The sequence below is a fragment of the Bidens hawaiensis genome, unplaced genomic scaffold (assembly GCF_021521415.1).
Source record: "Bidens hawaiensis isolate Kalapana, Puna unplaced genomic scaffold, B.hawaiensis_p1.1 tig00020322_1, whole genome shotgun sequence".
Classification (NCBI taxonomy): Eukaryota; Viridiplantae; Streptophyta; class Magnoliopsida; order Asterales; family Asteraceae; genus Bidens; species Bidens hawaiensis.
The window spans coordinates 429,475-501,563 of record NW_027493088.1 but is presented as its reverse complement, the minus strand read 5'-3'; the positions used below and the strand labels follow the sequence as shown (position 1 = coordinate 501,563).

Sequence of the window (72,089 nt, the reverse complement as noted above, 5' to 3'; positions counted from 1 at the left end):
GGTGCTCAATACCCTTCTGAAGACAAAAGATTTCCATCTCAAAGTTCTTGAACTCTGTCCCATTGTCGCTTCTGATGAATTTAACTGATTTACTCATGACGTTCTCGACTTTTGTAATTAGATTCTTCACCATCTGAGTCGTCTCGTCTTTCGTTTTCAGAAAATATACCCACGAGTATCGCGAGTAATCATCAGTTATCACCAAGCAGTAAGAAGTACCGCCTAGACTTTGTACATTCACCGGACCGAAGAGATCCATATGAAGTAGTTCTAGAGTACCAGCAATTGAGTTGATCGTCTTGGTGAGATGGCTTTTCTTGTGTTGTTTTCCCTTCTTGCACGCTATGCATTTATCTTCAAAGTTAAAACTCTTTAAGGGAACGCCCATCACAAGCCCATTTTTGACAATGAAGTTCATCTTACGAAGATGAATATGTCCCATTCTCCTGTGCCATAATTCTGATTCTGATTCGCTTGCCTTTGTCATTAAACAGGATTCTCCGGTGGCCATTTCAGTAGACCTCATATCCATCACGTACGTATTCGTTTCACGTGGAGCTTTCATTACTATCCATTCTTCTGGTATATGAAAACCAGGCTTCAATACAATCGCTTCATTCTTAGTGAAATGGACAGTGTATTCTTTATCACAAATCTGCGACACACTCAGCAGATTGTGCTTTAATTCCTCCACAAAATTTACATTTTCAAGTGTCATTCTCCCATTCGACACAGTTCCTCTACCGGTAATCCTTCCACCGCTTTCACCAGCAAAACTAACTCTTGCTCCCTGAACAGGTTTTAAATCTTGCAACAAGTGTTTGTTGCCCGTCATGTGCCTGGAACAGCCGCTATCTACAATCCAAAGATTGTTGGCAGCCCTGTTCAACTGTTCCTGCACAATAAAACAAAGAGTTAGAATCTTGGGACCCAAGACCAATTGGTCTTGGATCGATACGTCCCGTACCCTGGCTTTCTCAAGTTAGCATCAGGATAATTTCTGTAAGTCCTGTTAGGGAATCTCCCTGCAGATTGAGTGTAATGCCTTCCAAACCTTTGAGAATTGAAAGTGTTATATCTTGTGGTTTGGTTGTAAAACTGAGGTTTGTTTTTATGAAAACTTGAATTCGATACATTTTGGCATTTTTTAAAGTTTTCATTTTTAGCAGTAGCAAAATGACGCTTATACTCAGTTTCATTTGGCTTTACATCTCTAAATCTCGGTTTCAAAGGGCAATCTGCAACTAGATGTCCTAACTTGTTACATCTAAAGCAACATCGACTCTCCATTTTCTTGTCAAATGTTGGTTTGGATGTAGAGGCAGTGTTACCAGCCGTTCGTCTCACATAAGGTGGGACGTACGGATTGAGTGGAGAACTCTTTTTTGAAACTTTATTTTTATCTCCATCGGTGGGTAAACCTACCTTCTCTTTTGTCTGACCAGATTCGGACATCTTATCCGAATCCGATGAGACAGGACTTGAGACAGAAATATTCACACTAGAAACAGGCGAACTTGTTTCGCCACAGCTAACACTTGGTTCTACACTTGTAATCTTGATAGGAGTTGTCTGAGTAACCTCGAAATCAACAGATTTCTGAACACTCGGATTATATGTATAATTGTGGTTAAAGGGTGGTGGAACTTCGTGATATCCGATTCCTCCCCTCTTTGCAGAGGTACCTGGATCACTCACGAGGTGATCAAGGATGGTTGAGGAATTCCTGAACTGCTCAAGTTTGCGGTTCAGTTCCACCACCTTTACCTGATGGTCAGCAATCTGTTTATCCCGATCAGCAATCAATTTAGTTTTTTCTTCTAAAACTTCATAACTAAGATCAATTATGTCAATTTTCTCAGCAAGTTTAGTTTTCAAGCTTTGAATGTCCTTTTCACATGCTTTAATCTTAATTTTATAACTGTTTTCTCTTGATTTAGTAAAATGGTGATCTTCTTTAATAGTTTTAAAGTCAGCATCTAAACGGACGTACTGATCAGTCATAGTTGTTAGTTGCTCAGACAAATTTTCACAATTAGTACAAATATTTTTATTACTTACCTCGGAGCGAGTGTCCTTGTCATTTGCCATGAAAGCTGTTTCTTCTTTGGTAGCTTTCTCAGTTCCATCAACCTTCTCACATTCTTTAACTTCAGTCTCAGCCATGTTTGCTTGCTCACCGGAACCATTTGAATGCAGGTTCCAGTTGTACTCACCTGCTTCTCTGGTCAACATGGCGTTAATCTCTCTGTTAACTCCAGAATGTTGTGTAGGCCGACCTTGTCCTCGTTCAACCCTCTCATTTCTGCATTCCTTGGCAAAGTGTCCGTACTGTTGACAATTATAGCACCTTACCTTGGATTTGTCGAACCCAGGCCGACCACCAACAAACTTTCTCCCAGTTTTGTTCATAAACCGTTTCACACGCCTCACAATCATTGCCATTTGCCATTGCAAGTCCATCTCCTCCAGATCATCAGCATCGATCTGGTCGTAATCCTCATCTAGTACAGCAGGGTCCACAATCTTCCCCTGGATGTAGTTTTCGTAGGAAGCAATAAATGATGCATAGACTGCAAACTGCTCTTCAGCAGATTTTACACTCATAGGCATCTTGGAATAATTATTGCTTGATGCATTTGCAGAAAAACTACTTGTGGATGCTTGAGGCTTTGAAGTACTTGATCCTCCAGCAACGAAACATACATCACCATTCGTGTTTACAGAAACGTTTCCTTCATGAGACGAGTCAGAACCTGACTCCCCTTTAGAGTAATAAGCAGCAGATTCAGGCCTCGAACTTGAGCCTGAGTTAACCTTTGCACCATACATACCAGGGTCTTGTATCTGATCTGTAGGTGTTTCTTTTCGAACCATATTAAGCTCATAAGTTCTGAGCTTGTTCACTGCCGTTTCAAGATCATAATTAGGAAAGTCTCTGTCTTCCCTCATAAGAACGGTGTACATTTCCCACTTCGGTGGGAGAGCATCGAGAAGTTTTTCAACGATCTCTTATTCTCGGTAAGCAATCGAATAATTGCTAAGCTCTGTCATTAGATGATAGTATCTGGTGATAATATCATCCAGCGATTCGTTTTTCAAAAATTTGAAGACGGAGAACTGGGTCTTCAAAAGTTTTACCTTCGATGCACGGATACTCACATTCCCCTCGAATCTATTTTCAAGAGCATCCCAAAGCTCTCTTGCAGAAGTGTACTTTCGGAACGTATGGAGAACTTCTTGAGGAAGTGCCATTGTTATCGCAGCATGGGCCTTGCTTTCGGCCTCGTACATTTTCTTTTCTTCGTCCTCCATTTTGCTGTACTTCTTAACTACGTCACGGCCTTCGTATTGCATAGTTGGAGGGATATATCCATCCTGGATGCACACCCACATTTTGGCATCCTGGTATTTGATGTATTGGATGAATCTATCATTCCATGCCACGAAGTCAGTTCCTTTCATCAGCCTCGGGGCCTTAGTGGCAGACCCCGCTTCTACTTCCATCTTGACCAAATCGGAGATGTTGATCGACGACATCCTTGCAAAAACCTGAAAAACCTGGAAAAACAAAAAAATATTAAAACAGCTCAGTAGGCGAAGTTAAGAATAACTTCGCTTGAAGGTTAACTTCGCTGAAAGAGAACTTCGCTGAGATCTTAAATTCGCTTGAATTTGGCGAAGTTAAAAATAACTTCGCTTAGCTCTGGCGAACTTATGAGTTGAGCGAACTTGGGTATGAAGCGAAGTTGCGGATAACTTCGCTAAGGCGAACTTATGAAGTGAGCGAAGTTGTAGTTAACTTCGCTAATCCTTATATCTTCGCCAAAAACCCTAATTCCAGCGACGGCAACTTCGCCTGAAGAATGGTAACTTCGCCCGATGAACGGTAACTTCGCCCGATGAACAGGGAAGTTTGTTCAGATCTGTTTTCGTCAATCCAGCAGCTCCCGATCAATGCAAAGGCTTGAAAATGACTGTCAAGCACTAGCAAAACTCAATCCCAACAAAAACACGTCCCGCGAATAGGTCAAACGAGACGTTTTCTACACCCGCGTGAAATCCCGAACCTCACAATCGAGCCGATCGGCTCTGATACCAATTGTAGGTTCCTGGACGGATCGTACACGGGATATCGCTAACAACGCAGGTGCGGAATCCCTGCGCAGGTAGTTACGAGTGTAGAGATAGAATCACACGAGCAATAGATCAACCACGTTATATTGATAACCGAACACGTGACTCACGGTCACTATTACAGAAGATAACACGTAACAATATGAAACACACTGAAACAAACCCTAAACGACCAACACTCAAACTGTTTCAGCGAAACAGTTTTATACACGACAACTTCGCCATTGGCGAAGTTGTCCATAACTTCGCTGATTCAACAAGTTCGCCATAGCGAACTTGATGACAACTTCGCGTAGTACAAAACAATCATAAACAAAACATAATTACATTACAGACTCGATTACAAATGCTAGACTATGAACTACTGACACACATGTACCAACAGTTGTCCCTGATCTGTTATGTGTAGCACCATATATGATAAAAGCCTTAACACAGCTCAGCTTAGATGCTCAGACATCAATCAGTTTTAATGCCAGTTTTAAGTCAAACCGCTAACTACAGTTTCCCGACTGGTTGTTGGGTCAGCACTCAGTAGGACACGGTCAAAACAGTTCAGTTTTGGTAGGTTGATGGTATGAACTCTTTTTCCTTTTCAAAATTGTTTACCAGCATTAAATTTTACATGATTAAAAAGGTTTATTGATGCGACACAATGGTGCATATACTTAAAACGACCATTTTGTAGGTAACGTCAATGCCGCATAGACATGTGGGTTTTTTTCTAATTTTATGCATAATGGTTGAACTAGGAGATATATTCGGACTAAATGTACATGTGAGATTATGGATTGGCATATATTATCAATAATCATAAACATAAGTGAGGAGACCTGATTCAAATTAACAGGGCCGTCTTCAAGAATTTAAATACTTCGGCCGAGCCGAAATAAATAGGCCCATAGGCTTAACGAATAATGAAATATATAAGCTAATTTTTAGGGATGAAAACTAGGTATTCCGTCTCCGCGAATTTAAACTAGCTAATATTTAGTGATGAAATATATTAGCCCATTAGCCTACTTTGATTTCTTTTTTGGATTAGTAGGTTTAGGGAAAAAAAACATCTGGATGCTTGGTATATGAATGCGTTAGTGATGGAAACTAGGTATTCTGTCATCGCAAATGGCGGAATATGACACTTTATCACGTTTTAATGTTTTCAAACTAGTAATGCTATTAAAAAACTATATATGAATCAACATTATCTCTTAATTTTTAAAGACACAATAATTATACGTCAACCGGTTCCAAACATCATACATTTTAGTGTGGATTCATATGCAAATACGGATAAAAAATCTATTTTATAATTCCCTTATAAATCAAGTAGAGGGTTTAGTAATACTAATAGTAAAAATTAAAGGTTAAAATTGTGTATGTTTAAATTAATATTAAAATAAGTGAGGGGCCATTTTTGCCACATGCCAAAACTTAGATTTGAAATTCCTGCTGCACATGCTTTCCTCCATCTCCGGCAGTATCCTAACATTCCGGCGAGATATAAACACTAAAATTAGAGACTAAATGGACCAATTGACGGTGTCGATTGACTCAAGATCTTTTACCGATATATATATATATATACATAAACCCGAAAAGTATGTGCCTCGGCCGAAGGTCCGGCCGAACGTCATAGGTACCCTCGGACGCCTATGACGTTGAAGCCCCATGCAAATATTATTTAAATTAAAAAAATAAATTAAAGAAACCGGTGAAATGAGGGTTTATCATTGGTTAGCGAAACAAATGTGGTTCGTATATGTGCCTCCAACGCCGTTGCCACTAAATGCTGAATAGTTTTTCAAACGAAAACGACCACATGCGTAGGGGTGTTTGGGCGCTTTCAACAAAAAAAAAATGGAGTAGGAACACCCAACTACGGATGCTCTAAACATCATTAAACTTCACATTACATTATGTGTAAATTAAGGATAGCATTACAGCAGTTTTTATATAAAAAAGCTAACTTGAAATTTTGCTCTCTTTCCAAATCATGCAATTGCCATTATTATGTATTCTACAATAAAAAGCAACAATTCAGTGTATACATTTAATCAAAGTTAAATTTGTCTGGATTTAGTCATTCGGTTATCTCATAACTTCTAATTCAATGTTTACTGTATTATTAAAAAATAAAATAACAAATACACATAAAAGTAAAAATAAAATATATTAAGTTTCATCAAATTCTTAGATAGGGGTTGGTTGTCACACGTGAATTATCATGTGACCAATGCTTTTAAACTTCGTATCATAACTTCTTTTAACACGTCAGAAAAAGTTACATGTACGTAATGAACTAGCTTAATATGTGAACTAGTGTTCCATACTTCCATTTCACAGTGCACATGACATATTTAAACTCTTTTAGTAATATATGTATCATTACCTCATGTCTGTAGAGATGTGGAGGAAACGGTCGCCGGATTCGTCTAAGGAAGAAAATTATTATGTTGATACCAAAAATAGCAATTAGTAGATGCGGCTATTCCAGACAACGATCGCTGTTTGCTACAACAACTATGGACCCTATTAGTTATATCAGATAAACATTTCATGCAGTCAGCCACATCTATGCCATAAGTACACTGCATTAACCCGTATAAAGTGCGGGAACCTGGCCCAAAAGTTACTGAACCAGACCCGTAACGTTTGATAAAATTAGTGTGGGCTACCATCTCCTTCAACTTAATTACCAAATTATTCAACTCCTTCTCCAACTCAGCAGGGGTATAAGGAGACTGATTTGGTGGACTTGGGAAGGTGGCATAAGCCCACTGACCAACATTTCCATTAAGTGAATAATCGGCATAACGCACCACGCAGATTAGTTTTTCTGAGACTGTCCAAGCCACACCTTCTTTTTGTTTAGGACATTTATTTTTAAGATATGTATTGGTGTTGTTGACACACTCGTGGCAAGCTTTGATATTGGGGGGGGGGGGGGGGGGGCAAAAAGCGATGGACGAGACTCCATCACCTTCCCATGTTTCGGTACCTTTGGCAGATCCCCCAGGATCTTCAAAATTACGGAGAAGTAAACCCAATGCACGCTCTCGTTCTATTATGTTAGAAGATGTTAACTCGCCTTTTTTACTACACATGAACGATTGATGATTAATACGTAGGCCGGGTTTTTGAGCTATGGGGACACTAACAGCATTGCTGATTGATTGAAGAAAGAATATGAGTGAAATAAGGTTTTTGGTATCCGTTTTTGGGTGAAAGTTTTTGATATATTGTGTTTCCATTAAACTGATATTTAAGGCTATGTAACAGAATTTAAAAAGTAACTTGAATTTTGTATGGTTCTAACTAGTTGATTGTAAAAAAAGAACACATTTCTTAAAGTAGAGTTCTAATTTTATAAAATTAAGTTTCTTTCTATTTAATCCGTACCTCACGCATTTAACGTAAAAGAGTGAACTACTATATTTGTTTGTTATACATACATTATCAGACTCAAACACAAACACAAACAAATCTGAATATCATGCTATCGAAAACTACAGAATCATCAACAATACGATATGCAACAATACAAAATGAAATGGATAAATTAAAAAAAAAACAAAATATGAGTAAGACAAATCGATAGTAGAAAACCCTTCTTCAAGTTTTATAATAACCGAGCTCATAATCGTCTTGATCCGAAATAGCTACTAACCAGCCCAATTCTGTTAACGACAAAAACCATTGCGAGGTATTAGACTTTACCCATATGGGCAATTGATGTGGGTTTATAAGCCAAACGGAGTCCCTCACCCATCAGACTATTCTTTTGGGTTGAGTTTTTCTGTTTGGTTTGTAGCATTGGTATCAAAACTAACCTCAGAATTGTAAGTCAAGCTAACCATATACTTAACAAAGAGAACATGAGCCAACCATGTGTAAGTAAAGTCCATATGGACTCGGTCCAATTTAACATACAAAACAAACACAATTATATTAGAACTGATATTATTACATTATTATTAATGACTAAACAAGTTTGAATATCAACAACTAGCTTTTGAACCCGTGTATTACACGAGATTTGTCAAATGACAAAAATAAATAAATTCTGTTATTTAAAAAAATAAACAAAATGAAAGGTAAAAATAAATTAAATAAATCATGTAGGATATTTCAATTGTGATTCTTAAGATACTTCTCATGATTGATATTACTTGTAGCTTAACATACTATATAATAAATCTAAAAGATTCCTTGATGATGATAAATTGAGTTGCTTTGAATGCAAGGTCCTCCACAAGCATTTTAGGCTATATTAGTTTTTATTGAAGTTGTTTTGAAATGAACCAAAGTCACTATTTTTTAAAATGACCCAATACGTATTCGATGATTTCCTCGTGTCAAATCAGAACGAAACATGTGATACAATTGTAGTTCGAAGTGCGACAAACACAATTTGGTAATAGGATTGCATGTCTGTGACAATCGTCAATTTCAGGTTAACTCCGTTAACTCAACTCCGTCAATTCAAACTTAAGATCACTAAATCTATGACGCACACTTCATTACATTTAAACTAGGGTTTAAATGACGCTTAACACTTACTACATGTGTAGTCTTTCGGGATTTGCACCGAAACGCAAACGAGTTGACGCAAACGGTTGATGAATAAACGAAAAACGTCAACATAATAATTATGTGATAATTAGGTGTTAACATATGTGTTACTTGCTTATATTGTATGTAATGCTAGACAAGAAACAAGAACTAAGTTAGTTTAAGCTAGGAAAAAGTAATACTTGGAAGTGGAGGGGCCAAAGTGTAACATAGTTTTCTATAAATATATCCTTAACAATTAACCCTAACTATTATTATTCTTTCTTCCTACTTCCGATCGCAAACCCCCTCCCCTTGCTCCTTGGCTGCCGTCCACTATACACACACCTACAACCCTCAATTCAAGCTTTTGATTGAAGAACTAGGTGCTAGGAAGGTATAATTGATCATCCTTTACATCCTTGTTACTTGATTTTGATGTTTAATGGGTTAATTGAAAACCCTAGCTTGACCGATTTCATGTATGTATAGTTAATATGATTTGTTGTTGATTGGATAATGATTTGATAACTAGATTGAATGTTGTTGCATGTTAATTGTTGTGTCTATGGTTTGAGTTCAAACAAAAACCCTAATCCTGTATGTAATGGGTAATTGATGTGCATGGATGGTGTTTATGGAGTCTAGAGTGTTATATGAATACATGATAGTTCATAGGTTGTTAATATATTGAGTTTGGATGCAAACAGTTTCTGGACAGAATGTGTATATGATGTTTAAGTGACTGTAACGAAGTGTAAACGTGAAAATTGGTTGAGATTATTGGTACTACAGTAAACTAGGTTGAGTCTAGTTTCTATAAAGTATAAACTTGTAATTTTTGGATAAGTAGAAGTTAACTTTTATGATTTTACAAAAACGTTGTGCAAAGCTGAGCTGTTAGACCTGCTATTAGGTTGTGTTGTAAATGTTATATCTCATGAACTACGAGACCAATTGGGTTGGTTCCACTTCTGGAAGTTGACTTATTGAGTTAGTAACCTAACCCAAGTGGTCTTGCATTTATTGGATTTTTCGTTTAACGGAAATTGCAAATAACATTCTGTTGCGCATGAATTTGACTGTTATGAGTTTGCTGTAATGATTTGATGATTGTGAGAAAACTATGTGGAATAAAAATATAATAAAATATGTTCTGGAAACCTAAGACATATGTGCTTCTGTGATGATTTTTGGTAAATTAATTGAAATGCTATGATCGGTGAAATAGTACAATCTTTCTAGTAGGATTTCTATCTCGGTGAAACTAGCTGCTGAGTTGTGTAAAAATGCATGAAACATGATACTTGCTATATAATTGTTATGTTTTGACCAAAATACCCTTGCGGGGAATAATTGCTAGTTGATTGCCATGATTTGACCAAATTGCCCTCATGGGGAATAATGGCTAGTTAATTGTTATTTGTTGACCAAAATGCCCTTACGGGGAATAATTGATAGTGAGGTACTTTATGAATATATGACACGTATATGATTGCTTACACATGTAATGTGTCACAAATACGCTGGTTAAAGTCACACACGATTCACAAACGAAACACGAAACATGTTATGTGCATAGGTATTATGTGCCGGGTCTAGAGACTCGATAATATTCCGACACTTAGAAAAATCTCTTTATTGTTTTAGAACGCTAGAGAGAGTTTTTCGGTGACGCGCATCTTGGTGATTTAATTTGGGAAATTCTTCGCAAACAGTGAGTTTCACTTTCCCCTCTTTAAACTGTTTTCAAACGCTTTTCACTTGGGGGAGATAACATACTCCACAACGCATTTAAGATTTTGTTATAAATTATATATCACTTGTAAAGGCTAAGTGGCAAACGAAACATTTGAAGTCCTACACATCGAACCGGTTAATATTTTGAATAGCGAGTCACTGTTGAGTAGTACTACTGGGTTTGACAAACCCCACCCAACGCTAAACTCGACTGGAGGTCGAGCGGGTGTAATTTTGGCTAACACGTACCATGGTCTGGAGGACCTGGTGACAAGGCACTTAATAAACGAGTCAGCTTCGGTGTCGAACACTTAGTAATACTTGTTGTATAGACTAGCTACCTATCGATATATAATTGACATAACACTATCTGGTAACGCAAAACGCTGTAACACAAAACGCTGTAACGCTGTAACGCAAAACGCTGTAACACAAAACGCTGTAACGCTGTAACGCAAACGCTAAACGATTTATTTTTATATAACTTGTGAACTCACCAACCTTGTGTTGACACTTTTAGTATGTTATTCTCAGGTAGCCGAGGCGGGCGCGCGGTTTAGGAACATGCATTGCTTGAAAAACTTTTAACTATGCAAACTTACTTTTAACTGTTATCATTGGTTTTAAATCGTCCTGCGTGACGTAACATTGTTTCTATGGTTTTACGCTTCCGCACTTATTTTCATTTAAACGTTTTTATGGTTTGATTATAACTGATGATTCCGATCCTGTTAGTTCACACCCTCTGACGGTAAAACTCCGTTAGTGGATTTTGAGGGTGTGACAATGTCCGAAAGGTGTCTTTATATTAAACGCAACATATGATACAAATTTTGATTATACTAGATGTTAAAAAACCACAACCAACCCAATAATTGATTATATTTAGCATCAATTCTTCTTGAATGGTGATTATAAATGTGACATTATACACCCTTAAATAGTTAATAAAATCCATCTAACTATGCTATAACCCAATTGATAAAATGGTTTTGAGTATGCATAATTAGAATAAATGAGATAAGATATTGGGAATTATGATGAAAAATTAAGCTATGAGTGAATGTAGGCTTGACACCTAAGCATCAACACTTTTTTTATTAGTAGAATAACATAAGATTTGTTTTTTTGAAAATGATTATGTAATAAATGTTTATGAAATAAAAAAAGAATTTTATAGTTTCCAAAAAACAAAGAATTCAGTTTTATAACTTTAGAAAAAATCTGAATTACAATTACAGGACTCCAAATTTCTTTATAACTGATCATTGTTTTAATGCTTAAGATTTTTTTTAGTATGACTACGCTTAGAATATTAAGTTAAAGATACAAAATTAATAATCACATTAATTGGAAATTTAAATTAAACAGAATAATGAAAATTTATATATATGAAGTGAGAAGTCTCACATAATTCAAACTGAATTCACGAGTCCTTATTGTAAAATCATGTGTTGACATTTTTAATAAAAAGTAATGTATACATTGAGCAAAATTAAGTTTTAGGTTTTATATTATTGTAAATAGTCATTAATGTATGCATTATATCTTGATATGTAACTCATGGGTCAAACCATTTTCACCAATGACCCATGGATAGCATGGAATTTTAATCTAGGAATGAATGTGGTTATGACACCTAGGCATCATTATTTTTGTTTATTAATATTGTAAGATTATGGAACATTAAAACCTCACTAATATTTTTCAATATTATTCGTTATTGACTTGAAGTAGCCGTATATTTCAACAACAAAAATGAACAAGTTGGCTCAACAAACTGAGTGGAGTTGTTACATTTAACTTCGAGCCTGAACCCAAGCTAAATCTGGCTCTGCTCATTTACACCACTAGCCATAAGGTCTCCAAGAAGAATAAAAACTGTTAGCACACGTTCTGCTTTCGTATGAATATGTTCTATGAGGACAGATTAGAGACGACTTGATTAACACAAGTATTAAACATGAAAAATGACTCGTTTAACAATTGACTTTGGTGGTTTGAGCATGACAGTTTTACGTTTTATGTAACAAGAAAGAGAAATGATGTATTATAGTATCTTAGTTTTAATTATTTTTAAAAAAGTACAAAATTTCACAACACTCTTTTTTGCTAAACATGTCTTATCGTGTCTAAACAATTGCCCGTTATGACGGCCCTAGGAACGAATTTGGTAGTAGTGCCATTTTTCTATCAGGCTTTCACGGATGTTTGGGACATTACTGTCTAGTTAAACCAATCTGTCTCTGCGTTGCCACTCAAAAGTAACTTTTAACGGTATTAAAAACATTAGTAAATTTAAATAATATTCTACGTCCACATCACACACTTGTCTTTTTATTCAAATTCTTATTCTCCATATGCAATTCGCATAGATCACAGGTTCCATTGTTGCTCTAAGTAACCCTGATGTTTGGGGCGGTAAAGATACACATAAATGGCTTTATTTTCATAATGCGCATCACCTAATTAACGGTTGAAGGAGGTGGAACCATTGATGGATTTGTTATTATGTCGAAAAGAGGATAATGATTAGGTTGTTATGCACGCTCTAACTTTTCATAGTTGCAACAATTTGACGGTCAAGAGTCATATGATTATGAATGGTCAACAGATGCAAATGACATTGACCACATGTGACACGGTTGCAGTGTCGCAAGTGTCGCATCTGACTGTTTTTGCTCCAGTTGACAGCCCAAATACTGATGGTATCTACATAAAGGACTCCACGGATGTTGAAGTCAAGACACCACTGTCAGAACCAGATGGTTATGATTTATATTGATGAGATCATTTATGATTAACTTTGATTCAATTATCTTATGAATATTGAGAACATGTGATGACTGTATATCTATATTCAGCAATTCATCCTAAGTTCATATAAGGAGGATTGTCTGTGGTCCAGGCCATGGGATAAGGTAAAAACCGTTAATGGAATGGGCCGAACATGTTGAACTTGAAAAACACTGAAGATTTTTTTAAACGAAAACACCTCCATACGTAACGTAGGGGTGTTTGGGCACTTTGAACAAAAAAAATGGGGTGGAGACACCCAACAACAGATGCCCTAAACATCATTAAACTTCACATCACATTATATGTTTCCCTAAACATCATTAAACTTCACATCACATTATATGTAAACGAAATCGCTACAACAGGTTTTATATATATAAGAGAAAGCTAACATAAAATAAAATATTAAGTCCATTATGTTCTCCTTCCAAATCATCCGATGTCATTATTATTGATTCTACAACAATAAAAAGTAACATTTCAGTGTATAAATAATCAAAATTTAACTGTCTCGATCTAGTCATTCGGTTATAACTTCTAATCAATGTTTTGAAACCCGGCCCGGCCGGTCGGACCGGTCCGACCGGGACCCGGGACTAAGACTGGTCCGAGTCATAGTATACAACCCGTTTTCTAATGGACCGGCCGGGTCTCGCGGGCGCCGGTTGGACCGGACCCGGTAACCCGACGGTTGAACCGGCAGGTTTGTGATTTTCGTGTTTTTTTGTTTAATCAGTTCTGGATAAGAGCCGTTCCTAACAAACTAAACCCTATAGTCACTCCATAACCCACCACCGTCGCTCCATAACACCGCCGCTCCAAACACCGCCGGAAATGATTTTCAGATTCAGATCCGTAAGCGAGTTTGTGAAGAAAGTAAATTAAAGAAGGAATCAAATAATTATATTGATTTGGTGATAGAAATTTGTTTCAACTGGAGATGAAGGAGATGTAGAAGATGAAGGAGATGGGAGATGAATGAGGCGGCAGTGGTTGTGGGTTTAGGTTAAAAGGAAGGAAGATTAATTTTTTTTTCATTTTTACCTTGTCTTTAATAGAAATTACAATATTTATCCTCAAATATTATAGTTTTAGCAAAATAACATTAGACTTTAGATATTAATACATTAGAAATTGTACATGGCTAATTACTTTTATAAGATATATAAATTTATATTATTTATGGCGTCATCCGGGTCAAACACCGGTCCGCCCTCCCGGGTCGGTCCGACCTTTGACCCGGTAAGGCGTCCGGATCGACGTTCGGACCGGGTCTGAAAACATTATAAGTTTACTATATTAATTAAAGAAGTAAAATAAAATAACAAATATATAAAAAGGTAAAAATAAAATATATCATGTGACCAATGCTTTAAAGCTTCATATCATAACTTCTTTTAACACGTCAAAAAAAGCTATACATGTATTGAACTAGCTTGTATTTAAAGAGATTAAATATATATATGAGCTATTGTTCCATACTTCCATTTCACAATGTACATGACATATTTAAACTCTTTTAGTAATATATGTATTATTACCTCAAGTTTGTAGAGATGTGGAGGAGACAGTCGTCATATGTGTCTAAGGAAGAAAATTTTTATGCCGATACCAAAAATAGCAATTATTAGTTGCGGCTATTCCAGACAACGATCGTTGTTTGCTACAACTATGGACCCTATTAGTTATACCAGATAAACATGCCATGCAGCCATCAATTCCTATGCCATATGTACACTGCATCGACCCGTATAAAGTGCGGGAACCTGGCCCAAAAATCACTGAACCAGACCCGTAAAATTTAGGAGTTTGTGTTACCATCCCCTTCAACTTATTTGCCAAATTATTCAACTCCTTCTCCAACTCCGCGGCAGTATATGGAGACTGATTTGGTGGACTTTTGAAGGTGGCATAAGCCCACTCATTAAATTTTCCTTTAAGCTCAAATTCGGCGTAACTCACCATGCAAAATACTCTTTCTAAGGATGTCCAGGCCACACCTTCTTTCTGTTTAGGACAGTTGTTTTTAAGATATGTAACGGTGGTATTGGCACAGTCGCGGCAAGCTTGCGGTTTGATAGTTGAGGGGCAAAGAGCAATGCCCCAAATAGTTTCACTTTGCCCAAATACGGTACCACTGTAATATCCCTTAGATTCATCTCTATTAACGAGAAGCGCAGTCAATGCAACATCTCGTTCTACTACCCAATCGGATGTAAAATTGCCTGCTTTACTACTACACACGAACAATTGACCCGGCCCAGGTTTTTGAGCTATGGAGAGATTAACACCATTGATGATTGCTTGTAGAAGGAATATGAGTGAAATAAGGTTTTTGGTATCCATTTTTGGTTGAAAGTTTTTTGATATATTGTGCCTCCATTAAACTGATATTTAAGGCTATGTAAGATAACAGAGTTTAAAAAGTAACTTGAATTTTGTATGGTTCTAACTCATTGATTGTAAAAAAAACACATTTCTTAAAGTAGAGTTCAAATTTTACACAATTAAGTTTCTTTCTACTTAATCTGTACCTCACGCATTTAACGTAAAAGAATGAAATACTACATTTGGTTTTGTTTATGTTGTGTTAAACGTTCAGTTGTAAACAAATAATTCAGTTGCAAATTGATGATATGAAGAAAACCCTTATACAGCAACTATAGATATATTGTATTTCTATTGTGGATTCTAATGACCGTGAACTGTCTAGAATCAAACGGAAAAAATATATATATTTAGCGATAAACAACGAACCTTAATAAATTTCCCCAATGAAAAAAACGGGCTGTTCAATTTAGAAATAATGCACTTCATCCTCTACAAAATCTGCATAAATTGCAGTACTTAGACCATAAAACCATAATGTTACCGAACACCAGGCTTAGGGCAGCCATTAGCTAAAGGCAACTGCAAATTCTCTACAGTCCTGAATGTCCGTTTAATCATCTTGTCAACATACAGAGTTCCCGCTAGATGATCACACTCGTGTTGTAAAATACGGGCCTGCCAGACCGAAGCACTCACCGTGATGGGCTGACCGTATCGGTCCAAGCCTGTTACCTCCACATCTAGAAACCTTTCAACCATTGCTCTATACCCATCAACACTGCACAATCAACGCGGGCCGGGATTTTAGTAAGATAACAGTCTTTTGTATAAAGTTTAAACGAAACGATTTAGAATGTTGTAACTTGTAAGCACTATAAACACACAACGGGCCACTTTCAACCCGTGTGATAACATACTGATTACTCACCTCAAACAGCCTTCGAAAAACAGTGCTGATTTGTTCCCTTTCTTTTGAAGATTTGGGTTTATAATCACCTGAATTTTCAAGAATTTTATGAGCGATTATACTTGTATTATTATCCTGGAACGAGCCGAGCTGCTCGTGAGATACTCATAGGGGTTCAAACTTCAAACAAGCCAAGTCACTCGCAAGCTACTTTAGATTGGATCAATAAAAAACTCGAAATGAGCCGAGCCTTATCGAGCTCGGCCTCAAGTAAAGCTCGCTTAGTTATCGAGCCCTAGATAGACCGTTATATGGAAATATCATTTAGGCTCGTCAAACCTTATGTATTTTTAAGTTTTAACTTCATACTGCACAACCGAGCTTGAGCGGAGCTTTGACTTGTTTAAGATATTAACGAGCTTGAGCTAAGCTTAGCTTCGTTTAAAAGTTTTCTCAAAATATTTAAATATAACTAAATATGTATATAAAATCTCAAACTCTCGTAAGTCAAAACGAGCCTAGTCGAGCTCGGGCCTTATGTATTTTAAGTTTTTAACTCTTGGAATTCCACGTATTAATTTCATACTGCACAACCGAGCTCGAGCTAAGCTTACGTTCGTTTAAAGTTTTCTCAAAATATTTGAAAATAACTTGATATCTATGTAAATTAATTAGTAAATAATAAACGTGTCGAGACCAAGCGAGCTTCAACTTTAATAAACGACTCACAAGCCAAGCTCGAGCTATCGTAAGTCAAAGCGAGCCTGGTCAAGCACGGGCTCGGCTTGTTTACATCCCTAGTCAAACTCAAGATCGGCCCGTTAAAAAACGAGTCGGGCTCGAGTTGAAACTTACCAAAAGATCAAAAGGACGTCTGTCTTGTGCCTTGATGTCTCCCTTTGGTGCATACCTTATATATTCTTCAGTATCCTCCAACACTATAATCTAACCGGGTCGGGTCAACCCATTAACACATTTCTTTATAAAATTAACAAATTATATAGGGTTGGTATCATTTAAGAACTCTAAAAAAATTAAGAACTCTTAGGAACTCTAAACAACCACACGCTTTTTTAATTTTTTTTATGTATTAACATTATTTAATAGTACTTTATCATATTTTATATAAAAAGTTTTGATTACATATGTTAATCACAAGTTTACATATGTGTAAAATTTATAACTAACAAATTTACATAGGTGTAAAAAAAAGCATAGATATGTATAAAAACTAATTTTCAAAATTGTAATTGTAAATATAGATATAGAAAAATGATAAAACTACACTTAATTAGCATTGACATACAAAAAATTTTGTAAAAAACGTTAGGTTTTAAAGTTTACTTCAAGTTCTTAAATAATTTAATAGTTCTGTAATGATACTGTAATGATACTCATCCTAATAATAAAACTGTTAACTAATTAAACTAACTTTTAAAGGAATACCAATTTGGGGAGCAGCAAGGCCAACCCCAGGTGCAGCCCTCATAACCTTCACCATATCATCAATAATCTTCTGAACCCGGTCCGACCCGATCTCCTCCGGCCGTACTTCTCGGGCCGGTTCATGAAGAACCGGGTCACCGGCTTGCACAATCTCCGGAACATCTGTGGGTTGCTTTTTGTTGCCTAACCCGAGAAACCAACCGGCCCGAACCGGAGCGGTTGAATTACTCCGATTTTGATCTTTGTTGTTCGTGATAAATTGGAGTTTAATGGCGGATTGTATAGCTGGTTTGAATTGGCGTCGGGAAATTGAAATGGGTGTGGGAAATAATGAGGCTCCGGCGAGTATGGAGCATTTTCCGGCAAGTGGTAGCCGCTGAATTCTTTCCATTATTGAAGATTGGCTAGATAATAATGGATAATCTGTAGACTGTAGTTCTGGTAGTGGCAGTTGGGTTATTGGGCTGGGCCTCAAGACATTAATAGTGTCAGCGGTACAAACGATCCGAGCCCGAGTTTAATCTAGGGCCGTCCAAACCGCTCGTCGCTCGAACTCGCTCGCCGCTCGCTCGGAAGTTGCTCGGAAAATGCTCGCTCGTTTTTTCGCTCTATTGAAAACGAGCCGCTCTGCTCGGTTCTATTTGTAAACGAGCCAAGCAACAAGCAAAGGCCTGCTCGGTTCGGTTCGGTTCGGCTCGAATATTTTTAATTTATTTTATATATAATTATATATGAAAAAATATATAAATATATAGACAAAACACATAAATATAAGCTTACAATTATTTTTACCCATTTAAGTTTTTCATATTCCTTCAACTTCACTATTTTATTTGTTCGATTTAAATTTTAGAATACTAGAAGTTTGTTTACATTATCATTATATCTCACTTCAAACTTATTTTTAATAAATATTTACAATATATTACACGTTTGTCTAAAAACTACTAATTTATTTATAAAATATATTATTTACAACCTTCAAATTTGTTTATTATTGAAAATTTTAAAGTTAAAAAGAAATACATAATACTCGAAATCGCTCGATGTTTGGTCGAAAAATGCTCGATTCGATTTTGGCACGTTTCGGTTTTTGCTCGGTTCGAATTCCAGCTGTCCGGTTCGTTGGAAACGAGCCAAGCAACGAGTAAGCCTTCGCTCGGTTAGGCTCGGCTCGTGAACGGCCCTAGTTTAATCAAGCTTAAGGTCGGCTTGTTTTAACTTACCAGCTTGATATATACTCATTTTGAGCTACTTTTTTTAAACTCGAGCTCGATTAGTGGGTTGCTTTTATTTTTCAAGCACGATCTCGACTCGTTTATTATTCGATTTTTTATTATTGTGAGAAAAATCATCAAAGAACCTAAGCTCAGGTCAAGCTCGTGTAGTACCTTAAACGAGCGAATGCTCGACTCAAGCTCGGATGTGCAGTGTGAAATTAATACGTAGAAGTTTAAAAGGTGTAAAATTATAAAATACATAATGCTCGACGATCCTTAACGAGCTTCCCATACATGCCTCGAGCGGCTCAATAATTAATTTGGGGCTCGGATTGAGCTCAAAAAGGCTCGGCTCATTGCAAACATTTTATTGATCCGTTCTCAAGTAGCTCGCAAGTGGTTCGGCTCGTTTGCATCACAAGTTTTGAACTTTAATTTATTTAATGGGCCGGGCCTAGACTAAGCCCAGTATTTATGGGTCACCGTCCTAATGCGTGTTTGTGAAAACTGAAAACCAAGTCCGTTAAAAGGGGATAAAATGCCGTACAATGGAATTCGTGTTTGTGAAAGATGGGTTAGTGGTCACCGTCCAAATCCTTAACTTTAGCAACAAGCTACTCGTATGGTCGTATTTATGGTGGTGTGGTTTGTACCTCAACCCCTCATTTGTTGAAGTTTCCCATTGCTTATACTTTTTATAATTAGAGGTGATCATTTCACGCAATTTGCATGAAAACGAGTTAACTAATGTTAATTTAATTTCGACGAATAAGCGTGTGTACGTGGTGTGTTACATAATTGTAATCCATTGCGTATCATGCAAGGTCAAAGTGAAAATAGAATGCAAGAGAAAAACATTGTATAATTGGATGAATTAAAATATTACGCGAGATTATGTTTATTAAAATTTTAAATTTTCCGGTCATTGTTAAATTTAAGAAATTAAAAAAATATAGCATAAATAATGATTTATGTGTTTTACATAAAAAAATGCGAAGATTTGAAATCACTATGATTGAGGGAAATTCTTCGGTGACGAAATCATAGCCCTAATAGCTTATTACTTGATGGAATTCGCTCGTTGAAACTTTTAAGGTGTTGCTTACGGGCCCTTTAACTCATTCAGAAGTTCAAAATCTCAAATTGTGTTTTTCTCTGTGGAGGACGTCTATTCTATGCTCTTTCAATAAAAGTATGTTAAATATTGGACTGCTATGTATCAGAAATCTTCAACGTAAAACAATTTTAAGTAGAAAAACGGCTTATATATCATATTTAAAGCAATAAATACAAAAGTTTAATCCATCTCTTATAATTCTTTACTTAAGAATTGATTATGTATGTCATCTAACCTGCCCATCAAAACAAAGTCTACCCCTTGTCCCTTGGGTGGTGGTCATGTGATTACCAGATATACCACATGTTATCCCCTTTTGTTGCCACACTCTTTGCAACAAGTTGACCTTTTAAGGTCTCATCTTGATTGCTCACCTATAAATATGAAAATAAAATGCACAAGGTTGTGTGCAAAAGCATATCAAAATCCGAAAATGAAGAGGTACACAAAGACACCTCCTTCACATAGTGAAATCGACAGAAAAGATCTACAATTAGGGGTTCAAGATGAAACACCAAAGGCAGGTTTAACGAAGAAGGAGACGGTGGTGCCGCCAACAAAGGTGGTGGCGGAGAAGAGCAAGCCACCCACGGTGGCGGACATAGATCAAAGTGCTGAGGAGTTCATCATGAAGTTTAGGAAGCAGCTGATGATTCAGAGGATGGAGTCCATTGATAACTATAATAAAATGTTAGCTAGAGGGACATGACAAAAGTTGTGCATGCATTCCTTCACAAGGCTATAATAAATAAAAACTAGTGTATGATGACTGTTCATTTTATTTGTATCGTTATTTGTTACATTATTTTGTAATTATGTACCTTGAAGTTGGAGTGTCTTTTTAAGGAATACATTATACATATATGATATACCGATATGGTTTTTGAATTGATGTAATCACTCGAGTCAAACTTGAGCTCTTCTTGACAATTCTCGTTGACCTCTCCCGGTGCAAACTTCGAGTTGGTTCCTGATCCTGGTCAAAGACCACTTGCACGTTTGCGCTGGCGTTCCAACAAAAAAGTGAAGTAGTGATCTTTTTCTTTCCGTTATGAGCTTGAATGTTAGATCTGTTAAACTTACCTCAAATTGTTATAAGATTATTTACAATCTCGATATGATCATATGATAAGGGCTGAATTATTAATTTACTTTGTTTGAACACTTTTTGATCTAACTATGAATAAAATTGAAGTTCAAGTACTAAATGTGATTAATAATTTGACAATTTTTCTAATTGAGTTGCATTAAGATCAAAGCAAATAATAATAACAATAATAATAATAATTCAATAAAATAACCCAGGTAAAACACAAAGAAAAGCTTTTTTCAATAAAAATATAAACTACGAATAAGAATTGAACTCATCACCTTTTGTTTTGATTATATGATTCTATTGACCGACACTTCTTCTACTGCACTAAAGAACTACTTTTTTAATTATGTTTTAAAAGAATATTATATGTAAAATATATTTTTTATTTTTAAACAATTATGGGCATCTCGGCCAGGCCCGGCCCATATGGAGGGCAAGGAGGGCTACAGCCCCAAGCCCAATAGTTTCTAAGGCCCAAAAAAAATCTAACATTAATATATGTAACATACAAATCCTTATGTATCAATATGCTGATCTAGCTCAAGTGGTAAAACCATCTTTATCCAAATGGATTGCATTGGTTCAAATATTGCATCTACCATTTATTTTTTTTATTTGTTTAAATTAACTCTAGATCTCATTAAGTTTTAGGTCCAATGTTCAATCTAAACTAAAAATGATAAAGAGACATTATTTTTTCATTTTCATTAATAGGGCCTATGGCATGAGTTTAATTCTTATTAGAACTCCTGTTAACGTTAATAGTTATAACATCTTTTTTTATATATATTTAAAGAAAAAGACTTTCTGATTTAAAACCAAAAAGGGTAGGATAATTTCAACATTCGTTTAAGTGTTTAAATAAAACTATTTTGCTACTATATTTATTTGTTTTGTTTATTGCTATCATAATTATCGTCGTATTATTTACTTTTTAATTAGGAGTTAATGATATAAATTTTGGAGGCCCATTTTTTACTAGCCCCGGGTCCTCGAATTTTTAGAGATTCTCGAAGACGGCCCTGATCTCGGAAAAATAGGTCTGAGTTCATCGACCTCCTCGACCTCCCTTTGGGCCGTCTCTGATGGCAAGTTTTTGAAATCCTAGTTTGTAGCCCGCAGAAAAAAAGAGAAAAAAATGGATGAAAGTCGTTAAATTGACTAAACCATATGAATGAAAGTACACACCGTTTCACTTTTAAAACTATTAACATATACAATATTTAACACTTTTTTTCTATTTAATTTTTTTTACACAATAGTTAATATAAACTATTTTACTAATAAAGTATTTGTTTCTATATACTAAATTATTGAATGTTTTAAAAAATAATTTGATTTGGTATAATTAAAAAAACTATTTGATTATGAACAATAGATGTAAAGAAAATGATGATAATGTAAAAATACATTGAAAGTGGTAAATATTGGATGCTTATATTACTACGATTCATACAGTCAACATGAAAAGAAACTGAATAAAAAATGTTGATGAATGAAACTATATAATATATAGAACTATAAAATTAGCTTATATAGTCGGAAAAATTATACATAAATATAAGAGAACCTTTCAAAGAAACAACTATCAGGGTATATAAGAGTAATCAAGGCCGTAAGGGCCCACCTTCAGCCTTACATGAAACATTGGTTGGAGGTATTAGGCAGTCTAAATAAGGCTGGACATGTGTAGCTCTTCCACAAGCATTAATACAGCTTCCACAAACCTTTCTTCCTGGAATTGCTGACTTGATATGAACGCTATCGACCACGATATTTGTGCATGGAAGAGTTTTACTGCAACTTAGATTTATCACATTATCCGTGTTTGATGTCCCTGAGATTCCTCTGTATGTTATGTCACTCAAGTTCACAGCTGTTATCTTTATATTCAACAAATAAATAAATAGTATACTTCAGATAAAAGTTTGCAAGAAAAGAAAATGAGCTTAAAAGTTGACATGATGCTTACAGAAGTGAGGCAACCTTGGTGAGTGGGACAGTAGTATTGGTCGATTATAATCGGGTTATTAACCGCATCAAACTTAATGGCTGTAAATGAGATCCTTTTTGCATGTCCGGTTCCTCCCTGTAAAAATTGACTTTTAAAAGACACGTGAAAAACACTACAAACAATTCCTTTATAAGAAAAAGGGGTGGGGATGTGTAAATATACCAAGTTGCTCGTGTGCTACTCAAGTTGGCGAGCAGCTTGCTAAAAGCTCAAATCAATCCGAGCTTAAATGAGGCCAAGCCAGGGCTTGAGCCTGAAAACAAGCATCGTTAGCAAACAAGCTACCATGAGTTTCACTTATCGAGCCTTAGTAGCTTCTCGAACCTAAATGAGCCTCTTATCTATATAAATTTTATTTAATATATTAAATATATAATCTGTAATTATATGTATTGTTATTTATAAAAGATGATAAAATACTAAACAACACATATTATGTTATAATTAAAATTCAAGATATAAATAGATACTCCGTTTAAAAATATTTGTGAATACATAAATAAAAAAACTAAATATTAAACGAGCAGAATCTAATTTAGGCTCGAGCTTGCAAAACTACTCACGAGTTGAACTTGAGCCGTAGAGGTAGAGCTCGAGAAGAGCCAAACTCGAGCCCTGCTCTTTCACACCGCTAAAAAGGGAGTGAATAAAAGACTTCCGACAGAATAGTGACTTGTCCTACCTTCATGAAATCTTATCGTTTATAATAATCCATTGGTGATTACCGGTAACTGTTAAAAGTTAATTTTTTATACTGATTTTTTATCTTCTTGTGCTTGTCCATGATCTGTCGATGATTGTCAATGGAATAAAGACCGCCTTTAAATGATTCTCCTTTTCATTTTTTATTTTATTTTAACTATTTCGTCGGTAAGCAATCACCAACAAAAAAACGAAGGACGTTTTTTTATATTCGAATTGATCGATCCATTGTAGATCCGTTAATGTTCTGACTGTTAAACTTTAAGCGGGTGATCACGAACACGAACACGAGGATTTGATCAACACACGATCGACTCTTTAATTAAGAAAACGACAAACGAGAAAAACTTAATAATTATCTAATATATTGAACCTAGGGTATATATAAGCCCACGGTTTCATTCCTATACTAACTCAAATACACAATTTGAATCCAAAACAAATAGGATTAAATAAAATAAGACTAACTTATCTTATAATAATAAACTAATTATTATTCTTCAATATTCTAGGAGCCTTCAATCAGAGTTAGTATTTGGACACGTTTAACACTCCCTCTCAACACCAAACTTCTTCTAACCGTGACACACACGAAACACCTCGACTTGAAACAACCCGCGATTCAACACAACAGGTCACGTCTTCCGGCTTCGACTCAAGTGTTGAATTCCAACACTCCCTCTAGGTTCATACTTGGCAATTCCAAGGTCTTTTACGGTCCGCAACACCTGTATCTCTTTAGACTTGATTCCTAGTCCCGTCACACGCATTCACACGAAGTTGCGCCTAGGTTCGTTACTCCTTAATCTACACAAGATCTAGGACATATTCAACTCACCTCCAAACAGCCTTATCTCCGGTGGTCTCCTACGAACCTACTGTCCGTACAATCCGAAACCGAAATCATCGAGCCCGTTGTCTTCTATTTTGACAGCCCCAAAACCATAACTATGTGGCCATTTTTAGCCACCGGTTCTAGCTCCGCAACTCATCTCTCGCGGTTGTCAACATCCTGAACCGTTGTTGCTTGTATGTTACGATTTAGTCCCAAAACCGGACTCAAACATCTGATGTTGTTGTCTCGTTTAGACAGCCCGGCAACGCTACCACTCGGGACTGTAGGGTCATCGACCCAACCCACTAAACTACCCGACACACGGAGATTTAACCATACCGACACACGATCATGGCACAACATCATTGCTCAACAAACGGAGATTTAACCATCCCGACACACGAAGATTTATCCACCCCGACACACGATGATGACACATCATCACTACCCCCGACACACGATGATGACACATCATCACTACCCTGACACACGGAGATCTGACCATCCCGACAGACGGTGATGGCACACCATGAGTGAAACCTTCAACTCAACGAACACCAAAAACAAAGTTGACACACAACCTTGTTACATTCCGTTATACCGGCGGACCTGAACCACCTTGTAACCACTATTAATACCCATAGACAACATTCACCGGTTCGCCACCGAACCGCTATGAAACGGCTAAACGTCACATGGAAAACAACTTCAAACTGAACCAATTGCTTCTTCTATATTCGAACAAGATGGAAACACTTTGTTCACTTAGGCGTGCATCGATTAGGACCCGCGACTTTGATTCTTGACCCACTCAATCTCACAGTTAATCAACATTCTAAATTCATGGAACCACGTACGCTTCATGATAAGTTGGCATGAGCCAACAAAATTTGACCACCAATATATAACTTTTCAACAATTACCAATTTGCAATTGAAACAAGTTTCACCACTTTATCAATCAGCATGTGTTCACCTAGTTGCCGAACGATCACCATATCATTAAATCATGATTATTAGTTTATCACCATCTTATTGATACATACAATCAAATTCATACTCCGACGGAACACAACACTTTCGATCAGAAACGTACTACACTTGAAGCCTGGACACGCCTTCGTTTAATCGTACCGCGATAAGAACCGAACACCCCTTCATTCGATCTTCAAAACTTAAGGCGATTGAAACGTGGACACCCCTTCTTTCGATTGGTTTCTCTGTTTTAAACGAACTAAAACAGCCAGCCATCGCTTCCTTCGACTTTCAGTGGTTCAATCACTCCGACAAACAGGTCGCAACTCCTTCACGATCGGAACACCGAACACACCTAAAATCGAAAACTTACCGTGGTCGGTTCCGTTCCGAAAAATCGAACTAGAAACGAGAACACAAAGTTGCAAGTATTATATTTTACTTTCAATCGAACAAAAAGAAAATCAAATAATACTTTGTCTGCAAGCTATTGTTGCAATCTTACAAATTTCAGCAATTATTGTTTTTGCTATGAACGGTTACACCACCTACTGTTGATTATTGATTTCTTCTTGTCACAACCATATTTTCTTTTTGCCAATACCTTGTACAACCAATAAACCAATTGGTAGTTATTGGTGGGCTTGATACAAAAGAAACGGAGGTTGGAAGCAAATTCCATGAAACTTGTTTTGCATTCAATAGAATACGGTGGACTTGCAATTAATTCACAAAAGACAACAAAATCAGGCCATAATAAAACAAATTAATTTGTGTGAAGCAAACCCAAGACTTTCTTTCACGCCTGCCCTCCACCGACGGACACACCCACCGGCGGAGGCTGCCTCCGCTCTTCAAACCGCTTCCTAGTACGAGCCCTTGGCTCTGATACCACTTGTTAAACTTTTAGCGGGTGATCTTATTAAGAAAACGACAAACGGAAAAACTTAATAATTATCTAATACATTGAACCTAGGGTATATATAAGCCCACGGTTTCAATCCTATACTAACTCAAATATACAATTTGAATCCAAAACAAATAGGATTATATAAAATAAGACTAACTTATCTTATAATAATAAACTAATTATTATTCTTCAATATTCTAGGAGCCTTCAATCAGAGTTAGTATTGGACACGTTTAACACTGACGAATATCAGATTTTTTTTTGTTGCATAACAAATCACTTTTTTTTAACTAAGCCATCTTAATTACTTACTTAAATTTCCTGATAAGTTTTGATCCTTACTCCAGTTAGTGTCTTTCTCATGGTACAGTTATGCACATCTACATTTTCCACCACATCCGTCCCACCGTGTCCCAAGGATCCAATGCTACACAATATTAAGTTACATATTGATGACTTATAAATTAATTATTCTACATTATCTTTTTTTCCTTAGAATAAAAGCTAATACAATATGTGAAAGCTAATATACCTGATTCCATGGCCTGGCCCACACATGACACCGCTGATTTTAATATAAGATGAACCTCCACCAATAGCAATACAATCGTCCCCTATTGTTATATACACAAAATGATGGAAAAATTAGTTTTAGAAATAAAACATGTGAGAATAGAAATTATAGGGAAAAAAAACACACCTGTTTCAATAACGGAGTCACGTATATTGACATCGGTGGAGCCTGAAATATCGATGCCATCAGTATTCGGGCTAGTTTCAGGGGCGATTATATGTAAATTAGATACAATGACACCATTACAAGTAGTTATTGTGATATGGACTCGTGGACTGTTTACATGTGTTAAACCATTGAGTCGCAATCCGGTGCATCGTTTAAATTGTAATGCCTGTTTATAGCATTAAACCGACATTTTGGATCGAGTCCTTTAGTTTGTACAAAGATGTATAATATTGGTGAAAATTTAATGAAAGGATATATATAAATTGGTTTCTTACCACCGGTGCATGACAAGATATACCCTGAAATTAACTCATGCAAGTATTAGTTCAATTAATTGTAATATGATTATAAAGATAAGGAAACTAATTATTAATTGTGAAGGATGAAGATGATAATTACTTACTGGTGATGGAGTGCCAATGCAGGCATTTTCCCACCAAATAGGACCTTGACCGTCGATTTGGCCACTTCCGCTTACAGTAAGACCACTCACCATTAAGAATAAGAGCCATGAATCACCATGATTACTCATCCAATCGGTCTTGTTGTTTGAACCAACGATGTTTCCTAGCACCTGCTATTTTAGGGATGATTAGCAAAATAGACATGTCGACTCAAAATATTATCGAAATAGCAATGCAAAATTTTCTAGCCAAACATCTTGACAAATAAGCTTTTGGAGTTCTGGGCACCGTTAGGCATCAAATGGGCGGACACTAAATACCATGTAAAATGAGTTGGCAAAACCTTAATATGGCATGTCACGATCGGGCTCCAGATGTGTCTAAACGACGAAGAATGAGCTCTAATGTGGTCCTACACTTCTTTTTTATGTTTCTCGGAAGAACAATTTGTGCAATAATGGTTAGGCTAAGGTGGAGTCTTACTGAAGGCGTCAAGAGCGTCTGGGCAAAAGTGGTTTTGTCGATGCGTGGATGGTGAAGCTCAACCCCAGCGCAGGTGCGGATGTTGAGCCTTAGCCCAACCATTATTGCATGCTTATTGTCTTTCCCAAGAAACATAAAAAGAAGTGTAGGACAACACTAGAGTACATTCATTGCTGTTTCGGCATCTATGTAGCTCGATAGCCCATTCGATGCCTATTTTGATTTTTTTTCTAACATGCCTCTTTTGGTAATTTTCATTATTTATTTATTTTACTTTTTTTGATAATTTTAAAGACAAAAATCAGGATATATACCTGAACGAAAATTTTGGAGGGTTTGCATGGACCAGTGAAAGAAATTGGTTTCAATAAATATGTTCTACCAGATGGTATGTTCAATGTACTCCTAGAATTTGGTGTCAATTGACATGCTGCCTTCCATGCTTTCACAAAAGCCTGTAATATTAAAATAAAAGTCATGTTTTTGGTAACCAGTTTTTATGTTTACCAATTAAAAAATGTATTAGCACATATAAGTCATATATAGTGTGTGTTAAAAAAGTAGAATCTACAACATACATCAATTAATGATCTACAAGCTCAACATATACATACATACAATCTACGAAAATATAAATGATATGTAAAGAGTTTAGTACCGGTGAGTCGTCTGTTTTCCCATCCCCCATAGCGCCAAATTCGACCACATCAAAAATGTCGGTCGATACAAGACCAATTTTTGAATTAGAATAACTTAGAGGAGAAGATGTTAGCAAGACCAAAAGTACTAATGTGATATAGTGAACCTGCATGAATGTGAATGATGCATAAGTTAACTATAAGCAAACTCCCATATGAATCTTAATCTTGTGAGTGTTACTGACAAATATTTTTATGAGAAAAGTGTCCTAGTGCAAAAGGACAAATTAAAACAGTACCTGTTAAAAAACCTGTTTAGTTGTTTATATTAAATCAAGAATCAATAAAGGGGCTTTGAAAATGAAAGAAGACTAACCATTCTGTCAACACATCATATGCAACCAACAAACAATGAATTCACGGTTATGTGTCTGAAGTCTGTACTGTCATGGTCATCTGTGTGTGCATGCACGCACAAAGTTACACTGGGATTAAATTATACCGTCATTATTGTTTTTATTTTTTGATTTGCTATACCAGTTAAAGCAAATTGTTAGGGGGTAATGTGGAAGTATATAGAAATATAAGTTGTATGAAACTATGAATTAGTAGGTATTTATCTAAATTTCATTTATTAAATAATAAAACTCAAGATCCTTGTGCTTAAATTAATTAACAAGGCACGGGAACAAAATGGAATCCATGTCGTCTATATAAACATTTAATTTTGCTATGAGCAAAAGTTAAAACCCGAGTATGCCATGGTTTTTAGCACGCTTTGTTTTGCATGAATTAGTCAGACATGTGAGAGAAAGTAGATCATAGCTAGATTCATATATTTTAATAGATATTGAGGTAAATGTTGTAAGGTATAATTAGACATGTGACAAGAGGTGAATGAGTTGATCACTATTCATAATTTTCTAACATGTAGTATATACAAGCGGGATTCCCCTGCACGTTGTGGTGAGATGTGTTGGAGATATCGGCACATGTATAAAACAGAAAATAATATTTGCAATGATGTTCGATCGACATAATAAAATATAAGTTACAAACATAAAGTTGCCTCAAAAAACCCAGAAAATAAAGTTGTGATATGCCATAAAACATATCGACACATGTTTTTTGTCGAAAACTAAAAAAACAAATATTGATACCGGACCCGAATATACCAAAAATGATACAATTGTTTAGATGGCATATAAACAATGCCTTCTTGGCTTTCTAGCTGACAACATCCAAAATTTGGTATTGAATCTTGATAACACATGGACTTAACCACATACTACCATTAATTATCATTAATTTTTTTAAATTAATTTTTAGTTGGAAAATATGGTGAATGGATATTTGATGGTTTTATTAAATATGACTCTTCAGGTGGTGAATTAAAGACTATACTCTCAATTGATGTTTTATGTCTCTTAACTAGAGTATTGATGTCACTTTATTAGAGGTTTAAATTATAATATTAAGTCTTTAATTAATAAGAGACTTTTCATCCATGCATGGCTCTATATAAGAGTTCTTTTGTGTCTCATTCATAAGGGAGAAAAAGAATTCTTAGAGAAGAGAGAACAATTAAAGACCCCATATGTGAGAACCTATAGAGAGGAGTACTCTCCACTCGTGTCCATCACCATCTTATTCTGCCTCAACCACGCTCACTATATATTGTTTCGTTCATCTTTTGTTGCAGTCAACAGAGTTGGGTCAAAAACAAGAATCTATAGCTATAACAAGGAAAACTAAGTCGAAGGTGAAGATATTCAATGGGTAAACGACTAAAGTCTAGAAGTTTATGTTGAAGCTTTTACCAAAGACGTCGGCTTAAATATTCATATTTATATAAGTTGTACTTTATATATATTTCTTTTTCGCTTTTGTACACGATATTTTCCTTATATAACGAGAGTATCGTTATATTAATTTTATTTTAAATAAAAAGTGAACCTATGTCCTATATTTTTCACATAAAACTATTATCACAACATATGATTCATAACATATAGGAATTTCAAACAATAATATTATCAACCTATATGGATATGGTAATCCAACACACAATGCCGTTAATAACTATGATCAAGGGTTTTATATTAAATTTCATACTCACTAGACACCCACCACTTCCATTGATTAAGAAAGCTAAATACAAGGAGAGTATTGCAACTTATAAACCAATTCTGTGTTTCATCTTGTTCCTACATGCTGGGTGACTGAGTATAAAACATTGATGAATGGAATTAGCTCACAACTTATTACACTAGGTTACAGTACTCATAAACATAAGAATGAACAACCTTGTAAAGCAACAACAATATATTAAGCATGTCGATCGGGGTTAAGGTTTTAGGCAAGTTAACAAAGGCTTAACATGGGTAGCTCTTCCATGTGCATTAATGCAGCTTCCATAAACCTTTCTTCCGGGAATCGCTGACTTGATATACACTCTATCCATCACAATATTCGTGCATGCAACAGTTTTACTGCAACTTAGATTTATTACATTTTCCATGTTTGATGTCCCTGATATTCCTCTGAATGTTATGTCACTCAAATTCACAGCTGATGCCTTAAATTATACAAAATATTATAAGAAAGATTAATCAGATAAGGGTTTGAACAATTGAACACAAAACTTGAATATAAAGCATAGCTTAATTGGCGTGCTTACGGCGGATATGCAATCTTGTTTTGTTGGACAATAGTATTGGTCGATTATGACAGGGTTATAAACTGCGTCGAACTTGATTCCTGTAAATGAGATTTTTTTTGCATGACCGATTCCTCCCTGTGAAAAGAAAGCATTACAAATTATAATTTACTTTAACTTGATGCATGACACCAACCTCCTTGAGAGCTTTTCTAGAGGTTTACTGTGTTCATCGTTGAAAAAACTAAAATGTTTATGAGAAAGGAAAGAAGGTATACCTGATAAGTTTTTATCCTTACTCCGGTTAAGGTTTTTCTCATAGTACAATTGCGCACATCTACATTTTCCACAATATCAGTTCCACCATGTCCCAAAGATCCAATGCTACACAAAAATGTAAATGCATTATGTTACTAAGTTGATTAAATAATGGCACTCGTATTTGCACCGGGCAAACACAAATGGGATAGAAGGAATATTTACAAAGATGAACACAGCTATAATAAGCTTATTAAACCATCAGAAGAGGTCTAAGATATTAATGAGAATGATGTAAAGGCGGCAACTATATATAGCCAACGACGCAGTTTGCCTGACTTTCAAATCCAAATTATGTAACGAGTTGTTAAGTTCATTAACTCAAGGTTTGTGTAAGGCCCTATTTTGTATGTTAGTCTTTTGTATTATCTAGATTTATTCACGATGTATTTTACTAGCTTCGGTCTCGTTTATTGTATGTTTGGGCCTGAGACTATGTATTTAGAGCCCATTGGGCCGATATAATGAAAGCGCCTTCACCTATAGAAAGTGAAGCATGCGCATACTAGAGATAACTCTTTGCAAAAACACAATCTTATCCTCTCACCAACTCCCTCTCTACTCTTCCTTTCTTTCTACTTTGTGCGATAACCTAACACCAACAAGATCCGAGATCTCGCTTACCTACAAGTAATTTCCGTTAGCTTGTAGTTAAAGATTGATTTAAGAACTAGTTGTTTGATCCGTTCTAAGGACCTACAGTTTGATATAGCACATACAAAATTCAAAAATTTTCAATAAACTGATATTTTAACTTTTTTCCACGTTCCCTATCAATTTATAGGATCACAAAAGGTCATCCTATGGCTACACCACCCCATTTGATTGCACACCATCAAACAACCGCGTCCACAAAATACTCAGTCAACCGTTTCAAACAAAAAAAAGTCAAATTTTGAAGAAATGTATTGGTCAAAACAGGCGCTTGAATAAAGAGTTCAAACTTTGAACTTTATTCGTCAGATCGGTCGTTTGACCATATCTCCAGCGTTCAGATCATAGATGGTCAAATTTTGAAAATTTTTGGTTAAACGACCGTGTAATTGTCAGTTGTTTGAAATGATGTGGAAACAGATGTCAGACAATGTGTGTAATAGTCAACCCCTTCACAAAACAAGCCTTTTCTGGAGATAAATTAATAAAAAAAATTAAAAATGTAACATGCGAAAGCCATACCTGATTCCGTGGCCAGGCCCACACATGATACCGCTGATTTTGATATTTGAAGAACCTCCACTAATAGCAATACAGTCATCCCCTATACGATTATTATACAAGATGATGAACAATGGGGTTAAAAAATCCAACATATGAGAATAAGAAAACAAGAGATAGAAAATACAACATACCTGTTGCAATAACGGTGTCACGTATATTAACATTAGTGGAACCAGCAATGTTAATTCCATCAGTATTTGGGCTTGTTTCGGGTGCGATTATATGTAAGTTACTCGCAATCACACCGTTACAAGAAGTTATAAGAATATGTACTCGTGGGCTGTTCACAAATGTTAAACCGTTGAATCGCATGGAGTTGCATCTTTTAAACTGTATTGTCTGTTCATAGAATAAAACACTTAAAAGTCTGATATACTGAACATAATTAACTTCGCAAAAAAATGCATGAGATTAGTGAAAATGTTCAAAATGTCCATTTGAATAGTCAAAGTCAAGATAAATCTGTCAATTCAACTGCTTTTTATTATCAACTCGATTCTGCCACTTGTCTAAAAATATGGAAGCCAAACTAATCTCGTCGGAAGGCAAAAAAAGTTCTTCGGAAGCAAGAAAAATCTCGTCATAAGCAAAAAAAAAAAAATCTCGTCGGACGTCTAGAAAATTCTGCCGGGTTCGACGATTAAAAAAATATCTACCAGACACGATTATGACACATGACAGAATCATGTTGGTAGAAAATCTCGTGGGTTAATGATTAAAACGCATGCGGGTCTAAAAGATTGAGGATGAACATCAAATAATTTTTTTATTTTGACCGGTCAAAGATCACGATTGGTATGTTACTTACCACCGGTGGATGACAAGTTGTACCCTGAAAATAATTAAGGAATTAATATGTAAGTATTCATTTAGTATATTTAAAGATTAACTAATGAAACATATAAATTGTGAAGGATGAAGATAATAACTTACTGGTGGTGGAGGACTAACGCAGGGATTTTTCCACCACATAGGACCAAGACCATCTATTCGGCCATTCCCACTCACTGTAAGACCATTCACATTGGAAAATAAGAGCCATGAGTCACTATGATTACTCACATAATCGGCTTTCCTGGTCGAACTGACGATGTTTCCCGACACCTGTTTTCACAATTTTGATAAGTGTCATGTTATAGCTACACCACCTCTATTTGATTTCATATCATCAAGCGGGCGTCCACAAAACAGTCATATCGTCATTTTGACCAAAAAAGTCAAACTTTGAAAATTATTAGCCAGAATGGCCGTTTTAACAATATTCGGATAGTTGTTTCTTACCATTGGTGGTCAAACAATGAAAATTATTGATCATAAAGGCTATTTGGCCAATATACTAACAGTCAAACATTAAATTTATAGTCATAACGACTGTCTAAACCTCTATCCTAATGGCCATTTGAAATAATAAATAATAAAGGATTAGCTGTCAATAGTAGCGAAGCTTTGACAAAACACAGGTGGGGGGGGGGAGACTTAATACGTATGCAAATTTTCATAACTAAATTTTCGGATAAAACGGGTAAATTTACACTACGTATAAAATTTTTTGGAATTTTGGTAAACTTACACTACGGAAGAGTTGATCTATATGTTTCATGTGATTATAATGAGTTATTGTTGAATATACTCACATGATCCTACATTTTTCAGTCTTTTTTCCAAAACTTTGTTAAAAAGACATGTGCTCCTACTTTTTGTTGTAGTCTCACAATGCTTTAGCTATATTTCCATTGATTAATGTCCTAAATGATGTTTCTTTTAGCCTACTAGATTACTTTCAGGATTCTATTCTTAAACAAATTCAAATGCATGTTCTTTGTAAGTTGATTTTAATAAAAGGCTACTGGTACAAATCATCCAAGTCTATTTTAATTTATATAACATCTTAAACTGTTGTACATACATACACACACATATACCTGGACGTAAATTTTGGCGGGCTTGCATGGACCAGTGAAAGCAACTGGCTTCAACAAATAAGTCCTCCCTCTTGGTATGTTCAATATACTCTTAGAATTTGGTTTCGATTGGCATGCTGCCTTCCATGCGTTCATAAAAGCCTATAAATTTCCTAAAATATAAGTAACATAATACTTCCCAGACAAACAAATTGGCCAAAAACAATAGTTTGACTGTTCGGATACCTGCGAGTCGTCTGTTTTCCCGTTTCCCTTGGCCCCATATTTGAGCACGTCAAAAATTATGGTCGAAGCAAGACTGATTCTTGTAGTAGAACTTAAAGCAAAAGATATTAGCAAAACCAAAACTAATGTGATAGACTGAACCTGCATAAATTAGAAAGATGCATAGATAGATAATTAGCAAAGGTCCATATTAAGGTTAATCTTGTAGCAACTGCCAAATATGCATGTCAATATTTTGTCTTAGGGGCTGTTTGACAACATTGTACTAAGTCATTAAAATGTCTGACAAATTAAGAAGTAGCCTCTGAATCGGACAGCATGTTTCTAAATGTTTCCATTAAGAGACTTCATGAATCATTAAAAAGTGTATTTTAAGTGAACTAAATTCACTTATCTCTGATCGATTCGGATGAAGCCTCTAACTGAAAACATTAAAAGGTTACCAAAAGTCTCTTAGTATCCTAAGGTGCAAAAAGAAATAATAGTCCCTGTCCCAAAACCATGATAAGTTTATAGAAAAAGGACTTGAAAATGAAAGAAGACTCACCATTCTGCCAATTAGCCAAGACATCATAGGCAACGAATAATCAATTCTCGGTTCTATATCCGTACTGTTGTGTGCATGCATATATATACAAACACGTACTTTAGGGTGAAGTTAGCTAGTGCATTATTTTATTTGTTTGTTTTATTTGTTATACAACCTCATGACTTTAAGCAACCGGTAGGATAACCCATTTTTAACTAAAAGGTTGTGGTTAAGGCTTAAAAACAATCCTTTTTTTTTCTAGAGTTAAACGGAAAAATCGTTATATATACTTAGCTTTCACAAGGTCTAATAACATACTACTAATAGTTTGATTTTAATATTTATTAGTGAATATTGGTGAAATTTCATGACTATTTCACTAAAAGAGATTTTGGTTGAGATATTGAACAAAATAATTTTAAATTTTATATAATTACCGACCGACTAGAGCATGTATTAAACTAAAGAAAATTTCCTTGGTTCGTAAATTCTTCAATTAATTTCATTTCTAAAATCTATAATGATCAAACACACACACTTACATTTTGAAATTTTTAATGATACCCGTAAAACTAATATCAACTACATTGTTTTGTTTGTGAGTTTATAGTATATATCTTTATTCAAACTTGTCCATTGTCATTTACATTTGTTGAACGGGTGTAGATATATTACATGTGTCAACGATGTAGCTAATGCAAATTTCTTGCTTAAAGATGAATGATACGTACCTTGGTGTCACCTTTTAATCATCACAAATAAATAAATAACATATTTGAATACTTTTAGAGGATGGTCACATGGTTAAATGACGGATGCTAAAGTGGAGGAAAAGCAAGCAAAGTCACATGGATCTTTTGTCATTTGAATACTCTATACACCACCCTTAACGCTATTAAAGGGGATTATTTTGACATTCATACATAAAATCCATTAAACGAAACTAATCTTTCGTTCTAATCTAAAGTAACTATTGCTTTGCTCCTAATTAATCTTCACGTTGAAAGGCAAACACCCATGATTCAAGGATAACTTAGTTGACATTCGTAGTTTATGCCATTTTCATTTTTTTTAAAATGTTTTCAGCAATCCAAAGGCCGTTAGAGTCGATCTGTTTACCTTATAGGAGTAAATTGCTATACTTCTACAGCCGATCACTCGTTTTTTATGGTTGTTTTGTTCTTGTGTAGGTATAAAGTTGGGATGTGTTAGCGATATACATTTGAGATAATATATTAGTTATGGTTGATTGTATAATATTTTTGATATATAGAAGATATAATCCGATTAGGTTACAATTGTGATTATCCTTACTGTAATCTTATAAGTAATTTTTCCATAATACATAATGGGGTTTTTACTTTTGTATATGGTATCATAGCGTCATGGTTCTTGTCTTCCTCACTTCTTTCCCTTCACAGTTCTCTTCAACTCTCGCCCCATGTGTGACACTTTCATTCTCTTATCTTCTTGTCATTCCTGAATAAGCATTGTACATATACCGATAACAAACTGGACATAAATAATCTCACAATTTGTGTATTAATAGCCAATAATAATCTCACTTTTAAATATGACTCCCAACCTTTCAATGATTTTGTCTCAATGGACCTTCGTTAAAACACTTAACGTCGTTAAATTTTTTTCTGAGTTTCAAACCAATGTTCTAGGGCTTTCGATCAAAAGAAGGATACGAGTCGACGAATGTAAAATTTATCTCGAAATGGTGATCCAAACGACGAAACGGTGTTTCAATTTACGTGTTTGAATTACCAATTAACAAAAATCATGTCATCTAAATCACTGTTGCGAGATAAGTTTTATATCAGTCGACTCGTATCCTTCTTTCAATCGAAAGTCCCAAAACATCGGTTGGAAACTCAGGAAACAATTTAACGGCGATAAGTGTTTTTTAACGAATGTCTATTGAGACTAAAATATTTGAAACTAGGATAGTACTCGTGTTACACACGGGTTGAAAATCGATAAATAACAAAATCAATATAGACAACCGTAAAATTTCATAAACAGACAACCATATATTAACATTAGGATGGCCTAAACAAAATCTTAGAGAGTAACATTGTCTACATAAAAAATTAATAATTACACAAACTTGTCTATATTAGCAAAGTCATGAAAATATTTAAATCGTATTATTCCAGTATGAACTTAAAAAATTTTCATCCAAAAACAAAAGCATTTTTCTATAGAATTTGAAAGGGAATATCTCATAGAATAGTAACCTAGTTCAAAAGTGTTCCAATTATGTCACTTATGCATATTTTCCCCAAATCGGGTCACTAAATCTTCAAATAAAGTCTCACCGATTCTTCGCCACTCAAAGTCAACATAAAAAAAAAAGGATAAAAAGAGTTCATATATGAAACAAAAAAGATAAAGTCTAAAAAACATGTTAAAACCCTTTAATTTAATAAAATATAAAAGTTGAGTGGCTTAATTGAAACACTTTTTAAGTTGAGTAACCTAATTGGAACACTTTTAAACTTAGTTACTATTCTATGAAAACAAAACAAACCATGCAACATGATTAAGTATTAAACTAAAATGTTAATGTATGTCACAATGAGTTTATTTAACATTAATATCTAGAAGATTGTGTAAAACTAAAAACAAAATGTGTGAATGTAATAATTACCATATAAATATAGAAAACCATAAAATTTCACATGAAAACATTTAGAAAATCATAAAATTTAACATAACTTTATAACCACAATCTTAGAAATTTAGATGTTTTAAAAAAAATGCAACAAACTGGTCATCAAAATCATATATTTTTTCACTGTTATATTAAACAAACACACATAATAAACATAACTTAGTAACCAAACTATTGATCATTCATATTGTCTTAATACAAGCTTAATATTAAGACAAACTAAATATACAGATAAAGATGATAGACCAAAAGAAGATCCAAACATGCATGTTGGAGTTAAATTTACCAACCATTAACTTCTTTAAAATTTCACAAAAAAAAAAAATAAAAAAAATAAAATTACATTCACAACCTGACAAACAAAATAAACTATTATGGAAGTTTATTGTACGTTTTTGTAAGTTTCTAGTTATGGACTAAACTAATAACTTAAACAGAAAACACAAAGTAAACAATGAAAGTAAAATTTTAGAGTAATCAACTATATAACTAAATTATTGAATAAGTGTTACCTTAAATGTAATCTTCAAATTCCAAAAAGTTTAGAAGATCATTAAAATTTGACTTGTAGTTCTCACACTCTAACAACCATTTTACCTTCTCATTAACTTCATTTTCTAAATTCAAATGTGCCATTTCTTTTATAACATTAGCAAGCTTCAAGTGATCCAAATCTCTTAAAAGAAACATATCATTAGATTCCAATATTGATTTAGGATAGTACTCGTGTTACACACGGTATAACATATTTAAAAACATAATATATATGTAATATCATATAAATTTAATGAAATGCAAATGTTGTGCTTATAAATAAATGATACTTTTACATGAACTATAAGACATCATAACTTATTTGAGTCAAATACAAAAAACATAAAAAGACTAACAAAGATAAATGAAAAGTTAAAATATTTTATAACTTATACCATTAGTACAATAATAAGCAAACAAAGGAAATTAGTCTTCAAATCAACAAAACAATTCTACAATGCCGATTCAACAAAACTTCTATCTCAATGTTGATATAAAAGAGGAACTATATCTAAGATATTTATTACACATAAAAAAATTGTAATGTTTATTACTCTAAAATAATACCCATATTTATTTACACATCAATTTTAAACATTTATTACACATCAATGTTAAAAGATGTAAAAGATGAACAATATATAAGACATTTCTTTTTTATAAGAATATTCTAAAATTATGTAACAAAACAAACTGTTATGACAATTGAAAACTTAAATTTAGTCTTTCATAATACTATAATTACTTTAAAATAAAGTTTTAATCAATATTCAATAACATGTTAATTTTCATTAAAGTGTTTGACATATAGTTGGTTCCTAATATATATCATTCAGGAATTAGGCAAAGTTTCCTCATCCATTTTTTATAACTCGTTTGTGGATAAATTATGTTAAATAATTATTGAATACATATAAATATAATAATAATCTAATATCGTTCTTATAGATTGTGCTATTTAGCTTTTATGTCTTTTTTTTCAATGTGTATCCATTTAACCCGTTTTCTTTATAGGTATACTATTTTTTACCCAATTAGATAATTGAATCTACTTAGGAGATTAAACTTTTCGTCATATTTCGTACATGCTAATTTAGTAGTGATGAAAATAAAAATTTACTTTTATTAAACTTTAAACATAGAAATATTTAGAAAATGCTTTTTTCCTTATGGGAATAATATGAATAATTTAATAAAACATTCCATGTTCACTAATAGTTATTTTATGAAAAAAAAATGTACAAATTGAGAAGAAAACGTTTTTTATTTTTAGCAACCACTATTTGTTTGACAGTTATGCTAAAATCATTTTATGCCTTATTTTTAGGTGTTTAAAAATAAAATATTAAATGTAAATTAATGGTTGTCAACTCAAGAATGGATTTGAAGTAAAAACTTATATTATGCCAAGAAAAGTATAATCTTTTTGTACAATAAACATAGTGATTAAAATACAATTTAAACATAAATTAGTATACGATACATATAAATATGATTGATGACTATTAAACAAACTTTATAATTAATCTTATTTAAATGGTTATAAGTTATAAGTTACAAATAATTTTTATTTTTAGTTAAGAATAAGGTATTGATATAATTTTAATAACATAATTAAAAGTGTAACAGTTACTAAATAAAGAATTAATTAGTAATTGTATTTAATATATCAATAATTTTGGTAATATGATTATTATTGATATAAACTGAACAAATGAAAGATTAATGTATTTAAGGGAACGATTATTATTGATATACTCGTTATTATTGATATCTAGATTAAAGCTCGTGTTACACACGGTTGAAAATATAAAATCAATAACATAAGAACTTGTAAAAAATATACTTAATTTTTTCAAATCCGGGTCATAGTTCAATATGGTTCCAAATGCTAGTATTTGAACTAAAAATATATTTCAAACTCGTGTCATATTTGAAACGAAAGTATGAAATAATTCGTAGTAGTTGTAGAGATTATAATATTGGATTTAAAATTGAAATAGATTGGAAGATATTTTTGAATTTCGGTTTGTTAATATTAACAAAATTGTAACTTAGAATTGAATGGTCAAGATTACTAAACTAAGAAAACTGTAATTATGCTAATTTTAGTTTTTTTTTTAAATATAGTCAAAGTCCAATTGTATAATATATTATTGTAAATTTCATATAAATGTTGAGAATTTGAATTTGAAAATTATTTAACTTTTTTTATTGTAAAAATTCATATAAATAGAAATGAGAATAAATTATTATTATTAAAATTATAATAATTTCCAAATTTACCAAATTTAAAGTCAAATGATTAACCTATAAAAATTCGATTTTGGAAAATACGGTTAAAATCCAGTTGTATAACATATTATTGTAAACTTCATATAAGTGGTCAGAATTCGAATTTCAAAATGGTTTATATACATATATATTTTATTATTCAAATTTAGGAATAAATATATTAATGGATTTAGTTGAAATCGACATTAAATTCATAATAGTTTGAAATATTTTGAAATGGTTATTAAAACTAAAATCTTATTTATTTTAGGCATGAATACTGAAAAATTATGAAATGGGTTTATAATTATGGATAATATTAAAAAAATTAAAAATGTTTTCAAAAAATTAGTCAAATTCAGAATAAGAATTAGGTTTAAATATGTAAATGTTATTTAAACATATTTAATATAAATGGTCAAATTAAGTCAAATGGTTAATATGAAATTTAGTAAAATCCAGTTTTTAAAAATATAGTTAAAGTTAAACTGTATAACATATTTTGAATTTTAGTCAAATAATTAATTATTAAATTATTAAAATTATAATAATGTACACATTGTTGCCAAAATTAGAGTCATCATTAATTATCAAATAAAACCTAAAATAATATACTAAAACTGTTTAACCTATTTTTGTAAAGAATTAAAAAAAATAATAAAAAAGGGTTGAAATCATTATTATGGATAATTAATTATAAAATAAAGGTTTAATTATATAACTAAGATGTATACAATTAACGTAAAGTTAATTTGAATTTGAATTGGGGAAAATAAATTGAAATTATTTTATAATTCGTTAATCAAAGAACTTAATCTTTTATTAAGGAATTAATATAAAATGAATTAGCAAAATATAAAAACGATTTAGTATGAATGGTCAAATAGTAAATCCGGACGGAAATTTATTCAAGTTTTAACAAAAAAGGAAAGTATAACTATATAAATTGTAATAATAGGATAATTAAACTAAGTCAAACCATATAAAATAAAATATATATTTAATTATTTAGATTGGAAAGTTTAATTAATTGTTCATTCGGTTATTTAAACAAATTAGGAAATTCAAACTATATAAATTGTGTTAATGAGAAAATTAAATATGTATATAATTTAAATTAATGTACATTATAATCTTACAAATATATAATATACATGAATATTCAAAAAGAAAAATACATCAATATAAAAAAATATATATAAATCTTAAAAACTAATGATTAATCCAGAAAATAGGTCATATGAGTCGGGACAATAACCTGAAACGATAAAGTCGAATATTAATTCATATTATGCAAGATTTGAATTATAACTTATAACCGGAAAATTTGAATGATCTTACCGGAAAAACGAAATAGTGAGAATGACCATGGTATCTCGGATTTCTTTTTAGAATTTAAAGTGAAATTAGTTTGTATCAGTCGGGACATTGACCTGAAATTATAAAGTAGAATATTAATGTTGATATTATGGAGCATTTGATATTTAATTAATAACCGTAAAATTTGAATGTCTTACCGGAAAAAACAAATAATGATAATAACCATGGTATCTCAGATCTTGATTTAGAAGGTAAAATAAAATATTCCTTACATCAGTCGGGATAATAACCTGAAATAATAAAGTTTTGTTATAACATTGATATTATGGAAGATTTGAATAATAATTTCTAACCGGAAAATTTAAATGGCCTTACCGGAAAAACGAAATAGTGATAATGTCCATGGTATCTCATATTTTTATTTAGAACCTAAAAGAACAACATGTATAACAAAGACACAGGAAAAATATAAAATTTCAAATAAAATATAAAACAACCATTGTTATAGATATAATACATCACCGAAAAACTTACCGGAAAAACGTAATAACGTTCACATATCAATTACATCGTCGTTTTTTATTTACAACATAAACTGATTATAATAAAATCATATAACAATGAAAATCAAGATAAAGGTTAGAGGAAAACATTACCGGAAAGAAGTATAGTCTTGCTGGAAAAACATATATCAACAATCGGAAGTTTATTATAAAATATAACCTTACCGGAAAACGATTAATAAAAATCTAGATCTAGATAAAAAGAATATATGAGATGGTGGAAGAAGAATCCGTCTAGTAGAGAAAGAAAGAAAATATGTTTAGGGTAAAAATTTGTTAATTGTTAAGGTTTAAATATAGGGTATGTTGGCAAGAATATGAAAGGAAATTGGTGAGTTGGCAATGATGTGGCATCCTATGTGGACACCCTAGAATGGTGACATATGGAAATTGCTCATTGCTTTAATAGTATGTATAGATGTTGAACCGTTGATAGTGATTTTTAAATGTGAAATTATTATCGGTCAATATACGAAAGATGAGATTATTTATTTTTAATTTGCTTATATTGATTAGATAGACTTTATTTAAATCAAGCATTAATTGACTCTGTATTCTAAAATTCAAACAGAGATTTTTACCATAAGAAAAGTTCTAAAATAAATATTGATAAATGGAAGGAGCTCAAATCTTATTACAAACCGTTAAAGTAGCATAAAATTAAAATATGGCATACAATATAATGCAACGACTAATAGCATCAGTTACGGTGATCGAACTAAGGTTTAAGGCATTTTAACAAAGGTTTAACATGACTAATTCTTCCATGGGCATTTATACATTTGCCAAAAAACTTCCTTCCTGGAGTTACTGAGCTGATATACACATTAACCATTGAAATATTGGTGCATGCCACACTTTCACTGCAACTTAGGTTTATTACATTGTCCATGTTTGACGTCCCCGCTATTCCATTGTATGATATATCACTTAACTTGACAGCTGATGTCTGTGTAATTCCAGAATCCCACACAAAGAAAAGTGTCAATAATAAACAACTTTCATTTGATAACTTATGGAAAATGAGTTTTGATCTAAAGTGTTTGCTAAGCTTACAGAGTTTATGCAGTCCTTTTATGTGGGACATTAATAGTACTGGTCGATTATGATTGGGTTATAAACGGCATCAAACTTAATTGATGGCCTTAAATGATATCTTCCTTGCATAACCGCTCCCACCCTATCAAAGAAAGCATACATGATTTACAATTGTATTTTAGGGGTGTTTGGCATTGCGTTTTGAAAGTGATTATATGATTATTATGTTTTCAAAGAGTATATAGTCGATCGGTTTATAGTGTTAGGTTAAATATTGTGAAACGCCAACCGATCTGAATGTTTGGTTATGTAGGTGTCATATAATGCTGCCACAAACTAATTCTGATTTTCTTATTGATTTGTGGTACATATAAGTGCTTCTATTAGAGTACTTACCACTGGTACATTACTATGCATAGAAAATCAAAAGTCTTTTAAAAAAAATAAAAAAAAAAAGAGTTGGACCTCTTAGTTTTTTCTATGCATAGAAAATCTCAAGTCTTTTAAAAAAAATAAATAAAAAAAAGAGTTGGACCTCTTAGTTGCATTAAAGGAGAAGAGAACCTTATAAGGGTGCTCGGAATTATGGTCATAGGATACTTTCACTTCGTCTTTAATTTGATATTTGATTTTGAAAATCATCACTAAAAGTTTTATGTTTTTCAAGTTGACTTTGATCAAAAAAAGTCTCAAAGCTGAGAGGTTTGTTATCACTTATTTACCATTTTTAATTTCTACCCGTCATTGTACACGCTACAACAAATCAACCAAATCAAGCTTAGGGCAAAAAAAATAATATTTTGGGATGTGACAGTGATTATTGTCGTTGTAGCCTATAGGATGTAAATACCTATCCCGCGGTCGACAACTTGTCTCTTAGGGCACAATAAACTCTATGGCGACAACTCGTCATAGGGTTGTCCCGGTCCACCTTATCATTTAGTAAAAAATAAAATTAAAGTAAATAACAATATTAATGGCATGTCCTATGCCGCCGTCTGGATACGCATACTAAAGGTTCACCTACAGCAACAACGTGACATGTCATGACGTGGGTATATAGTGTTTCTCAGATCTATAGTGATGACAAGTCGACACCATAGGTTTGACGAGTCAAAAGGTATGAGAAACACTATACACACGACTTATTGTCGATGTAGGTGAGCCTATGATCGCTATAGATCTCGTCGTCACATGGTCAGATTCTTGTAGTGATATAAGATGTATGTGTTTGTGCGTACCTGAACGTAGACACTTGAGGGCTTGCACGAGCCACGAAAAGAAATTGGCTTCAACAAGAACGTTTTCCTTGCCGGTATAACTAATATACTCCTATCATTCAGTTGTGCTTGGCATGCAGCGTTCCATGCGCTCATAAACGCCTGTATATATTCGTAGTACATATAATTTTATAAATCATGACGCAAAACCGAGTTCAGCTGAAAGTTACCTCAAGCTCAACTCAGATAGCTCCAAACTATATGTAATTTAGCATTTATATATTCGGTAACTAAACTCATTACATATTTGAAGTCTCAAGCTCGGTTCAAATAGCTTACAATATTTGTTTAAGAGCTTCACATATCACATTACACTACTAGAACCTACAAAAATTTCCAACGCATTTCTTACAAACGTATTTCCAACATATTTTCAACGAAATTCATACGCAAAAGGAAAGCCTTAAATTTGCAACGGAATTGTGACAAGATAGCGACAAAAAATAATGCGTTGGAAATGCGTAGCAAATTCCTCACATTTCAAAAAAAAAAATTAGTTGCACGCTTTTATATAACCTTTTAGTAAGAAATGCTTTGGAAATTTCCAACTACATATTTTTATAGAAAATGTGTTGGAAAATGTGTAGAAATATATTTCCCACGGACCTTTTTCCTATAAACCCGTTTTTGTTGGAAATGTGTTGGAAAGGATGATTTCCTACACATTTCCAACGAAAAATGACGTAGGAAATCAATGAATTATCTAGTAGTGTTGATTAAAGTTCAAAAGCTTGATTAGAACTATAACTCAATTTTTTGAACATGACAAAACACTTGTCTAAAATGAGCTCAAGCTAAATAAATAACTTGACAAAAAATCGACTTGTTTACGATCCTAATTAACCATTATATAAAGTACTTCGATGGTTTGATTACCGGTGAGTCGTAGGTTTTTCCATCTCCTTTGGCTCCGTATTTTGTCACATCAAAAATGGTGGTTGACTCAAGATTGATTCTAGAGAGACTAGTTGAACCCAAAGCACTAGAAAGCATGCATGCAAGTAACAATAAAACCAGTATAATTAACTGAACCTGCATGAATAGGGTACATAAGTTTAATACTAGCAAAACTTCATATATTATACTAATCTGTCAGCATTAATCACTAATGATCGATTAAACTAATAATCATATTATTTTTTCAGTCCTAATTTGAGAGTGAAAGAAGACTAGGGCTCACCATTCTGTAAAAAATAATTAAGATTTAATAGTGTTTCCGTACTGCCATGTTCATGTGTGAGCACTCATATATATACACATACACACACTAACGTTAGTGTTAAGTTAGGGAAGGCATTTATCTTTTTAGTTTGTACGTACGAATGATTGGTTGACTTACAATATACGAAGACTTAAAAGGATATGTGGGATTACTTATATGTAACTAAAAGCTTATCACTTCTGATTCAGGTTAGGTATTTAAAAAATAAAAAAAATAATTAAAAATAATAATAATAATAATAATAAAAAATCTTACAACATGATACATGTAATCAAAAAATTACATTACCTGTTGTAAATAGATATGGTATATATTACAAAATGACATTATAAATCAGTCAAAAACAAACTTACAAAGTATATTACGAATAGGCAAAAGCATCATGTACGGGTCAATGTTTTGAGTCCCAAATATGATATAGTTGTCAAAAGCATGATTAGACAAAATCATGTCATCCTCGTTTTCTACGTTATATCAATTCTCATATGTGAGATATCTTATGGGTACTTTTGCTCATGGGTTGATCATGAATCATGATCTCTATCTCTTCTACATGCGTTATGCATCCCAACGTAGATAGTGAATGGGTTAGTTGTCCCGATGATCGAAGTTTAACCAGTCCTCGCTATGCTTTTCTTGATCCAAACTTATCAGTTGGAATTTCAAGGCACCGGGGCAGATTATAAGGCTCTCACTCATGCTAATGTCGAGATTCAAAGGATTATGTCTATGATGTATGAGTTACAGTTGACTACGAGTTGTGCACCTAGTCTTTAGTGCGACAACATTGATGCTACATATCGGACACCTAACCCTGACTTTCATCAACACATGCACCAAACACTTTGAGAATGATTTACATTTTATTCGAGACATTGTTTTGGTTCAGGGGCTGTTTGGCAACTGCTGAATCATTAAGTGTTAAACCAATAAGTGGTCTGAATGGTTAAGAGGCACTGAACCAGTAAGTGTTGAATCAGTTAAGTCTGTTTGGTTGGATATCTGAATAACTGAGTAAAATGACTATCTTACCCCTCTGAACTGTTTGTGTTGAATGAAATACATCTGTTTGGTTATACTTTGAATGGTAAATAACTATAAAAACAAAATACAAAATAGTTTACTTACAATTTGAGTTTTCTTCATTAGAAATTAGTTGAGTAGGTATCTCGTCAGGCAAAGTGGTCATATACGCGATGCCTTATGAACCCCGTTCTGTATCGTGAACGAACTGACCATCACTTTTTCCATGTATTTCAAAAAATATATTATTCTCATAGTATATCAATGACCAACAACTTGAGGCCCCCTTCATTTTTTTCAAAAAGTAGTGTTCTTAGACATCAAATTGTGTATTTGATTATCTAGTGTTAACGTGATACATTATAATATGTTGCGACTACTCACCAAAAAGGGATGTTCTTTCACTAATTTGACGTATCTCAATATATATTGCATACCGATATCACTCGAAGATGAATGTACGTTGGCAATAAAGTTTGACTTTGAGCAGGGGCGTAGGTTAGTTGGGGCCAGGGGTGGCCTCGGGCTCCTCCGTTTTTTCGCTCGGTAATATAAAATTATCCTTTTACAGTCGAATATTTTTACACATATTGTAAATTTACTCGTTTCTGGCCGAAATTTTGAGTCCGCCCCCTGGGTTTTTTTGCTCGTTAGTGTAAATTTATCCCTTTTCAGCTGAAAATTTGTATATGTAGTGTAAATTTACCCGTTTCCGACCGAAATTTTGAGCTCGGCCCATTCGTTTTTCGCTTGGTAGTGTAAATTTATCTTTTCTCGGAAGAAAATTTTTATACATAGTGTAAATTTATCCGTTTCTGACCGAAATTTGAGCTCACTCCCCTCTAGTTTATGAATTTTTTTTATAAATACCGAGTCCGGCCCCTAGACATGTATGTCCAAAATTCGCCACTGACTTTGAGATAGACTTTTGAGTTTGTTATCTTTGTATTGTTCTTGTTTATTTATTGTCATTATCTTATAAATAGTTACTTCACTTGCCATTCCTATTAGTCATATTATCCCCGCATTAAAAAAACAATTTACAAAACATTTACCTCATTATTTAATTTAATTCATGAGTCAAGATCGAGTTTAAATTAACTTTTAAGTTTTTCTTGACAAAAACATTACAATTTTCATAATTATATTAAAATTTTAAAATATAAACTATGTGCGAGGTTCGACTCATCTTAATTCATTACGTACCAGCTTACGCATTTTTTCAAGTTTTTTTGTTTAATAACTTAATTATTAATTAATTAATATTAACAAGTTACAAACTACCAAATAACGTAAAATATTGGGGATTTGGAGTGGGGCCCAAGTAACCCTTCTCCAACAGGTCACATGGGCCATTATAAGTTACATAACTCTACACTCAAGCTTGATTGGTCTATATAGGGTACTTTTAATTTACATTTAGTAAACCGGATTGACCATTAAAATTATTTTTATATCATTTCTCCCAATGTTACGCTATCTCCAATATCTGATCAGGGATTGCGGTTATCATGAAAACAATAGCGGTAGAGGTGTTGAATATACGACTTGGACTCAAGACTCGAAGTTCAAATTCGATTTATCAATCGAATATCTAGTTTTAAATTTGACTCGAAATTCGAATTCAATTCTATTTAAAGACTAAAAGTTGGAAGTTCATTTTGGTTATTCATTCATATAAAACTTGTTCATAAAAAAAATTGAATATTCGATTCGAATATTAGAAATTCGATTAATTGAACACCCCTAAATAATAGTACTTGTATCGACTATGATCAAATAAATTAATTAACAATCTAAAAAGTAAATATGATACTAGCACAGATAAAAAAAACAAATTAAAACTAACATATTATCTATATATTAAAAAGCAGATGTTGTTTGGGAGGGAGTTTCAATATTCATCTGTGTTAGGTATATTGATGCATAGCGTACAACCTATGAAAGCTTGATGTTGCTTTACACGTGGTATTCTCCTTCTCCTCCTCGTGCCGATTTCTTCTACTCACTTCCCCTCATTATCATCATCAATTCTACCCGCTAAAATAGCGATTCCAACATATTGACTTTGCGAACATACAGTTTCCATGGATTTAGGGTTCCGGCGAGAGATTAAGGGAGGAACCATAAACATCCAAGTTAGTTACTTCTTATTTATAGCATAGCTAACTCTTTGAATCCTTTTTGACTTTGTAAGGATGCTTTTGTTTTTGAGCTCTGTTTTTTATCTCTCAATTACCGACCAACCCTAAACCCTAACCTATCTTTTGTTGATTGTTGTTAGTTTATCAAATAGGTGCTTTTAGACGTTTTCTAAATTTGCATTAATAGAACATAAATTCACATTTTGGTTTCTGCAGGTTAACATATGGGTAAACATCTCAAGAATTGCAGGACTTAGCGTGTTCATCAACATCACACCCCTGTAAGTTATAATTGTCTATTCCTGTTCGGCTTAGACTCTTTGTTGTTAATGTTGTAGTTGTATGAACATGATTTGTGACGTAAGATTTTATTCTTGGTTCTTGATTTAAGCTCTATATAATTAACTATTAATTTGGCCCACTAAATTGTAGTCATCAGTTAATATATCGTTGACCAAACTTGAGTTTCCTGTGAAAAGAGAGACACCATGCTAAAATATTTCACTTTAGATCAGCTAATCAATCTATACTTCCAACAATTACATGAGAAATGACATTTTATTAGTGCAATAGGTTACTTTATTATTTAATATACCCTGTCAAATCTATTATATTTATCACCAAGTAGCAATCCGTTGAACTTGAATCTGTTGTCATGTGGTAATGCAAATCATTCTAATTTGTTGTTGACTTTTATTAATCATCATTATGTTTTTTTTGGTTTTAGACAACCGGAATGTGAAGGTTAGGAAGACTAGACGAGGTACCTTCATAATGTTCACTGTAGGGCCGTCAACGATTTTATAGAAGGTAAACCATCCAACTAAACCGTGCTTTTGAAAGACTAATTTGTCCCTGGAGAAGTTGAATTGATTTTATTATATTTTAACCGAAAACATTTGTGTTTTGCTAGGTGACCGTTGTCTGCCCCATACGTGACCTATTTGGTCTGGTCCATTTGTGTTGTTCCCGACTGAGTGTCACATCAATTTTGGTAAAGTATTAAGCTCATAACATCTCGGGGATTAACCTCCGTCAAGCTTTCTCTCACTTCCATGTAATCTCTTCTCTAAACCGTTATCAGTGGCTGTACTGTACAATCACATCGATGCACAGAGGATATGTACAAAAAATCAAAGTAACCGTACTCAATAAAAAACTGACGGTTTGGTTTTATGTTTTTTTCAAAAACCATTTTTTCAATTTGGTTTCAATATCAAACAAAACCGAGCCAGACCTAATGTTAGAAAAATAATTTATAAGTAATTTCAGAACAAATATTTTGTAATTAACTAAGTAAGTATTTCAAGAGAAGCTTACACAAATAATGAATATTTGGTTGTGCCTTACAAAAGTTGAGTCTTGCAAATTGAAGGATCATAACTAGGACGAGATAATTTGTTCTCTTACCACAACTCATCACCTAAGTATCCAAATTTCTTATTCATATCCTCTTTTTAATAATTTTGTAGGATTGAACCAATTTTCGGTTTCTTCTATGATTATATATGAATTTGTGAATTGGTATAAACTGATATGCTTTGAAAATGGTTACAAACTACGATAACTTTTATGAGCATTACATCATTAGCGAGCTGTTAGATTTTGTGGGTATTCGATGTGCGCAGCCAACAATTAAATCTACATTATCTTCTATAACTAATCCTTTTTGGTATACTATAATTGTGTCTATGCATCTTAGTAGGCTTCATCAGCAGGTGTTTTTTTTTCCCTTTGCTCCTATCTAATTGCTTATGCTTTTGTTTGGAAATAACAAAAGGTGTTTTTCTCTTCTAATTTTGTGTATTTCCATTTTGTAGGCTTCTAAGGGTTGGTTTGCATTTGATTTTGGAAGTACGGCTGCATACTTACTTTGAATGTTTATACAAATTGTTCTTAATAGTTTCGTTGTAAATTTCCTTTTTTCATTTATGTTTTGACCAGCATTAGCATTTTCACACTTTTACCCTTTTTTTCTTTGCCACATACCCCTGCAACGCGCGGGTCCGAAATACTAGTTGGAATTAAAAGTTTTGAGCTCATTAAGTTCTTACACGGATCCAAAGGGATCCTATAATATCGGCCCAATAACATTCCAACCCAAAGAAGGTCGATTTATTAATTTTATTCATTATACAGATTACAACAAAGTAGTTTATTGATCATCCGAAACACGAAGTGAAAAATGAACATCAGAACAAGTAACTAAACTTCCCCCATGGTTCACTTCATTGCAGCAGCAGCATAGCCACGACAATAATCGAAACCGTCCCATACCTCTGCCGGAATCCAGTCGTTATACTCGAAAGAAACTGCCCTTGTATGTGCCCCATATATCTCTACTCTCGCCGGCTTCCACCCATCGTATCCACTTCTGTACAAGTGCACGTAACATATGTCACGTGCACACGGGCCGTATACCTCGAACGTATCCGCCGAGCATCTCTCAAATGTCCTTGTTGACGGATCATCAATTCGCGGTGCATAAACCTAATTATCAATATTATTAATCGCACCTTCATCCTCAGTTATATTAAAATTTTATTGCTTTGTTTTACTGATCAATTTATATTTTTAATAACGTTATTATTATTAATTTAATTTTTTTTAATTAATTAGCGACAAACTTGTTAGTTTGTAGGAAAAGGTGTATTACCTTCACTTAAATCACTTAAATGGTATGGTTCTGGGTTCTAATCTTAGTAAGATTAGTAGATAAATTGTTAGAAAAAAGTATTAAAAAAAAGAACTTTGTAGGAAAGGGGTAAAAATATTATTGTGGCAAAAATGTCGCATATTAACAACGACTCGTATTTGTCGGTGCGTAAACCTAACTATTATCATAATTAAACGTCAACCTTCATCCTCGGTCAAATTAAATTTTAATTGGTTTTCGTTACTGAATAATTATATATATTAGTGTTATTAACAATTTAAAATATCTTTGTTAAAAGATTGACAAACTTGTCGTTAGTTTGTAAGAAATGGTAAAAAGAACTATTGTGGCAAAATTGACTCATTTTTAGCACGACTAGCATTTGTCGTATATCTTAAATCAAAATTTGTCCCAAATTTCCAGTAACAAAACTTGCGACGGCTTTTATCACACTAGCCTGGTTGTCGGGAAACTGTGGCTAAGGACTATTTGCCACAATTTTGCTACAAAACTGTGTCGCAAATTAAGTTGTTTTCTAGTAGTGTAATTAATATTCTATAAAAGTGAACAGAAAACAGACCTGATTCCCATATGAATCGCCGAACGAGAGGCTGATCTGTCTCGTGTGATCGGAACCGACGAGCAGCTCGTTGTAATCTTTACTGTGAACGAACAAGTTCCTTGGTTTTATGAATTTACAATATTTGGGTTAGTCAAATTGTAAGCTTGCAGAGGCCTTGGTTCAAGTCTCACATGTAATAAGAAAAATTTCATAGTTAAAACAAAAAATACGCACAGAATGGAATCCATACCTTATGATTAGGTAGTGGCGATTTGATGGTTGATCTTGCATGAGAGGAAGTTGATATTAGGGCACACAGCACAACGAAACACACAGCTCTCATCATTTTGTTGAGTGAATCGGTGGAGTTGATGACAAGTGTGTTGGTAGTTATGCACCATCATTTAGCTACTTGACAAATTATTATACACTTGTAAGAACAATGTGACAAGTGTTCAAAACCTCCAACACACCACTTTCGAGGCAAGTAACACTATAGAGGTTGTATAAGTGGGATGTGAACCTTTTGAGCCGTTCAGGTGACGGGTTTACTTTGAAATAGATGATGGTGAGCTTGAGCTACTCAACGTTGTCTATAATCGTAAATGTATTGAGTCGTCTTTTGTCATTGGGTTAAGACGGTAGTCGGGCTTTATTCGTTGTCCTTAAAAAAACCTTTTAAACTATTTATTAGCTTGTAGATTTCGGATTGCTAAAAGCATGAATTGAGTAAAGTTTAAGTTGAAGTTCTTTTAATAGTTGAGCTCAAGTCCGAGTTTGATGCCTTGATATACTAAGTTTGAGTAGAGTTGTAAACAAGCTAGGCTGAGTTGGTTCGATTTGTAAATGATCTAAGTTGAGCCAGCTAGGTTTGTAGATGACCCGAGCTGAGGTGCCTTAGTTTGTAAGAGTCGAGCTTTCTTGCTTTGTAAATGTCATTTTGAGTAAAAACTTTTTTGGAGTGAGATTCGAGCTACTGAGTATTCTACTTTATTATAATTATAAGTATATTATGTCTACAAATGTAATATTTTTTAATACAAAAACTATATAATAGCATAATAAACACTATTATTAAAAAAACTGTGTGTTTATAAATAAAGCTGTTAAATAATTAACAAACAATAAATAAGATGAGCTTAAGTTTCAAGAGAAATGCATTATTATTATTATTATTATTATTATTATTATTATTATTATTATTATTATGGGGTCTCGTGAGGTTTCATAATGAAGTCATAAGACTTCAAGCTTCACAAGATAAAAAACAAGGTCTAGGAACATTAGAGAATTACTTTTTTTTTTTTAATGTTTATAGCTTCTAAACGAACATGGAAATAATGATAAGGAGTTGCAAAGTCTTAGGCAGGTTAAAAATAAAAAAAGATACAAGTTTCGAAGCATAGTACGTTGGGTTGCAATGCTCTATGCTCAACATATGTTGGGTTGCAATGCTCTATGCTCAACATGTGTTGTGTTACACTGAATTGGATCAATGTAGAGTATGTCGGGTCAGCATACTCTATTGGGCCTTAGACTTTTGCGATATTTTTCCAGTTCAATAAAATTTCACATGTTGAAACTAAAATGATGTGATGACAAACATTGCAATAACTAATACGTTAATTCACGTGTATCTATTTTAGTAAAGCCAATTAGTGATCAGGATTGCATTCAAGTCTTGGGTTGGACAAGGATAACTCTTTGTTTTTTTTATGAACTTACTTAAATGTGACTAACTAATGTAAGCTTTATCACATCACTAGTTGTTTATCCTGTCATATTAAAACATCCACAACGCTAAATTTCACAAATAGTCACATCAACACCACATAAGATTCCAGACCTTTCTTAGAAAACAATCACATTCTTTCACAACATCAAACCGTCATAAACCTCATTAAAAATTATTAAAATTGTATATGTATATATAATACATACATATATGTGTGTGTGTGAATGTGAGTGGGGTGGCCTCCCTCTTCGTTCGCCATTGAGTCGGCATACGTGGACTTTGCTCCATGGACTTCACCTCCACAACGTGAAAGTTTGCTTCCTCAAGTCCTTAGCAATGTCACCTAGATTCGGACATAGGGCATTGTACCTCATATGGGTGCTCTTATATGCATGGTTTTAAAATAATGAAAAAAATATGGGGCTTATTTTCGCAACTTTATTATTGAAAGTTTAACTATCATATTAAAACTTTGGATGTAACACAATCTTTTGGCCTAGTTCACTATAAGGATCTATTTGGTTCACTAAATAAAAAATGAGTGGATTAGACTTTGAGCTTCATTAACTCCATTTCAACCAAAAAATGACTCATATATTTTAAATTTACCAAAATATGTTTGATTATCTTCCATAAGCATTTTACAACACGACTTTGGAAGTATAACTTGGTCGTTTGAAATCATCTTTTGACAGTTAAAATTAGATTCGACCAAATTAATATTTGGGTCATTTTAGCTAAAAATTTTAATTTTTATTAAAAAAACAATTAAAAAAAACATTATTTTTGTAATTAAACTTTGGGCTACCATTCACATTAATTTTAATGGTAGTTATAAGCAATGTCCATCAAGTAGTGATGGTTGCATTACAATTGTACATTAAACCCCACTCTAGGTCAGATTCATCAATAACTCATGGTACCAAATTCTTGATTAAGACATATAAGTAAAATCAATTGTTCTAAAAGGTTATAATAATCGCTTATGACATTTCAAAGCTTATGAATGAGTTAGATAATTTGAAACTTTGTAAATACATATTTGGCTTATAAACTCGTAAGAAGATTCTACAATTGAAAAAAATCTATTAGAAGGTTTACCAACTATTGTGTATCGCCTTCAAATATAAGTTTTCAATGCTTGAAACATATTTGAATATTTATACTTTTCACCTTGTTAATTACATTCTTATCCACTTTTTATATAATTAACTTGAACAACGTTAGCTTTGCTAATTAAAAAAGGCTCATGATGTAGCTTGTTGCCCATTTGTCTTCAGTATTAATGTAAACATTACCTTAATGAAATATAATAAAAATGAAATAAAAAAATAAAAGCTAATTTTAACTTATTCTAGCACATTACATTTGGGAAATTATCATTTGTTTTATCAAATAAGATATTCCTAAGATAAACCTAAAAATTAAAACATTAACAAAAAAGTGTAATGGTGTATTCTACATTTCTACTATAAAAAATTTAACATGCTGCAACCAATGTATTTAATAATTTCTTCCTCAAAATGGTGAGCGAGTAGATGAGCATAATAATGAAAGTAAAGTTTTACAAGCTTCAGATGGATCTTTTATGGTAATCTGATAACTTCACCCAATATATGTTACTCCTATGTTTGGTACGTTCTTATGAGTAACTTTATACATGCTTTCATTTATTGTCATTTTTTAGTACTAAGTTATATTATGAATGAATTTGTTAAATCTAGTTAGACCGGATTCAACCCGTTATTTGTACCAACGCACTTGAATGAAAACAAACAAAATACATTATTGTACCATTCGAGCATACTTTTTTGCGAAACATAAAACCAACTACTTCTTGTCGCTTATTATCTCGTTTATATTCACATTTTCTTTTGTGGATTCTTGTCTAGGATAATCGAATGGATATGTAAATCATAAGTAGCACATCGATTTTAGATTGAGTTGATAATAGGTGAACAACTTTGGTTAACCGAAAAAATATATAACCTTCGTAGTTTTATTAGTGTTAGCACATTAAGACCCCGTCGAAAGCCAATGCTTATTCACAAAAGCTAAAATTTAATTGTCAAGCTTGTCACTTGGAGTTGAACGAAATCTAGGTTACTAGAGGTTTTGTTGAAACCTCATATTGTGAAATTCTCACATTGAAGACCTAAATCAACATTCCTCAAAATTTGCATCTTTTTTATTTATAGGTTTGACGTATAAGAACACCTAAATCAACATTCCTCATATTAAAAACAAATTTATGGTTCTTTGATGTCATAAGACATAAATTACTTAAGGTTTAGGAACCTAAATTTATATAACTGACAATTAGAATATAGGAAAAAGTATGTATATATTTTTCATAATGTTGTTATGTACATAAAATACATAGTCTACATTGATTTCTTTGTTAGTCAGTGGTAGTAAGGACTAACTCTTAGGAAAATTGGTGAGGTTTCAAACCTTGAACACTAGTACGTACTATTCAAAATAGATAGAAAAGGTCACGAATCAGCCAATATATATATAAGATTGTTTATAATTTCCTTTATAAGCTAGTTCATTAATGTTGCCTTTATAAGCGAACTGGTTAGCTTTTAAAATGCTTTAATTTATGAATCATAGTTTGGTTCAAAAATGAGACATGCATGAAACCAGCATATCGATTGATACTTTTGATCCCTGATTTTAGATTTTTTTTATAGATCATGCCGATAAAGACTAAGCTTCCAAACACTTCATCTCATTATCTTTTAAGCCATATATAATCTCAGGTTCATAAGAGGTACCCTCGGGTTGGGTGGGAATTAACACCGCCGCAAGTGGAGCGAGTTGGGGCATCGGCTTGACTCTATGGGTTCACAAACCCGTGAATAAAGCCAAGGATACAGACTACTTCCACCTTTATTTTTTTATTTAAAAAAATGTTAGGATACTTTTGGGATTCAAAGAATGTGTCGTAATTTTTAGGGTCGTTTCGGGTTTAAATGAAGTGACATCATATCATTGGTTGGTGGTTAGGGTAGTAGAGGGTAAAAAAAATTCACATATTCCACCCTTACTTATTCTTACTCCAAAATTTGGAATTTACTTTCCATTGGCTTCAGCCTTTTAACTTTGATGCCTGAAATTTCAGTCCGGGTCGGTTCAAAGTAATAAAGATAGCTTGTCGTTTGATCAACCAAAAAAAATAAATGCTACAATGGTGCTTTTGAGATAATTATGACCATGAAAATATGATAAGACTGTTTGTAACCATTTAGAAAAAAATAACAGCTAACTAGTTGTTATTATTGACAAGAAGTTTTGGTTAAAACAAGGTTTATAATGCAAATCGATGTGGATGCATGTTTAAGACTTTCCAATCTGAAGGATTGAGATTAGGGAAACATTTGGAGGTGCTTTGAAATTTGAATGAGAAAGTAGATCGAATTAAGTAATCAGATGAAGAGTTGCTTAAACTTAAGGACTTTTGGGTTATTTTACACCCCTCCTTTTGTTTTAGATGATATCTTTTAGCTTGATGTCCGAATTTTCGGTTGGGTCAAATACATAATAGTAACTGCCGTTTGATAACCGGTAAAACTAAAAAGCTACAATGGTGTTTTTGAGATAATCATGACCATGGAAATTTGATGCATTGATCTGTATACTAGGGATGAGCAAAATCGGGATCGGTACCGAATCGGTACCAAAGTTTTAAGTTTCGGGATCGGTACGATACGGTACCGGTATTTCCCGATTTTTTTACCTCCGGTACCGGTATAATCCCGGTACCGGTACCGTACCGGTACCGAACCGAATATTTCGGTACCGGGATCGGTACCAAGAATTAGGGATTTTCGGGATCGGGACCGGTCGGTACCGGTCCGGTACCATGCTCATCCCTACTATATACTGTTTAGAAAAAAAATAGATGAAATATTTAATCAAAAGTTCAATACTCGTTTTTTGGTTTGCTTTATTATAAAATAACAAACTATATGGTTGGTTGACTACGCCACCTATCCAGAGGCGAAGGTTACTCGGGCCCTCCTCTCTGTTTTTTTGCGCAGTAGTGTAAATTTATCTGTTTCGACCGAAATTTTGTAAACCTAGTGTAAATTTAGCTGTTTTTTGACCGAAAATTTGAGCTCGGCCTCCCTCGTTTGTGATTTTTTAATACATTTTGAGTCCGTCCCTCTAGTGTCTTAATCCAAGCTTCGTCACTACACATATCTATTGTATTTGAGTTCACGTGAGTGTGCTACACATATTTTGTGTTAAGAAAAACACAATAAATATGTTTTAAAAGAACAATAAATCCTAGTTCCCATCTAAATGATTCATGAATATGTGTACTTAATTGGACTGCTGGACATTGTACCATGTAGAGTTAAACAATAAGTCTAATCAACTAGCCAGTCATTCTTTGTACATCATATAATTGTCGATACTTTTTTAGCCTTTGTCCTCATCCCTACTCATATTAATTAATTTCTTAAATATCATTTACTTCCTGAAAATTATTTAACCAGTTTGGTTTATTATAATGCCTTCATCACTTTCTTAATTATCATCACATGCTTCATTTCACAACAACCAATATATAATCTTCATGCAATATTTAAGAGTTGATATATAAAAAATAAACTATCTGTCAGATTTATTCTCTATATAGCAAGCTAGCAAGTTTATAACTCCAATAACTAATTTGTGTTAAGGAGTTCTTCAATCATCTGCAATGCAATTTTATCCTCTTCTTCATTATTTCTAATATTCCCACAATTTTCAACCTCTAATTCCCCTTCAATTTTCGCTTTCTTGTGACCGAGCTCAACCGTCATGACCCAGTTGGAATCCGAATGAATTCCAGCGCATTTCTGCCACACACCGATATGAGAACTCTCGGTGTCAAGGCGGAGACAAGTAAGTGAGGGTGATGGAGACTTGCAGCATTTCTTAAGCTTGGCGGTTAACATGGTGGAAAGAGCAGAAGTAGGTGATGATGGGTCGGTGTTTCCATCTGGTTCGGTTTTGTTTATAGGGAAATTTGTTTTGGCGTTGTGACCACTCATTAGAATGGCAGCTTCGTCGTAAGCTTTGGCCGCTTCTTCAGCTGTTTCAAATGTCCCTAACCACACCCGTCTCTTCCTATTTGATAATAAAAATAATGGTTAATAAAAGGTTATACGAAACAAAAAATAAAGGGTGATGTTATATGTACACCCACTTTTTATTGATACAACATATATAGGCCCACATATTATGTCAGTGGTGTGCACTGACACACCACTGACATTTTATGTGGGTCGTATAATGTATGTGTCAATATAGTGTTGTGTATAACCAAAATAAAATGCATGAGCGAAAAGTGAGAAGATGTTACAGTAAAGGATGTCGGATTTCGGAAACCCATGAGCCCCAGTGGCGTTGACGTACGCCTCTAAATTTCTTTTGACCCATCTGTGAGAGTGAATTTTGAGAGAGAAGGGGGGGGGGGGTGTCAGAGATATGGAAGTGTAGTGAAATGAGATGAGGATGATGAAGATATTTAAAGAGGGAAGTAATAGTGACTAGCATAGCCAATAATGTTACTAGTACTTTCACTGAGTTAAATGGGGGCTGGTCTTCACTTTATTGTATCGGACTATGTAAATTAAAAGATTCGAAACACCATTTCAAATGAGTTTGTTCAAATTTGGTTCGAATTCCGGTCTATTCAAAGAAATATTAGCAAAAGTATAAACAAGAAAACTTGATTTAACATCAAAAAATACATATATTATTTGATTTCATGCAAGATGTGTTTCTGTACATATATAACGATTTTGTGCATCCTGGGGTTTATAATGTGAGTTTGACTTATAAATGATCACTAGTGACACCAATGAAATATGTTTTGATATGAAATTTTGATAAGTTTGTGCGCGCAACTTTGAGCATTCACAATGGGCTACACATCCCAATGTCCAAATCCTTGTGGCAACCTGACTTAGGGAGCCTAACTCAACCATTATGAAGAATTAAGGATTGTTGTAACTTTGGTTCTACTCAACCATTATGGAGATATCCATGTGGCTATCTCTCTTACACGCCCATATTATACAATATTACACATATGTATACATATTTAATATTTTTTAATAAGGTTTGTGATTGTTTGTTATTGTGAAAGAAAGTGGGGTTTTAATGAAAAGTTTGAAATATGATGTAGCGATGATGTACCGGTTTGCACGAGTTTGTTGTTTTGGATGCTCACCAGAAGGAAAGTGTGATTTAGCATTTGTTTTGACTTTCAAAAATCAAACAAGAAGATGAATGTTATTTTGGTAAGCTGCTGAATGTTTGTTAAGTTAATTTGAATTATCATTTATCATGTCACTAATACCAACCAACCAATATATATATATATATATATATGACAACCAATATATATATGTTAAAGTGTTTACAACTTTAGATTCGTTACCCAAGTGAAACTTACAGAAGATTATCACATAAACTAATTAAACTCTAGAAATTTCGATCCTCTCGTCTGTAGCCATTGCGCCTAAACTGTGTGGTGATATTTAAGGTTGTAACATCTCTCATGTGGACAAGATAACATCTCTCATGCGAACAATACGATGTGTTATTTGCCTAATGTGTCACAAACACCTCCCTTTAGAACATACCACACTACTTTTATGCATGATAATAGTGGTTCTAATGTCCTTTGTAGCATTTGACCCATCTGAGCAATTAGTATCGTATATTTTACCCATGAAGAGATCTCAACTTTGGTTTTCGTTACCACGACTGGAAAATTCCCACAAGTTCACCCATCCGGGATTTCTCCCAATCAAGCGCGCTAAATTGTTGCATTTTATCTCATCCACAAAGAGCACTCACGAAACACGCTAATGATATGTATGGTAATTGGATTCCTAATTAGAATCAAGTATCTTCTATGAATAGGGGAATGTGGAATTTGCCTAATTAGATCTCACAAATTTAGGGATGTTCATAAGCCGAGTCAAGTAAGGGTCAGTTGTGGATCAAGCTCGAAACTAAATGAGCCAATTTGGCTACTCTCTAAATACTTGATCGAATTGGAAACCGAACTCAAATTTGCATGCATGTCCACAATAAAATGATTTATTTTGTTATGTTAATTAAAAATCCAAACATATAGATTAGATGTTAATATATGTAAAGTCATATATGTTTATGAAATGTGTCACCCATTTTCAAGATCATACACAAAACATAAAAGATTAAAAATCAAGAATCAACAAGAGCTACATGGTCAGATCACATATGTATCGATCACGAACACTCTTATGCGATACTATTTTAGCAACGCAACAATCACTACTGTACAGTGGTCTAGCATAAAACGAATATGTTTAATGACGTTGAGACAATAGTCATTAGTTCAAGAAACAAATCCCCAGTCATATAATAGAATGATTAAAAGAGCAAGAATAGTGTACGGTAGGCTCACGGTTGTACTATATGGAACGATTGCAATCTTTCTGGTCAAGACAAACAAATCGATTTTCTCAGGGGTGGCTTTGTTCTAGAGTAAGTTATGGAGAATCTTCTCTAAGAGGATATATTGTTTCCAAATTAAAACAAAATTTAGAGAATTTGTTGTAGACAAAAGAAGCATAACCATTGAAGAGGGAGACATGACATAATAAAAGGATCTTGTAATGGAAGAAATTATTAAACATATTAAGCATTGGTCCTTCTTCTTCTAAGTAAGACAAAGCCAATCTAAACACCTCTAATTTCTCAATATATACTTGGAGCATTAGCATCATGTCCTCTATCTTCATCCTCATAATGTAACTAAATATTATTTTTCTTTGAATTTCATAAACAAGCTACCAGATCTCATTCTCTGTCTCTATTTCTATCTCTATTTTTATCTTACTCACGAATACTTATTTTATTACTTTTTCTCTCTTTTTTATACACTCACAAACATTTATAGTGATTTAGTGGGTCTCTTTGTTTAGAGAATCACAATCCATAAAACTAAATTTTAGAGAGAGAGATCCTAGTATAGTATATATGCAGATATGACCATATTCAATCTAAGGACTATTTAGTATTAAGTCTATATGCAACAGTTCTATTTGGTAGAACAAGAAGATAACAGAAAGACTAGCTAGGTCGACAAACGTCGGTATTTCATTTGTAGTTAATTTTGTTATTTGCATAATGTTTCCTTACCTTCGACTCGCATAGATTGACTTTTGTTTGTGCATTGTTATAAATAAATACGAGGTTTTGAAAGTATTAATATTATTAATAAGGTTGCGTTGTACTGGACCAGGTTTTATTTTAAGTCAGCAACATGGCGCCACTATGTGAAAAACTGAAAACATTAACAAAACGTGTGTCGAGTGATCATGAAAACGATGTCTGTACGTCACACAACTATATGGGTTGTTTTCGTAGAATCCTAGCAGTGTTATATTATCTTCTGGAAGTCTTTTTATGCCACTGAACGTTACATGCGAGCATATGTAGATGAAATTCACACTGTTAGTACTTGGTTTTTCAAAAATATTATTTCAGAGGATTTTGATGTGGAATTATATGTTTAATCTTCACATATTTACTTGCATGTGATGTGATGTAAATTTCTAGATCATGAATATTTATTGAACGTGACAATATCAGGAGGCAGGAGCTTGTTGATTAGTACTTTAGTAGTCTGGGCCTTTTGGGCTTGCTTAGTGGGCCATACTTCACTTTCGATGCATTAATTAATCACAAAATCCCTTAAAACATATATTTTTGTCAAAACTCGAAAGCATGATAGCAATTTGATCGAATGCTAGTGAAGTAGTGATGTTAGCAAAATTGTAATTCATGACATTCGATATTTTAAAATGAAGAATGTTTTATAATATCATATTGTGATACGTTTTAAAATAAAATTTCCTTGTAATGGATTTCCTAAAAATGTGTCATCACATCTTTGAGCTCTCTTTCGACGTCAAATCTTGTGGTTCTCCAATTATCCGACAAGATTCAGGATTCACGGGTTTATCGTGCCCTATCATTTTCGCTTGGCAATTTAAAAAATGAATTTGTGACCGACCTAAATGAAGATGATTCAAGAGTGCTTAACGGTATAACGCTACCGTTGCTAAAACATGCGCTTCAATGCTTCATGACGGCGAGTAGATGCAAATTTGGTCTGTATTAGTGACTTTCGTCATGGTACGGCAATTAAACCCAAACAATAAAGTCGTCAAATTAACATACTTTAATTAAAGAAAATGATATAACAAAAAAAAAACTTGGTTATCAATCGATATGAGTTATAAAGTTGATAAAAGAACTAAACTGATGCTCCGTCGTAGGTGGCCATACCTATACCGAAAGATATATATAACGTGCGTTACTATGTTTCCAACATGTGGTTACCGGGAGCAAAGCATTTTATTGTCATTTATTGATGTGAAAATGGCTATCACATGCCATTGGTTTTGTGTAACAAATGCTATGCCACGATGCATTTATTATTGTAAGCTATAAAATTAAATTCGATTAAACATTCTCAAGTTGACAACATTTCTCTCGAATCATAACGTATTGTATGAGCTTAGAATTCATATACATAACTTTAGATTTGTATAAAATTTCAACATTTATTTAATTTCATATAAACTCTTTTGCTATAATTCGTTGAATTTTTATTCATCATTAATCTACAGGAAAAAAATATACAAAAATTCTCTTGTAGTTGATAGTTGAAGAGATAAACAAGCCCAGTACATAAAAGTTCTCAGTTGTTTTAATGATTTTAAAAATAGAAAGATTAAAACTATGTTAGAGAAGAAGAGCACGGTTCAAACGAGTAAGTGACCATCCAAATTTCAATCAAAATCAAATCACAACCAAATTCCAATCAAAATTAAATCGGATATATCAGGTTCATTCCAGGTTTACCTAGAGATGTACAAAAACTTGGTTCGGGCAGGTTCAATGCAAACCAAGCCGAACCGGTTTAACAATAAAACCAGTTTTACCAAAAGCCGTTCACAAACCGACCCAGCCCGCCGGTTTTGGGACCGGTTCCCCTTCTGAACTACTAAATCGGTTTTAGAGAAAACCGGTTTTAAACCGTTTCTAAACCAAACCGACTGACTTGGACCAGGTCGACCTTTCAAGCTCAACTTTGGACCATGGTTTGACCAAAGCGGTTCGGTTTAAAAACCCATTCGGTTTGAAAAAAAAACCAATTTTGTACACCTCTAGGTTTACCCATTAAGTTTAACCCCCTGAATCCTGATTCCCTTAAGCCGATCCAATCATCCAAGCCCGTCAATGCTTATGATTACAATGTGGGTCTTCGAGAAATAATTATGGGCTGGGCCTTAGGCCCGTCTCAAACATTCAATTGTTTTGTTGGTGTTTTATTTTTTTTCTCTTTTTGTTTTTTTTTATTCTTTTATACACGTGTACATATAAAACTTTGAAATTTAAGGATTCAAGTAGTGGTCCACACGTGGTGGAACAAGATCCAATAAGGACCCTGCCGACTAAACTGTCTAAAAGTCTTTGGGTAGGTTAGATCCGGACGTTTTCGGTTTAAAGATGATTAAATTGACTTTAATGGTTTTTTAGAAAAAAATTTACATTTCTCGGTAAGCCTTCTAAATTTTGTATTTCTAAAGTTTCGAACAACTGTACAAACCAATTGTAATATTATAGGAATATAAGTGGTATTTTTGGTGTATAATAGCTTGATTAACCCACAACGATGGTTAAAATTTAATGAAAAACACCTATTTATTTGTGTAAACAGTTAAGTAGTTTAAAAATCATAGTTCTTGGTGTATTTGAATTACTTTTGATCTAAAGCTACTTTTTAAACTAAAGTGGATTTTGGTGTAAAATGATGTCTCAACTTTATGGAAACTTACTAAAATCACTATAAAAATTAGTTTGAATTAGAGTATGTGTTAAATTCGTATTTGCGGTGTTTTTTTGGAGATAAACTAATCAGAGTTGATTCATATGTCAATCAAAAATCGTGTCGAACCACAATGCCTAATCGGAATGAATATATGGAAACTAGCAAGCACGCCAATGCCAACTGAAGGTAGAGTTGGCACATTGGCAACTCAAATTGCAAGCCTGTAACGCCATATAAGAAGAGGTCAAACGAGAAAAAATCTGGTTAATCGAAAATGTACAAAAAGAAAAACTCCAGTTAAAAGAAGGGACAATTAGGAATGGAAATTTTATTGAATACTAATATTAGTTACCTTGCTGGATTGGCTCTTATTTTCTTTTGTTTGGTTTCTAGCTTCTTACTAGTTGTGTTAATGAAATATGTCGTTCTAAAAAAAAAAGAAAATTATATTGGTAAACTCTTTGTAGAGTAAGGAAGTAAATTAACACAAGAGAGTGTTAATTAAAGAAACACATTATACATTTATAATATGCTTAGTAATTATACACAATCACATCAATATTTTAAGAAGAATATCTACCAATAGAAATAAATCGAGAACTAATATCATTTCTTCACATATAATTCAACATTTATAGTAGAAAATCATGCTTAGAAATTGGGAACCATAAATGATTTCTAATTTCTATCCTATTCATAGATAATAACAAGTACCATAATCACCCAAGAATACTATAAACGTATAACCTTAGATTATATTTATAACATTCATTTATATTATTAGCTGTATTATTATTATTATTATTATTATTATTATTACAAGTTAATAATTAATAATAACTTTACCATTTCCTAAGTATTGTCATAATTAGTCACCCCCAAAATTCACCTTTGTTTCCCGTTGACGAGCTTTGAGCCTTTTTAACGCTGTGATCACGGATCACTGTCTCTCTCTTCTCTTCTCTTCACACGTCTTCTCTTTGATCTTCCTAATTATTATTCACCCGATCACATTCTCACTCTTCAGATCTCTCTTTACAGCTTCCTCACAGTAAGCAAATTATCTCTTACATTACTAATTAATACTGTGCTATTTTCGAGTTGCTTTCACTTCAGATCGGTGTAAATACGCGTTTTCACTGTTTAATTTGTGATTTAATAGTTGCGATTTGATTATACGAGTTTTTTGCAGGATTGAAAATGGCAGAGTCGACGCTTCTTCATGGAACTCTTCATGCTACGATCTATGAGGTTGATAAGATTCATGGATATGGCGGTGGACATAATATATTATTTGGCAAGGTATATACATATATATCTTAGGTCATTTTTTATTTTATTATATTTTGTTACCAGAGTAGATATTTTGCTATGAGTTCTTTTGTTTGACTATGACATATGAAGTCAAACTAGTGTAATTCAGTTTATCACTAATTACTTGAAATCTTGAATAATTTTTAATAAGTGATGTATGATATAATGAATTGATCATTTTGTGGATCTGGAGATTTTGATTCAAATAATTTGTTTATGAATTGATTTGAGTTATGCTGGTCATCATGTGTAAATTTTATTTATTTTTTGGATGTTAAAACTTAAAAGTACAAATGTAATTTAATTTTACATATGAATCTTTTTATTTTACAACCTAGACCAGCATATGCTCCTTTCTGTCGTTTTTTGTGCTTTATTTCACTTTTTGCTGTTCTGTTTTTTGTTTTTTTTTTGCCTCATAATTTAGATTTTTTTTTTTCTGGTGTACATTTAGTTTGTAGATTATAATAAATTTTATTTGATCTTCATGCATCTATACAATTTGGAAGGCTAGAACAACTATAAAATTTAATTATTTCATGTTGTATACAGAAATTTCCGCAAAACAGTATTTTTCATACACTAAAATAGACAGATCCCCAAAATTGGTTTTACCATCATGCTACATATAATTTTTCATCTAATGTTCTTAAAATAGCCACTATACATTTATTTAAATGACTTTATTACACAAACATTTTAGTATTTTACCTCTAGTTTTGAACCATTCCATGTTTTCATGGAGGCTTGAATTTTGAGGAACTTTATTTACATGATCATAATAAGTGATTGGTGAATTTTTGTATAGTTTGTTGGAATGCACATGTTGAAACCTTAATTCTTATCTGTTCTCTTTTTTTTCGTGTTGTAGACTTGTATCTTGATCTGTTATGATACAAGTCTACAACACGAAAAAAAAGAGAACAGATAAGAATTAAGGTTTCAACATGTGCATTCTAACAAACTATACAAAAATTCACCAATCAGTCCAGTGCGATACACAATACCCCTGCAGTATTACAAAAAATTTGTTTGACCCTAACAGTCCAAAGTCCAAACTATTATTAAACATGTAACATGATTTGCCTATGCGTTCTTGCAGCTTAAGGCAAACCTAGAGGAGACTGTTGGTTTTGGAAAAGGAACTCCGAAAATGTATGCAACAATTGATCTAGACAAATGCAGAGTCGGGCGAACTCGGCTGCTAGAAAATGACCCTGAAAACCCAAAGTGGGAAGAATCATTCCACATTTACTGTGCCCACTCAGCTTCCAATGTAATATTCACTGTTAAAGATGACAATCCCATTGGTGCAACCTTAATCGGACGAGGTTATGTTCCCGTTGAAGAGCTTCTAGAAGGTGAAGAAGTGGATAGATGGGTTGAAATCCTAGATGAAGACAAAAACCCTGTAGAAGGCGAATCAAAAATCCATGTAAAACTTCAATATTTTGATGTTACTCAAGACCGTAACTGGGCCCGTGGGATCAAAAGTTCCAAATATCCTGGAGTCCCGTATACATTCTTCTCTCAACGACAAGGTTGCCGTGTTTCCTTGTACCAAGATGCTCACGTGCCTGATAATTTCATTCCCAAAATACCCCTCTGGTGGTGATTATTATCAGCCACATAGATGTTGGGAAGATGTGTTTGATGCAATCACTAATGCGAAACACTTTATTTATATAACTGGTTGGTCTGTTTACACTGAAATCAGTTTGATTAGAGATTCAAGAAGGCAAAAAAGTGGAGGTGATGTCACACTCGGTGAGCTTTTGAAAAAGAAGTCAGATGAAGGTGTTAAAGTTCTTATGCTTGTGTGGGATGATAGAACTTCTGTTGATGTGTTGAAAAAAGATGGATTAATGGCCACTCATGATGAAGATACCGAAAACTTTTTTCAAGAATCTGATGTGCATTGCATATTATGCCCAAGAAACCCTGATGATGGTGGAAGTTTTATTCAAGACCTTCAAATTTCAACAATGTTCACTCACCATCAAAAGATTATAGTGGTGGATGCCCCGCTGCCAAATGGTGACTCAGACAGGCGGCGCGTGGTGAGCTTTGTTGGTGGTCTTGACCTTTGTGACGGTCGATACGATTCCCCTTTCCATTCCTTATTCAGAACATTAGACACAGCCCACCATGATGACTTCCACCAGCCTAATTATGCAGACGGTGCTATCACAAAAGGTGGGCCCCGTGAGCCGTGGCATGACATCCATTCGAAACTCGAAGGACCAATCGCGTGGGATGTTTTGTTCAACTTTGAACAAAGGTGGAAAAAACAAGGCGGAAAAAACGTGTTGGTTAACTTTAGAGAGCTTGATGACATCATTATCCCACCGTCTCCAGTTATGTTCCATGAAGATCAAGAATCATGGAACGTTCAGCTTTTTAGGTCGATCGACGGTGGGGCCGCTTTCGGGTTCCCCGACTCACCCGAAGAAGCAGCGAAATCAGGTCTTGTTAGTGGTAAAGATAATATTATCGATCGCAGCATTCAAGATGCGTATATTCACGCCATTCGTCGAGCCAAAAACTTTATTTATATTGAAAACCAGTATTTTCTTGGAAGCTCGTTCGGTTGGCAAGCTGATGATATTAAAGTTGAAGATGTTGATGCTCTGCATTTGATTCCAAGAGAACTTTCTTTGAAGATTGTTAGTAAGATTAAGGCGGGAGAAAAGTTTACTGTTTATGTTGTTGTGCCAATGTGGCCTGAGGGGATCCCGGAAAGTGCTTCGGTCCAGGCAATATTGGACTGGCAAAAAAGGACTATGGAAATGATGTACAAAGATATTATTCAGGCTTTACAAGATCAAGGCCTTGAAGATGACCCGAGAGATTATCTCACTTTCTTTTGCCTCGGGAATCGTGAGGTGAAGAGGAGCGGGGAGTATGAACCTTCCGAAGCACCCGAAGCTGATTCAAACTACCAAAAAGCCCAAGAAGCCCGGCGATTCATGATCTACGTGCATGCCAAAATGATGATAGGTAAGTTCTTTCTTTTGGTCCTTTTAAGAATCAGAATCAGATAGTTAGATAATGTTATGTGATGTAAATACAGGTAAGCAGAGGGCTTATCATGATCAGTTATTTTTATGGCCTAAAATTAGGGGGTAGCTTGGTAATTTCACATGATCATAATCAGTTAGATAATGGTGTGTATAAGTAAATACAGCAAACAAATGCTTTAAAATGATAAATTATTTTTTGTGGCCTAAAGTTAGGGGTGGTTTGGTAATTTTACAATATAATAATCAGATAGTTAGATAAGGATATATAAAGTAAATACAACAAACAAGTGGTTTAAAAATAAGATGATCAATTATTTTTGATGGCCTAAAGTTAGGGGTAGTGTGGTAAGTTTACATTACAATTATATATGCAATTACAGCAAACTAATGGCTCAAAATGAACAATTATTTTTTATCGCCTAGAGTTAGGGCCTTAGGGGTAATTTGGTAATTTTACATTTACAGTTAATCTGATTATGCATACCATGTTGCAGTTGATGATGAATACATAATTGTTGGATCTGCCAACATCAACCAGCGGTCCATGGACGGCGCCCGTGATTCTGAGATAGCTATGGGAGCTTACCAGCCGCACCACATTGCAACCAGGACACCGGCTAGGGGGCAGATCCATGGGTTCCGTATGGCTTTATGGTATGAACATCTTGGCATGCTTGATGACAGCTTCCAGCATCCGGAGAGCACCGAATGTGTTAAAAAAGTGAACCAGGTAGCTGACAAATACTGGGATCTGTTTGCCAGTGAGAATCTTGAGGCCGATCTACCTGGTCACTTGCTTCGGTACCCTGTTGGTGTTACTAGCGAAGGAAATGTTACCGAACTGCCCGGAACTGAGTTCTTTCCTGATACTAATGCTCGTGTTCTTGGAACAAAGTCGGATTACCTTCCTTCTATTCTCACTACCTAAGAAGGTACGATACTTTAACGTTTTCTTCGTGGTTTGATTGGACTTCTTAAGTACTGATTGATGAATAATAACTAATGTTTGTTTGCTTATGTTACTAGTAATCCTTAAGGGATTATTTTCTTTGTTTCGGTTTCTTTTTCATACAGAATATTAGCAGCCATCTATGTTTACTTTTACTTGGCGTGCTATTATATGCAAGATTTGTGTACTAAAAACACTTAATTGGTATGCTTAGTGACTGTTTTTTTCTTTAGTTTATGTCTCTCTAATTTCAACTCGAGACCTCCTTAATCGGCATGCTTAGTGACTGTTTCAATAAATCAGAAAATAGTTATCACTAGATTAGTATGTATTCTCATTCTTATGAACTAAGCTAAGGCGTCTTTGGATCCACAAGGACTAGTCATTCCATCCCGCTTATGATTGTGGGTCATTGGTTTCGTCCTACCAAACTCATCAAGGGAGTGGTGGCTTCTAACATGCATTATTTTAATCGCTAAGGCACTCCTAAAAGATACGCATGAGTGATCAGGAACTCACACGCTAAACATATTTCTGAGTGGACCCGATCTGGTTTGACGGACCGAAACAATACGCTAGTCAAGATTTGTGTGACCACAAAGCACTAGAATTATAGGCAAAAGAGACCAACTTTGGACCCTCCAAAGTTGCTTGATTTGATTTGCCTTACCCCACAACAATACCAATTGGACTTCTTTTGATAGACCCACATTATATGGTCTAAATCCAATTATGATGCCTTGTGTGTGTGTTCACAATCTCACATATAAAAACTCTTTACAAAACAACTCTACTCGATTAGTTGGAGTCGATCAACTACTTTTACACCTATTCAACCACCACACCATCTCCATCTTCAAAACTATTTATCTCATGTCAACTTGATAACAAATGTCATCTGCTTGGAGTTCACAAGGGGTCGTCTTGGCAACCGCTGTACTAGTTTCTGGTA

The 72,089-nt window shown here is 33.8% G+C and overlaps 6 protein-coding genes and 1 long non-coding RNA gene across 7 annotated transcripts; 1 reads left to right on the top strand and 6 right to left on the bottom strand.

Annotated features, from left to right (window-relative positions):
* Positions 1-14,814: 14,814 nt before the first annotated feature.
* On the bottom strand, positions 14,815-15,576 carry LOC143560304 (cysteine-rich repeat secretory protein 38-like). The gene has a single exon (XM_077048631.1). The coding sequence runs from the start codon at positions 15,574-15,576 to the stop codon at positions 14,815-14,817; it is 762 nt and encodes a 253-aa protein (XP_076904746.1).
* A 431-nt stretch (positions 15,577-16,007) lies between these two features.
* On the bottom strand, positions 16,008-18,394 carry LOC143560293 (peptide deformylase 1A, chloroplastic-like). Its single transcript, XM_077048621.1, has 4 exons — positions 17,901-18,394; positions 17,324-17,413; positions 16,490-16,557; positions 16,008-16,339 (listed from the first exon to the last, which is right to left on the bottom strand). Exons 1-4 carry the CDS (start codon positions 18,303-18,305, stop codon positions 16,099-16,101), a joined length of 804 nt encoding a protein of 267 aa, XP_076904736.1. The 5' UTR covers positions 18,306-18,394; the 3' UTR covers positions 16,008-16,098.
* Positions 18,395-27,094: 8,700 nt separating this feature from the next.
* Positions 27,095-28,125, bottom strand: LOC143560302 (putative polygalacturonase At3g15720). The gene is made up of 5 exons (XM_077048630.1): positions 27,928-28,125; positions 27,800-27,823; positions 27,483-27,690; positions 27,315-27,396; positions 27,095-27,209 (listed from the first exon to the last, which is right to left on the bottom strand). The coding sequence occupies exons 1-5, from the start codon at positions 28,054-28,056 to the stop codon at positions 27,095-27,097; spliced, it is 558 nt and encodes a 185-aa protein (XP_076904745.1). The 5' UTR covers positions 28,057-28,125.
* Positions 28,126-31,098: 2,973 nt separating this feature from the next.
* LOC143560291 (putative polygalacturonase At3g15720) lies at positions 31,099-36,151 on the bottom strand. Its single transcript, XM_077048620.1, has 10 exons — positions 35,939-36,151; positions 35,392-35,532; positions 35,167-35,307; positions 34,178-34,348; positions 34,053-34,076; positions 33,376-33,583; positions 33,203-33,284; positions 31,987-32,092; positions 31,730-31,846; positions 31,099-31,627 (listed from the first exon to the last, which is right to left on the bottom strand). Exons 1-10 carry the CDS (start codon positions 36,017-36,019, stop codon positions 31,397-31,399), a joined length of 1,302 nt encoding a protein of 433 aa, XP_076904735.1. The 5' UTR covers positions 36,020-36,151; the 3' UTR covers positions 31,099-31,396.
* Positions 36,152-42,589: 6,438 nt separating this feature from the next.
* On the bottom strand, positions 42,590-42,984 carry LOC143560290 (uncharacterized). The gene is made up of 3 exons (XR_013140095.1): positions 42,929-42,984; positions 42,753-42,844; positions 42,590-42,669 (listed from the first exon to the last, which is right to left on the bottom strand). It is a non-coding gene; the product is annotated as an uncharacterized LOC143560290 (long non-coding RNA).
* A 16,260-nt stretch (positions 42,985-59,244) lies between these two features.
* Positions 59,245-60,640, bottom strand: LOC143560289 (ethylene-responsive transcription factor WIN1-like). The gene is made up of 2 exons (XM_077048619.1): positions 60,314-60,640; positions 59,245-60,078 (listed from the first exon to the last, which is right to left on the bottom strand). The coding sequence occupies exons 1-2, from the start codon at positions 60,505-60,507 to the stop codon at positions 59,634-59,636; spliced, it is 639 nt and encodes a 212-aa protein (XP_076904734.1). The 5' UTR covers positions 60,508-60,640; the 3' UTR covers positions 59,245-59,633.
* A 6,396-nt stretch (positions 60,641-67,036) lies between these two features.
* On the top strand, positions 67,037-71,227 carry LOC143560318 (phospholipase D alpha 1-like). The gene is given in 4 exon segments (XM_077048644.1): positions 67,037-67,153; positions 68,268-68,770; positions 68,772-70,165; positions 70,683-71,227. Coding segments are annotated over 4 exon segments (2,433 nt in total). The 5' UTR covers positions 67,037-67,051; the 3' UTR covers positions 71,117-71,227.
* The last annotated feature ends 862 nt before the right edge of the window (positions 71,228-72,089 follow it).

Coding starts and splice junctions, on each gene's coding strand:
- LOC143560293 (XM_077048621.1), bottom strand. CDS start 18,305: ATGGAAAGAATTCAGCGGCTACCACTTGCCGGAAAATGCTCCATACTC. Junction 17,414..17,900: donor AAATTGGTATTCCTTTAAAA/GTTAGTTTAATT, acceptor CGACCCGGTTAG/ATTATAGTGTTGGAGGATAC. Junction 16,558..17,323: donor GACGTCCTTTTGATCTTTTG/GTAAGTTTCAAC, acceptor TTGAAAATTCAG/GTGATTATAAACCCAAATCT.
- LOC143560291 (XM_077048620.1), bottom strand. CDS start 36,019: ATGCATGCACACAACAGTACGGATATAGAACCGAGAATTGATTATTCG. Junction 35,533..35,938: donor CTTGGCTAATTGGCAGAATG/GTGAGTCTTCTT, acceptor TAATTTATGCAG/GTTCAGTCTATCACATTAGT. Junction 31,847..31,986: donor TAAGGATAAAAACTTATCAG/GTATACCTTCTT, acceptor TTCTTTTCACAG/GGAGGAATCGGTCATGCAAA.
- LOC143560289 (XM_077048619.1), bottom strand. CDS start 60,507: ATGCTAGTCACTATTACTTCCCTCTTTAAATATCTTCATCATCCTCAT. Junction 60,079..60,313: donor GAAATCCGACATCCTTTACT/GTAACATCTTCT, acceptor ATTATCAAATAG/GAAGAGACGGGTGTGGTTAG.
- LOC143560302 (XM_077048630.1), bottom strand. CDS start 28,056: ATGAGTAATCATGGTGATTCATGGCTCTTATTCTTAATGGTGAGTGGT. Junction 27,691..27,799: donor TATCTTGTCATGCACCGGTG/GTAAGAAACCAA, acceptor TGCTATAAACAG/GCATTACAATTTAAACGATG. Junction 27,210..27,314: donor GGGCCAGGCCATGGAATCAG/GTATATTAGCTT, acceptor AATATTGTGTAG/CATTGGATCCTTGGGACACG.
- LOC143560304 (XM_077048631.1), bottom strand. CDS start 15,576: ATGGATACCAAAAACCTTATTTCACTCATATTCCTTCTACAAGCAATC.